The sequence below is a fragment of the Saccostrea echinata genome, unplaced genomic scaffold (genome assembly GCF_033153115.1).
Source record: "Saccostrea echinata isolate AGI-Se365-2 ecotype Australia unplaced genomic scaffold, CSIRO_AGI_Sech_v1 ptg000081l, whole genome shotgun sequence".
Classification (NCBI taxonomy): Eukaryota; Metazoa; Mollusca; class Bivalvia; order Ostreida; family Ostreidae; genus Saccostrea; species Saccostrea echinata.
In genome coordinates this window covers 669,257-741,345 of record NW_026889830.1, presented here as the reverse complement: position 1 = coordinate 741,345, position 72,089 = coordinate 669,257, and the positions used below count along the sequence as shown (strand labels likewise).

Sequence of the window (72,089 nt, the reverse complement as noted above, 5' to 3'; positions counted from 1 at the left end):
ATTCTGAACACATTATTTATCAAGAAAAATATTTTTTCCATTTCAATACATTGAATACATTTGAACTTTAAATGATGCTACGACTAACTCTCAGTAAAAGTATTTGCAGTTGTCAGTAAAAGTATTTGCAGTTGTATAAGACGTATGATCAGTAATGAAAATTAAGAGTCCTTGCTGGCTCAGCTGATTGGCTGATTAATACTCTCGCTGACGTAGATATTTTAAAAATACCTCGAGGTCACAGAGAACTGCTAACGAACAGCTCACACTGCACTGGCACTGGAAGCTTTCGTTCGACAAACTTGCATAGGGACAATTAAAACGGGATTAATAATGAGATATATATTTAAATACATGATGGTATACAGAGAAGTGTATCAAATTGATACAGACAATATTGATGTAAATGCAACTTCTAACTGTTGTATGCGCGTGACTGATTATCACAGCGGGCGTTTATCTCTAATATGTGTAAAGTTCTAAAGCTCCCCACTTCAGAAGAAGTGACCTACTGCATGGACAAATAACTTCCAATTAAGCCTTTTACTTTTCTGTCCAGAATGATAATTAATGATAGTATGCTCACTAATACACAGGATTGAATTCTGTAGATGTGTTATTCATGAAGCTTGCTGATTGTATTTATTTTTTTCTTAGGAATGTTGTACATGTTATTGTCTCGATAATTAGTTGACTGTTGAATAGCAGGATTCGGAGTGGATCCAGATTTTTTGCAAATTGGGGGCACATTGAGTATTTTTGCGTGTAATGTACTGTAACACATTTTGGGAACAAAGACCAAATATGTTGCTTTGGGGTTTCAATATACTTGTACAGGTAATGACATTTTATCTCGCTGCAATCTTAATTAGATTTTAGCAAAATCAGTCCCAAAAATATGAAATGATACCTTTAAAATGAATTGTGCCAGGCAATAAGGGTAAGGCTTTATTAATTTTTCATAAACAAACACAGTCTATTTTTAAATATACTGTTACATAGTATACATGTAGTGTGTCTGAATACATGTAAATACCTGGCGGTAACATTTTATTCCTCAGGCTCTTTCTCTTTTGCTCAGGAGCACTTTATCAAAAAGCATTAAAATCATTTTTTTAAAACAGGGAAAAAGTAAATTAACTGAATCCAGACATTAAAAAAAAACCATTATTCACATTTTTCATAACACTATTAAAACCCATTTTATTGTATGCATCTTAAGGTTTGGGATTTTAACCCAATTACTTAATAAATAGCATTCCTAGTTAAACTATTGACAGTATATACTCTAACTTAATCTGTGACACACTTCATCTGAAATGTTGTAAATCAGTACTTGGTGTGCATAAATTTGCAACTTAATTAACGGTATTTTGATGTCCTATCTGAATTGGGTTGATTTCTCTTACACTTTGAGGTTATTCTATCAATGATAAATTATTGATATGGGCTTAAGAATCCATGTCAGTCTTTTCCACTTTTACAAGACGCATATTGTGAATCCAAGTCACTATTTGAGAAAATCTTCCTTCCTGGTATAGCTCCATTAATTTTCTCGTCACCAATATAGATAGTATTCGTGAATTTAACTTCAATCATTACATCATATGGAGAAATGCTGTCCACTCCATTCATGACATCTCACCATGTTATGTCAATAATGAAGTTTTATACTTGTATTTCCCCAGGCATAAACAATAGCATTTTCCCCACCGAGAGTGGCGTTTAACTTTTCTAAATTCCATCTCCAATGTGATTTTTAATTTCAAAATGAAAATTATTATCTTAGAAACTGAAAGTACAAGGTCCATACCTTCACTAAGATGAGGACAAAATCTTTCAGAAAATGGTAAATCATTCTAAATTAACTTGATAAAGACCTTCCAAGCTCCTTTACCTCATTTTTCTGTATCATTCTAACGAAGCTTTGCTTCAGATTTTCAAACTCAGAAGGAACCATCAACTTTTCGTCATTTTGTAAAAAAACAGTGCATTCCATTCCAGGACACATTTAAATATAGAACCAAATGAGGAAGAAATTATTCCAAATTTTTATTTTTTAATCTATGTTTTTTTTATATTCATATATAATTATAATATATTGAACAGAAATCTGCCATATTGAAAACAATACGGACACTATGCAAAGTATAAATTAGCAAAACGTACACAATTCTCTATATGTAAATTCAAACGTACACTTAAAAATTGTTTAGTTAAATATTGTATAATGAATTCACTTGTATCAAATTCTGAAAAAAAGCTAAGTTGCTACAGTACTTTTAAACGAACTTTTGGTAAGAAAAAATCTTAAATTAGTGAAAAAAAATTGCAGCAGCGGAGAAATCTGACATGTTTTTGCATATCATTCCAAAGTTATGGAAAAATTAGAACAAACCTTACCTCTTTAACTCTGTAGAATCGTGACATCCTATTAGTCATTTGCTTCTCAAATACCAACTTATGAAGCATTAATGTTGTACGTAATTTGAAAAGCTGTGAACAAGGTAACGTAATTTGAATTTTATTGAAACCATTTGTAAAATCAACTCCCATCAATACTTTCAGTACTTTGATTATGTATCTGAAGCTATAGGGATTCTGTGCACCTTGTTCACCCATCTCCTTTGTATATATGGAACCAAACTCAACTGTAGGTGCATGGTATGATGTATATTTGCTTAAAGCAAACTATTGCCATATTATTAGTTCAAAGTACAGGAATATAAAATCTCCTGTACATGTAGTCATCAATTTGTATTTTTTCCCTCATATTGCAATTGTCTGAATATTGCTAAGGCCAACAATGAAAAAATGATTTTTTTTAATGCAATTTGAACAACCTTTCACAATTGCCCCTATCTGATCCTTTTTAAGAGTTCTTTAAACTTTATTTTTTTTTTATTATCATTTGTAGGGAAATACAGATCATATCATTTTTAAAGTCAAAGGGGCCTGTGTGTCTGTGTACATCAAAAAAAAAAAAAAAAAAAAAAAAATAATGATCACCTAGAATTGGAAGTCTAAAATGTTTGTCCTAAAAATATTGCTTTTTAAAAATTTTTATCACAAAAATTCACAGATATTTCCATTGTGTGCCTTAACTACTATAGCAGTACATAATGTCTTTATTGATTAAAGCTACACTGGTAAGTTTTCTGTCACATAATTTTCTACATTGAAATGTTGGTGAACAAACTAACTTTGAACTGTACAATATTTTATTAGCAATACTCATAAGTTTGGAAAAAGTACATATCACTGCTTTGTGGAAAATGACAGAATTGCAAAAAGAAAAAATAAGAGAAATTATACATATATATTTAACTGTGGTCTCAAACTGATAAAAATTCAAAAGATTTTACTCTGCCTGAAGATATGTTTTAAGCACTGACTGTAACAGTATATAATTAACATGCATGTCATGCAGTCCAATGTCTTCTTTCAAATTGGTTTTCTACTTCATTTCAAAAAATTTTATGGTTTCATAATTACTGCATACACAACACATACTTCTTTCATCATTCATTTTCATAAATACTGGATTTTTAATAATATTTTGGAACAACCGAACAAGTTCACCTGTACTTGATATCACATGAATATTGTTACTATGCATGCCAGCAACATACATATTTTCTAACAAATCTATTTCCAAGCCGTATGGACATTTCAGATCAAGACTTGTATAATTCCATACTGTGTCTCCCTGTTCAGTAATTGCAGTAACACTGTCCATCTTCCAGTCACTATATACAATAAGTCCACAGTCTGTGGTAATAACATTCATAGCATTTTGGCCAGATGTTTCCAATTCATTTATAATATTCCCTAAATTATCGAACCTCACTATCTTATTGCCACAAGCTCCATAGAAATAGCCCTTCATGTGCGACAACCCAAAAATTTTCATATTCATTTTTATGCTTCTTAATTTTCTGAAGTCAGATATTGAAAACGCTTCAATAGATTTTGATCCAACACAGGCAACAACTAATTCATCTCCATTTAGCAAAAGGCAGAAAGGATCATCTAATGGTTCAATGTTTTTAATCCATGTCCATTCTTTTTCAGCAAGTTCTCCATAAAGAAGTTTTTTCCCTTTACTATCAGTAAATATAAGTTGTGTATTCGACAGAAAAATTCCATTTCTGCAACGTCCTTCCCTGATTTTAACTTCAGTAACTGAAGATAGCAAAATATTTCTCACATCAAAATTAGCCTTTGAAACATCTTGAACAAATTCATTGACGTTAACTTTTCCAATTTTACATATATTTCCTATTTCCTTCAAAACAGGTTCTCTGTCTGTCAGTATATGAATTTTACTGGTCTGGAATTTAACTTTCTCCAACTGTTGAAATGTGTGCATAGCTGTAGAACATTTAATCATTGAAGAAGGTTTGTCCGCACAATTAATTCCATCACTAACAGTGAGCACAATTCGATTCAGCATTTCTTTGCCTTTTTTAACAGCACTAGTTACCTCTTGCAAATGTTCCGTTTTTAATCTTTCGATGAGACGAACAACATCATTTACTTCTTTTTCAGTTTCTTTTGTGATTTTGTCTAAGGTGTCTTCTAGTTCTGTAATATTCTTCTCTTGTTCTTCCTTTGCACCCATCAATTTCTGTTTTAATTGTTTTACACTCTCTAAGATGCTTTCAAGTTTGCCACTCTCTTTGAAGGTTTGAGAAGCTTTTTCAATAGCTTCAACAGAATCACATTGTCTGTGTTCCATTCCTCCACATATTATGCAACATGGCTGTTCATGTTCGTAACAGTAGAGATTCAACTTTTGGTCTTGATGCTTTTTGCAAAAGTCATCTTTTCCTAAATTTGATTGTATGTGTTGTGATTTGATCTCATTCAAAGGGCAGAGATTATGATCTCTTGACAAATGTTTTCTGTGATGCCTCGTACACATTTTGCACATATATTCCAAACATGTTAAACAAAAGTCGGATGCATATTCCTCCTCATTTTCTCTCAAGCAAGGATCACAACATTTTTGGCCCGAGCTTTTTAGAATTTTCTCGGGTAACCCGAATTACCGAAATGCCCCGATTTACCGAAATGCCCCTGGAAATTACCGAAATGCCCCTTGAAACTACCGAAATGCCCCTTTAATTGTACCCAAATAGGCATTTTATGATAATTTATGATAAATTTTATTAATAAAACTTTGTATTTTGAACACAAATGTAAAAATTTGTGTTTAATTCGCTCAATTATCGTGACATCTAAGAGCGATAACTCTTGCAACATTGTCTCAGCGGGAATGTTATTGTCCAATGTTGTAATTTTATTATTTTATGATTTAATGATCCCTCTTTTTTTTTTTTTTTTTAATTTTGATGACAAAATTTTATACCGTATGTCTTGTTAAATAATTTTTCAAAAAGGAAGAAGAAGAAGAAAACATGACAGAAGTACAAGTAAGTACAAGTACAAGTAAGTAAACTGTTTTTATTTAACACCTCATATAATTTAATAAAATATAAGGTTTTAAAAAAGAGTTTTAAAAGGGACTTCTGGGTAATCAAAAGCTGAATATAAATCAAATGCAATACACTAGGTCAGCCACCATATACAGGAAACGGTAAACTTAATTGCTGAACAAAGTCTCAAGTAAGCGAAGGAAGAAGGCGAATTATAACGGAAATCTGTTTTATATTCTTAACTTTATTTCTGTAATCAAAAGTGTTTGGAACAAAAATATCCTTAGCATTATAATGTATTTAAGAATGTTCGCCGGTATAATTAAATTAACCCCCCACCCCACCACCAAGATACCGTTGCCCAGCTCTTGCCATGTGAAGCCGGGCCTTCTCAGTATGAGCCATAATTTAGAAGAAAAATAAAAACTATTGAAGCCAAAGATGAATGATTAAAGAATCAAACTTGATATTATAATAATAATTTGACCCAATGATCAAACTTGAAATAATAATAATTTAACCCAAAGACGAAACTTGAAATAATAATAAATAAACCCAAAGATGAATAGTGAAAAAAAAAATTATTCTTGAAATGATAAATTAAACCCAAAAATGAATAATAAACCAATTTATCAATTTCGGATCACAGGTACTTGTGGACAGGACAACCCCCCTCCCCCCCGATATTCAACCCCCGGGCTTATTGGACATTTTTTTCACAAATTATATTTATTGCACTTATTCATCATATGTACCATAGGAAAAAATCGTGAAAACCCCAAAATAATCGTTCCACACAAAGAAAAAATGCCTCACTCTCTTATAATGTATAGTGGGGTATTTTAGTGTGGAACGATTATTCTGGGATTTTCACGATTTTTTCCTATGGTATATATGATGAACAAGTGTAATAAATATAATTTGTGAAAAAAATGTCCAACAAACATCGGGGTTGAATTGGGGCGCGGGGAGAGGGGGTCCTGTCCACAAGTACCCGTGTTTCGGATATGTGATCCGCGATATTACCCCAACGTAAGAAATGTCTTGATCGCTACGTACTTTCTTTTTGTCATTACGATTTTTATTTTGCTGTCAGTACATTGTACAAGTCCCCAGGTCTTTTACTACTCAAGAGACATTTCTTGCATTTCCTGCATTACATTGGCAGACGTTCGCATGTACTCGTTTTTTTTTTTTGTTTAGAATTTCCGTGTTAGGCAAGTCCCGGAAAATGGCCTAAATATTCCACGAGCGCAATTTGTTCCTCATTGTTACTTGCCAGCCACGAAACATATTTTTTGTATGAAGAATCTTGCTTGAGGGTCGTGTAATGAAGATATAACTCGATCACTGAGTTTGGAGTGCTGCCTGAGGAGGAGTTCCAAACTCCACAGTCATCGGAAAAGGAACTTCTTTGGCCTTTTGTCCGTTTGCCAAGATTGTGCGAATTTTGTACTACAAAATATACATTGTTTTTTAATCCAGTGGGAATTGCGATTCAGTAAAGGAAAACGACTCTAACAAAGTCACTAGGTCATTAAAAAAGCATAACCATGTAGCTCTATTTTGTATAAATTAATTTCTTTTTTTATTCGGATTCATTCTTCTGTAAAACCGTCAAAGAATGGAATAGCCTGCCAGAGGACACCGCAGCAGCGGAATCACTCGAGATCTTCAAATCTCGAGTGACTAAGAAAGACTAACTTGAAAAATCTTTCTTTTATCCAGTTTTTAAAAAACAAACAAACAAACAAACAAACAAAGAAGTTTCTTTTAATCATGCAAACATGCGCACACCCAACTGGCAAAATCTTCAACTTGATGAAGGCGGCCAGATAGAGGAATAGAGGAAGAAGAAGATTATTTAAATCTTTTAACGTAATTTAAAATTTTTTAGCCTAATTTGCATTAGGTTTATATAAAATGCGACACACACCTGGATGGATACAGAACCACACAAATGGCCAATTAACGAGGATGACACGTACATGTCAATAGACATGAAGCCAAATTTTTGAATGTATAATGGTACAGATAATAATAGTTAACAGTAGTGCACGCAGCAGGGGAGACTAAACCCCTGTAGTTTTCAGAGTTATAAAATTTAATACAGCTAATAAACAAAGTTACGATATGCTTATAGCATATTAAACTTTAAAGTTTAAAATAATTAGGCCTGTAAATCGACATCATTCAGAAAATAATTTTGTTAACATGAAAACAAAATTACGTTGCTTTCATTTGTGAAAATAAATATAAGTGTACGATTTTCCTCGGATCGGATTAAAATATCGGTAGCTTATTGTGCACGTACGTGTTTCACTTTGATAAAATAGTTTTACAGTTTATGTATATATATATATATAAATATATTTTTGATTCTATGAAGTTGCTTAGCATCAGTATATAGCCTACCGATCTTCTTTCTCAGGAAATAATTGAAAACATTGACAACGAATTAAAAGTGATATAAAAGATTGGTAATTTAAAAAAAAAAAAAAAAATTATATTCCCGTAAAAAATAATAAATCTTCGATAGTAATATAACATTTGATACAATAATATATAATTTCAAAGAAATATTACACAAAGGAAGATCAACTTCAGATAACAAGAGTTATCTTTCTTGGATAAACACAACTTATTTGAAAAAAAACGACATTTGTAAATATATTTTTTAATATCAAAGATCAAACTATATATACTAAACTCACTACCTTTCATATTAACCAAAGTATTGAGGTTTTGAAGGGGCATTTCGGTAGTTTCAAAGGGCATTTCGGTAATTTCATGGGGCATTTCGGTAAATCAAGGGCATTTCGGTAATTCGAGGTACCGAATTTTCTCCAGTATTTCATTTTCAGGGAAAGTTCCTGCCCATTCTTCTGGTTTATGAAATGGACCGACAACTGGAATATATTCTTGGCATACTGGACAATTAAAACCCAAACGTGGTTCCGTAGATTTACACTCACTTCCAATATGTGACGATAAACAGTCATGACAAAAGGAATGGGAACATGGTAGATATCGCGGTGTTTTATATTTCTCAAAGCAAATAGAACATACCGTGATGTCCTCAAACGATGAGCTGTCAGTTAAAGCAGCCATTCTCTCCTTTAATTAACTCTGTCACCTCGGCTGTTAGTACCAGTGCAGTCTAATCTGTCTAAATACTGAAGTCCATTTTGGCGGCAATTCTTACTTTCGTTTTTATTCAACATTGTATTTTGATCCCGACGTAAATAACCCAGTGAGCAACTGTTGTAGAGTGTTACGCAATAGAACATTTTTGCCCCGTTCAGAGTACGACTTTCTTGAAAGATGAATAAAATCAATGTAGTAGCCTTTTGTTAATAATCCAAACATTTTTAAAAAAAAATTGCTGTAAAAAGAAGGGGGGGGGGGGTCACACGATTAACAGTATTTTAGTTGATAAAAATGTGTTTTGTATATTATTAAACCATGCAGAACTAAACCTGTAAACATTCCCTTACCGTTCTCGAAAGTTTCGTGTAAGTAAGCTGTATAATGATTATTAGTCAAACTATATCCCTTATTTATTTATTTTATAATAAATATGATATATGTGTGTTTTGTTTCTGGGTTCATTTGTAATTGCCAAAACCCAGAATGCAGATCAAAGGTTGAGAAACTTTGTGATTCTGCCTCTGCTATGGTGTCAAAAACACACTCAAGTCTGGGTAAGGGGAATGACAAAGGTTTTGTAATTTTATTTAATTTAATTGCTTTATACAAGAACAACAGGTGAATGATATTCACTATTTGACTCTCACAAAATCATTTTCCAATAACTCATGAACTTGTCAGTCAATTTCCTTTTGTAAATGAGGGGTTAATTGTCGATAAAAAGGCATGCGAACGGGAAGGGGGGTTACGCTTATATTTTGTAAAGAGAATCCTCCAACAGTTTTTCCCAATATTCCGATAAATCAACCGAAAAAAAACATCCCTGTAATTCTTTTAAAAAGTTTGCAATTCTGACTTTTGAGTATCATTTAATTCGGAGTTGGTGATTAGAGATTTTTGTTTTCTTTTGGGGTTGACTTAGTTTCTATTGCATTAGTACTAGCAGGCGCGGATCCAGGAATTGAAGTTGGGGGGGGGGGGGCAAAAAGTAGGCAGGGGGTCTGGATTCTAGAGATTTTGTAGAGTAAAAATGAGGTCTACCGAGTAGACATTTTTACATTTTCTCGACGAAACTATGATCGATTTACGCTAACTTTGACAGTTTTAGGGTTTGTGCCTGGTGCACCCTCTTAATTCCGCCACTGCTTAGTTTGATCAAATTCTGGGGAATGAAAACGAATTATCTCATGTGGGTCAACACATTCAATAATAGTATAATATTGAGTATGATTTCATACGCGGTCGGATTGCAGATTTTTACAACTTGATTTTGAACACAATTATAACTGTTTTGACTGCCAATAAATTCTTATACCGGTAAATGATATTTTCAGTTGGTTCCAAATAAACATTTTGTTTACATTTTAATCTGGAGATTTTTTTTTCATGTTTTGCTGGGATTGCTATTTTTTGAGCTGTTCTAGCAAAATGACGTTTGGCTGGCAAAAATTGGTAAAGAATTGTTTGACTCTGCAATTTGAATAGTTTTTTAACCTAAAATGAGAGAAACATTTATCATGAAACCCATGCCAATCATTAGAGACTGATTCAAACCCTTGACCACATGAATGGGAGTCCAAAGTACAGTATGTTGCATTTCAATAGGGAGAGACAATTCACCCAAAACTGGGAGAGTATTGTCACTGACCCTTTTTATGACATCATAATCTGGACGTGATAGTTTTGCATTTGCATACTCAGATTTTTGAAAAAAAAAGATTGATTAATGAGAACCATTATCAACATTCAAGTGCTTTTGTTTTTCTGAGACCCATTCGGACATTCATTGCATGTGTTCCGAGATGGTAGGGCCATAGTTAGTCCTAAAACCACTATTTTTTTACCTTTGAACCCATCCTTGGAAAATCCATGGATAGGCGCGAACCTCCTATTGGGGAAAGTAAGCGCGCCTAGCAGAACGACAAACACTTACTAAATGGTCAGGTTTATTACGAAACACATTAATTTTATAACATAATTTGCCAAATGCGCGGCATTGCTGTCGAGTCAAGCAGTTGCCTCTACAATCCTGGCATTGTTGATTTCTCGAATTGTTTGCGGATTTTTGAAAATAATCTTGATTTTGTCCCGGATTTTTAAAATATCGTCTTAGCTAAAATTTGCACATTATTTGATTAATAGGTAGAATTTTGAGGAGAATGAAAGGAATTTTGGCGATTCCAAGGTTGCAAAATGGCAGATTTGCTTCTAATTGGGTACTTAATTTGGAAATTAACCTGTCTTCTATTTCTGGGATGGAAGCCGCAGATGACACATTTGCGGGTTTCGAACATTTAACAGTTTGCTTATCCACCAGAGCAATTTTTCTTAGTTTCTTTATATTGTTAGGGCTTTGCGGCATATAGTTCGAATCGTCGGTTTCAAACCCCCAATAGCCATACGTACTAGCAAATGCATGTGTATGTCGCATTCAGTGGTCAAACGCGTCACACAAGCCAAATAGTCTTCTACTGATTTCTCCAAATATTGTTTTATATTTAAAATGTTTATGTCGAAATTTGTTTTTGATGTTTGAAAGCGTTCTAGAAAGGCAGCTTTCAAACTACTCCGAGGGCATGACATATATGGAGATAACGAACAGTATTCAAGCTCAAAAGTCCATTAAGCAATACAAGTTTTGGAGTTGAGCAAACACGGACCTCTAAAGCATCAGAGGTGGGATCAGGTGCCATGGAGGAGTGAGCATCCCCTGCCGGCCGGTCACACCCGCCGTGTGCTCCTTGTCATGATCAGGAAATAACGGATAAATTTTTCGACAATTCCGTGTGTAAATAATGGCCTAACAATGAGTATGAAAAACGTCAGTCAGCATATTTTGCCTTAATGATAAATTACATTTGCTGACAAGGTCATAGTATCCACCATAGAACTTACGAAATGAAGACTTTAAAAGAGACTGCTGATATTCTTGTTTCATAAACCTGTTTGCCAATAACTTACCTCGTTTAAGAAATTGTACATACGTAGAGCATGCTCTTGCGTATCGTATCAACTGGGAGATATAAACCCCATATGCAGGTGATGAAGGTATATTGCTGCATAAGTAAGGTAAGATGACGATTGAAAAGTTATCATGTTTATCATAAAGCTTGGCTGTTAGATTACCATTAATGTCTTTCTCTAGTAAAATATCCAAATATGAAACAGATATGTCAGACTCTAAATGTCGAGTTGAAGGCCAAAGCAAGTGTTTTCTTCTTTTCGCGTATAAGATTTTGAATTTTTTTTTTCTTCATATGAATACAAAAATATGTCTGCTAATAACGGGGTGCAATTGGTACCTATGTGAATTCCAATAGATTGTTGGAAGACCCGGTTTCCAAAAACCACATAGATATTGTCAATCAGAAACTCAAGCATCTTTTTAATATCAACTTCAGAGTACTTGTGTGTGCAATCAGAATGTTTTTTTAACAAAACAATTTTGCAAATGACCAATGACAAGGTAAGTAAATTTACGAGTTCCATTTTCATTGAAAAAGCAGCTGTCAATGATATCAAAAAAGCCTGGACTTAAATTTATCGTGGGGAATGGTTTTCATACTCTCTGGTAGCTGAAATAAAATAACATTGCTTCGGTACGCCCTCCAGATAGAACGGAAAAGCCGAGAGAGCGGCTGACTCCGACATACCAAAGTAAGCAATTAATGACATGAAAGAGCCCACCCTGGCTCTCTGGTTCGCCTTGTTTGTTCGGCGTTCATTTAATAAAAATCGGCAACACGTGGTGCGCTGGTGGCTGATTTGAATGTAACGAAGGTAAAGTTAAGAGGAAGTTGCTACAGATTTAATAGAATTAGAACTAAACGCATTACTTGAGGTGGCCAGGTTTGTCTGGACCCTAGGCGTTGTTGACGTTCCCGGAGCTGAAGAGAGGGCACTGAGCAGTTGTCGTGCCCGTCCTAGGCGCGGCATTCTGATGGATGAAGATTCTGTTGGTATCGTTAGGGTCGCCGTTGGTACCATACCTTGGAAATTTGTTGTTTTTCCACTTCTCAAGTCCATGACTACCGAAGATCAAAGAGGATTTCTCCCCTAGGTTTTATAATAATTTTTGATAAGTGTGAATTGGTCCTGTAGGCGGAGTAGACTCGTTTGGTTTGTGAGGGTTCCTAGTTTTCGATGCTGCTATTGCCAATGGATAATTTTCTCAAATTCCATGAATGTACTAGTCTGCCTTTCTCAACCAGTGTGTGCACGGGCTAATGCATGGTTCAATAATTTCAACAATTTCATGAAGTATTCTCAAAAGAAATATTAATAACAATTTAGATTTTAAAAACAATTTATTTGAATGGAAATTCTTTGTCCAAACACTTCGGGTATGGACCCTTTTTCCATATTTTTTCTTTTAAATCAGGGATCGACACACTTATTTCTTATATTCGTGGATTCTAATATGCATTACATGTTATCAACAAGTTAAATTGATGCAAAGCATCAAATCGGCCGCAAAAATGTTTTTCATTTTGAAGAATTTCCACAAGAAAGAGTCCAAAGAAAAATCCAAACAGAAAAAAATATATGATACATTTTAACACTTGCTTTACGTTCCTGTGCATTTTTACACTAGTTTTCAGTGATCAATTGTTCAATATTTATGCACATAAAAATAAATTCATTAATATGAAAATCGCACTGCAATAAAGGATAGGAATGTATTACCATCAAATTATTTGATTCAAGGACAAATGCAACAAATATCTAAAGTAATTGATTGTGAATGTCTGAATGCTGGCATAAAGGACACAAGCCTGGATTTTTGTCACTTTATAATGCCGACCAGTGTTGTGATAGATATGTATGTGAAGTGCAGAAGAAAAAAATCAATGTGTCACTTGCAACTGCAGTGTAAATTCAAAACAAAATTCAGCTCTTATTCCAATTTATTAACTTTTTAGGCGCTATAATTCATATCCGGAAACTTTATACGTTTTCTTTTTATAACTTACACACGCCCTTGTTAGGGAGCAGATCATGAAACAACTTTCTGTAAAACCATTTGATTAATAAATATCTGACGAGAAATGAGAAACAAATTGAAACATAATAACTACTATTTAGACTTAGTTTAAAGCAAATTTTTAAGGCTTTTAATCGTAACTTTTATATTTGTTATCACTTAGGAATTATTCCAACGAAGCAATAAGAAAATAACGTCTCATTTCCCCATGTGCACATTCTAACTCAACCACAAATAGTTCAGTCGCTGTTGCGGCCAATAATAATGCATCCCATTTGTCTATATAACTCGTTTTTAAATATCTAGTTTTCGACTGATAATATATGAATAATTTTGTAAAATGACTTATCTATCAGTCGAAAAGAAGATGTTTAAAAACAGTTTATACAGACAAAAGACTCGAAATAAATTAAGACATCACAAAGTCTATCACATCTGTTTCTGTTTTACTGACTATAGATGATAACTAATAACTACGCAGCTAGGTTAAGGACGCCCATGAAATATACGCCTTTATATATTCAAGGAAAATGAATACAATTTTAATATTTTTTTTAACAGTAGTTGTTTTGATAAATGTGAATTGTGGTGATTGCATTTGTATATATCGGGTCTCTGCTGAGTTCGGCCAAAGTGACATCGCTTACATCAGCTGTTTGTCACGTGACAGGTTTAAAATTGTACCACATATGTACTACTACAAAGATTGTAAAAGTTCAACGATATACGGGCATCTTTCCGCTATAAAATTTATTTTGTTTTCTTTGAGACAAATTCCTTAACCCGAAAAGTGCTGGGAGCAACTTCCTCATGCTCGTGAATTGTTTAAAATTTAGCCATCTTTCTATAAACTCCAGACAAAAATGTAAAACGCATTGGAATAATGTTAGATAACGGAATAAATAAACAATGTACAACCAGCTCCCAGCACTGTTCACAATAGTTGGAATAATAGCTACACGTGTTTAAAAATTCAGAATTTATAGTGAAGCGGGTATCGTTGAACTTTTGATATTTTCGAGGGGCTAGACCCCTCATTCTAGCACGTTACTGTACAAATGTGCTCCCTACGGCTCTATATAAAGTCTACACATTATCAATTTAGTTTGACAATAAAATGTGGATTAATATATTTCAGAATATGTCTCTCTTTTTGTCTGACTAGGCATGGTTCGTATTTATTTTTATTTTTACAAGCTATGATAAAAGCTTGATCCACGCCTCAAATACAGAGAAACTGCGTGTCAAACTAAGAAATGACGTCATCTCAGTTAGTACAGCGAGATCAAGCTGGCTTTCATTCTGCATACGCTAAGTACTATTATGCCAAGATAAGTTGCACATCCATTTATCTTTGTAACATTTATGAGAAACGAAAGTATTTAGTGTGTTTTAAAAAGAACATATAGTATTTATTCATCGAGATTCATTTGTATTGTTTTAACCTGACGTCATAATAGCTCTCCCGAACCTCTGCATAGACTGACGTATATATGGGAGTCCTTAACCTAGCTGCGTAAACTGTATAACAAACGAGAGACTTTAATCTTTTCACGGAATGTGAAGACAACGAACAATTATTATCATGTTGAAAAGTCCAATAAACAATACAAATTATGAACAGAGCAAAAACACGGACTTCTGAAAACATCAAAAGTGGAGTCAGATGCCATGGAGAAGTAAGCATCCTCTGTCGCCATCCACCGCCTGCCCTTTGGTAAACAGAGAAATCAGTAGTAAATTCAGTTACTGTAATGACCTTAAAATTTGTATGAAGATGTCAATCAACATTTAACATAACGACAGACTGAATTCATATACAAGATCATTTCATGGGTTGTAGATTTTGCGAAATGGGGACTTAATTGAAGGATTTTTATTACATCTCAATTTTTTGTACATGTTATTCAAATCAAATATATTTAAAATTCTTTGCGGGAAAATTAATACTAGTATTTGTTTATGTTTCAGTATTTCTTAATAAACATATTTTGGTAGCCGATGTTAGGCGCCATTAATTGTTCTGAGGTCATAGGTGTCAATCCTGGTCAAGCTAAGTACTTTTTGTGTATGTGCAATGGCTTATGTGTTGCGTCTATTAAACCTGTTAGAAAATAATAAGTGATAATTGGATAATTGACAGCTAGTGAGATATAATTTGTGGCTTCATGATGCATAAAAAATTAATGTGCACAGGAAAGGTTTTAGGAAGATTTTTTCCCACATTTCCTGGACTTGGTCAATAGGCGAATGAGCCCTTTTTTCTGCAAACGCAAGGACTTTGTCTCCATTTAAAACAATCGTTTATGCTCGGTCATGTTTCTCTCTATTGAAATTCTTTAGTATCCATTTAAAATGTAAATATGTGAATCCCTCAAAACTGCACTGTATTGGGTTGTTTTCTTTTCTCTTTCCCTCTTAGTTTTCATTCTTTTTTCTTTCTTTCTCTTTTTACAGTCCCGGTAGCTCATTCGGTAGAGCGCACGTTCCGTGATCGGAAGGTCGTCGGTTCGAGCCCCGGCCGCGACTGACCTAAGTCGATAAAACATAGGTAGCAACTGTTCCTTTGCCAAGCGCTCGGCACTTCGAAGTGAAAGTTGCGGGTCCTCCGGATGAGACCTTAAAAACCGATGCCCCGTGTCACGGCAGGCGTTGGCACGATAAAGATCCCTCGCTGCTCAATGGCCCTGAGTGGCGAATAAAGGTCTAAATTTGAAGCCCTTCACCGGTATATGGTGACATCTCTGTCTGATTGAAAAATTCTCAAACTGGACATAAAACAACATAAAGTCAATCAATCGACACTTCTCTTTTTCAATAGTGAACTTAAACGATTTTCATATGATTAAAAAAAAGGGGATAAAATGGTTGCCTTTTTTCCTTTTTGTTTATAACTTTGCTTTGTCAATGTAAATTATTTTACACAATATCTTGAAAGGTCAGAGACCACCTCTCTCTTCCTTTTCTTTCTCTCAATAAACTTTCACATTGATTTTAATTCCTATAACTTTTTATATATTTTTTTCATGTACATATCACAAAATATGTTTATATATGTAATATTAATTTATGGTTCAATCAATAAAAAGGACTGAATTAGGATTCAAAAAATAAAAAATGTTGGGTGAATTAGGCATAATACCAGTCCTAAAGCTGTTAGGTAACTCTCAATTTCCAAGCAATGTAGTTATCACTGAGCATGAATCATAATCTGAATATTATTTCCCGTTGTTTGCTTAGTTTTGTAGTTTGTCCCTCCACGGGTATATAACAAAAACTAGTTTTACCTGTGGAGATAATATGCGAAACGCTCATTGTATATATAGTGAACTGCATATAGTACAAAAGTGATCCATACTAAGGGGTTCTTTGGACGGTTTAGAAAAGAAATAATGTATTTTTGCAACAGGTCTTTAGTAAATTCGAGACCTTTCCTTCTTAGAGTGCTACATGTTTGGTGCAAATTGTCCAGTTCGAATCAAATATATTTTAGTGTGCATGTTAACCTAAAGAATAAAAATAAATTCAGTGAACAGCTCCGTAGGAAGAAATTAGGTGTTCTTTCTCTTTGGGGGGGGGGGCAAAACAGCTCCATAGGAAAAATCAACATTTTTTTTGGAGGAGGGAGGGCAACAAAACAGAAATTCATTGACGAGCAAAAAGTCAAAAACCAAAGAAATGTCACAGAACGTTCTTTATAAGGGGACACAGCCGTAAATTAGCATTGTTTTTCTATTTTATAGGATATATATAAAGCATATAAGGGGAATCAGGTGCCGCACCCCTTACTTCATCTGCATGCTTCTTACGGACTTGGAGAAATGTCAATCAAAATGTATATACGAGCACTGTACATGTGTAATTTTTTTTTTGAAAATTCAAAATATAAATAATAATTTTGAACGTCAATTCATTTTTATATTTGTTTTTAATAAAAAAAAAATATAAAAATGAATTGACGTTCAAAATTATTACATAAAAATTTTATGCTGTTGAGATTTGACTCGATTTAAAAATCAAAATTCTACGATGCGGCTCAATTTTCAACGGCTTAAGGTCTGAATATTTAACCGTTGTTGAAATATGACCCTGGGTTACTTTTCAACCGGATCAAAATTCATCGTTACAGCAGCATTGCATTATATTGCCGGGATTAGAGACATGTGATGTTTTATACACAGGGAAATTGGAATAACAAATTAGTAATTTGATAATTATACTGAATCCTAGACCAGAACCAAAATCACAGAAAAAACAGGAACCAGTTAAATGTTTTTTTTTTAAATGTCTGAATAATTTCTTTTTCTAGATGTAAAAAAAATAATTTTTTCAAAAAGGGCACACATGACGATCGGAACACGAAAAATGACATCAAACAAGTAAAGAAACCCGGTAAGATGTCGTTGAACGTTTGGATGGACAAAGCAGATGTATTTATTACGAAACAAAAATGAAAAAAAAGCAACCAATAACGATTTTCAACTTTCCAGATTTAAATATGACTTCTGAAATTTGATATACATGGCCGTAGGACCCCCCCCCCCCGTGCCCCCCCCCCAATAATTTTGCCAATATATAGAATACTATAGAAAACTTAGCTATTTTATGCTTGTGCCCCCTCAATAAAAACGGCTGATGACCTTTTTTTTTCCTTTTCAAGGAATTTTGGTAGTTGAAAGTGTCCCCCCTCCCAACTGAAAATGTTTTGCTGTACACCCCCCAAAACTGAAATTGCTTCCTACGGGCCTGATATAAATTAAATAGTCTACATGCAGTAGCTAATCCAGTTAACGCCATTTTTTAGGAAGGACGACAACTCTTACATGTGACCTGACGACCATATTGGATTAGAGTATAAGCGGTGCAGACAGGATTGTGAAAATATATCTGTAAGTACTATTTACAACCTTGTCATGTCGATCTTGAGTAATGTTTCGGTTAATTACGACGTAAGATGCATAGGTAGTTGTTTAACTGCTTACAATTAAGTTCATAAAGGTATTTTTAAGGCTTAATTTTTAATTTGAAAGAAGCGTGAATGGGGTGTATTTTGCTATTTTCCTCATTGTGCTATGTAGTTGCATGAATTTTTTTTGTATAATGATAAATTATACCTTTATTTCAAAAGTAGCATATTGTAAAAGTTGCAAACGTTTAGCACTTTTTTGTACATAATAAAAAATGTGAACTGCAATACTCGCACAGTAAATTATTACCTCCCTTCCATTATAGTCTGTTTTTATTTCTGGTGTATGGTAATAGTAAGTAATATTTTCAAAATAACTATTTTGATTTACTTTATTAAGGTACATACATAACATCACAAGGAAGTGGTATCTACATTGAAAGAATTTTCCATACAAGGTAAATATTAACACAATTGTATATGTTTGTATGTGTCATTATGTTTTTTTGTGTTTGTGTCGTCATGCATTTTGTGTTGTTGCAAATGTATGTGTAACGCTTATCAATGTATTGTCTTTATATTCACTTCATACAGCATATATATGGTAAAATTCAAATTAACTCCACTTTCAAATCACAATGATCTTAACAAATGAAAATGTTAGTGAAATTTTTGTTAAAAATGAAGGCAATGTTGCCAAAACTTGCAAAGACATCTGTAACTGCATTCAGATAGATTCTGCTACAATAATTAAGACAGGTCTATACTTGAAAGTTCAAAAAACCTTCAAAGAACTCCAAAGATTAAACAAATACAACAATAAAGAGAAATATGATATATACAGAAAAAAATATTCACATTACCATTGAATAAAAAACCCATTCAGCCTACATCCTGTACCATCCTGTCCACAGCATCTGTGCCTACATTATCTTCATCAACTTCTGAGTGCACATCAACTTCTGCGTCTACATCAACTTCTGTGTCCACATCGACTTCTGTGTCTACATTTACGTCTGCATCCACATTGACTTCTGTGTCCACAACGGCTTCTGCGTCCACAACGACTGCTTCATCCACAACGACCTCTGGGTCCACATTGACTTCTGTGTCCGCAAGTGAATTTTCTAGGCAAAATGAAAAAGACATAAGAATTATACATCTTGAAAGAAAAAACTTAAAATTGAAAGAAAAACTAAGAAATATCAATGTGAAATATTTCAACCAGAAACTTAAGAGAAAGTCAGAGAAAGTTAGACAATTGCAGGGAAAGCTTCATTATTTTGAAATGAAAGAAAATGAAAAAAAAAAAATACAAGAAAGTAGAAAAAGGTATTCAATGTAACATTTTAAAATCTTATATTGAAGAACTTAAAAAAGAAATAGATGTATTGAATGCTGAAAAATATGAAAATGATACTTTAAATGATTCAGAAAACTTTGTACATATTGAAAAAAATGTAGATTTTAGAGATAGTTCAAAGGGCAGACCTTACAATTTTAAGTTAAGAAAGTTATATTATTTTTTTTATCAGTAATAATATTGGTGTGCAGCATATTTCTCCTGTTGTTGAAGCTGTTTTAAATATTTTTGACATTAATGTAAGAAATTTACCAAGTAAAAGTACAACTGCAGTTTTATCAAGTGAAATGGGTGTCGTGTCAAGGAATCATCTGAAAGAAGAGCTTTTAAACAGTGAAAATATAACAATGCATAGAGATGCAACTACAAAGAAAGGGAAACATTTTTATGCCTTACAATTTAATACAGGAAATAAATTTTTAACTGGTGGTATTAGAGAAGTGTCTGATGGCAAGGGAGAAACTTATGTTAATAGTACTAAAGAAATGTTATATGATATTTCAGGTAAAGAAAGTGATCAAAAAAGTATTTTAGAATCTGTATCTTGTTTTATGACAGATAGAAGTTCTACTGAACAAAAAGTTAATTCTATTTTATCAAGTGAAATTTCTCATGATGCTCATTCTTTTAAATGTTCTCTGCACCCTCTTTTACAATTTTCAGATGTTTGTTTACAAGAATTTTATGATATTGAAAAAGAATTAAATATTCATTTTGATGGACATTGTAGTACACCAAAGGATCCTTATGTTATGTTTATTTTAAGATGTGTATCAAAATTGTTTTTTAAAGATGGAGTGGGTGATCCACATTTTACTCGTATATTTGTTAGAAGTCATGGAACAGACAAAGTCCCTCTTATGGACACAAGAGGAAATCGTTTTAATTTGTGTTTTTATAATGCTGCTGGTGCATTTTTTATTCATAAACTTATATTACAATATCTTTTATCCTCAAAAAGTTCTTTTAATTTTGTTATGAATGCTATTGTTTCTTCATTGCAGAGCAAATTATTTTTAACAATTTTAAGAGCTCTTGGTATTATTTGTAAATTTTTAACTGAACCATACTGGAAAAAGACTTTGGAAGTATCGAGTATTGCAAATATGAGCACTGTCTATCAGAGATTTTTATATGTTTTAAATGTTATTAATGAAAACCATTCTGTATTGTTGAAGCGGGAAATTAAACTATTTGAAGGTCCAGATTTTTATGATCCTGTGTCTGATTTTTTATACTCTGTGTCAGTAAATGATGATCTTACCTGTGTTTTTATTAAGCGATGTACTACTGTTTTAATAGCCAAGGCAAAGAAGTTGTTTGCAGATTTTTTAGATGGAGGAAAATATTTTAATGCATGTTCAAAGAATTTTTTTAAAGAATGTTCATCCTGTTCTACAAATAATATCAGTATTGAAAGACTAATGGGTCAGTTAGATTTTAAAGTAAAATATCTGCCACATCATCTGTAAATACTATTGAGAGTGTTTTAATGTTTAACAATAACGATACTATAAATTGGTTGGCAAAGAAAAGTGAGGATGATAAGAGAAAAATTATTATTAATGCAAGAAAAGATAGTAGAACATTTTTATTAGAAAATTTATTACAGAAACATTTACAAATTATAAGAGAAAAGGAGGAAGAGACAAAGAAGAAGAAGGAACGACAGACTGAAGCAATTGACAAGGCATTAGAGGATATTAATATTCATGGATTGTGGCAATCGGAGGAGGAGATAAGTCATAGATTAAGTCAACTAAAAACAAAGAAAGAGAAAATGACAGCCTTGAAGACACAGATTAATATATATATATAAAGGTTTTTAGAGTGGAGAAAGAGTTGAAACATTTATTGTGTTTTAGTAAAAAAGGAAAAGTGTTTGATGAAAAAAAATTTAATAACACTATTAAAAGAAAGGAAAAACCAACAAGAAAGCAATACATGTACCACCAATCCTGAAGACTTTGTCTTAAGAGATATATATCACACATGGACTGATAATGGAGAGGATGTAGAATGGGAGGGGCAGATTTTAAGCTACAGTAATGGAGTGTTTAAAGTAAAGTCAATTAAAAAAGAGTTACATAATTAATATCATTTTATTTAAAATTCACAAAATAATTTTGCAACATTTGAAATAAATGTTGCAATTTTACATAAAATATAGCCTTTAAATTATAAGAGAGGTATGTAACACTTTGAACGTACCAGAATTATAATGATTTATATACAGTTCATTTCATGTGTATTTTTTAAAAATTTTATTTCAATCTATGAAAACTTTTCAGTTTGATGTAATGAATAATTTACAATGTTTTCATATAATGATTGAAGGAAAACTTCAAGTTACATACCCCGGTACCTCTTGCTCTGAATATTTATGGTTTCAGAATAAGACATAAATGAGTTTCACATATTACCATTATAATTGCATCAGTGACTATAATTTCATTCAAGTTAGTACAAATATATATGCTAATATCTATATATTTATTGAATTTAGGTTATGTACTGGAATGATAGTGAGAAGACTGAGAGTAGCATATTTGAGTTAACAGAAAGAGAAATTAAAACAGACATCAAGGAAGGAAATTTATTTTTCAAAGGTAAGTTTCAAATACATTTTAATTTAATTTTAAATAAACATTGAGATGATTGACAAAAATTAATGCTTTTATGTTTACATATTAAAATGCCTATTTATGTTTTAGACAGCAGCAAAATTGGATCACAGTTATACCACATTTTGAAGCAGACTATAAGGTATGTCATACAGAGTTGCTGATTAAATTTATTGGAGTTATTCCCCTTTGGTAACATTAATAGTGTGATTCTATTCATATATAAATTTAATTTGCATATTAATTTGCAAGCAACCAATGAAACTCTCTTTATTTATAAGTATCTTACACACATACAAACAATATTATAATAATTTAGAATTAAAAAAAATCATTTCTTATTTTTAGGTGGAATAGCTACACGCAGCAGATGGATAATTTACAACGGGATCGAAGTACAATATACAATATTAGTAAAATTGAAAGTAAAACCTAATCATTACCAAGAAAATGATACACATCTCGTCCTTAGAGATACACTGTAGACCTTCCCTTCTATATAGGACACCGTTACATCTCCAAAGTTAAAGAGAATGGCCACCGCTTTGACTGACAGCTTGTCATTTGAGGACGTCACAATATGTTCTATTTGCTTCGAGAAATTTAAAACACCGCGATATCTACCGTGTTCTCATTCCTTTTGTCACGACTGTTTATCGTCACATATTATTAGTGTGTGTAAGTCTACGGAACCACGCTTGGGTTTTAACTGTCCATTATGCCGAGAATACATTCCAATTATGGGTTCCTTTGATAAACCAGAAGAATGGGCAGGGACTTTCCCTGTGAACGAAATACTCGAGAAAATTCTTAAAAGCCCAGACCCAAAATGTTGTGATTCTTGTTTGAGAGATAACGAAGAGGAAGACGCATCTGACTTTTGTTTATCTTGTTTAGAGTTTTTATGCAAAATGTGTACCAAGTATCATAAAAAACATTTGTTGTCAAGAAGCCACAATACCTGTCCTTTGAACAAGATCAAATCGCAACACATACAGTTGGCCTTTGGAAAAGATGACGTTTGTAAAAAGCATCAAGATCAAAAGTTGAAACTATTTTGTTACAAACATGAACAAACATGTTGCATAATCTGTGGTGGAACAGAGCATAGAAAATGTGATTCTGTAGAAACTGTCGAAAAAGCAGCTCAAAATTACAAAGAGAGTGGTGAAATTGATAGCATATTAGCAGACGTGAAAAGTTTTAGGCAAAAATTGATAGATGCAAAAGACAAACAAGAGAGGAATATTACAGAGCTAGAAGACACCTTTGACAAAATGTCAGACGAGACTGAAAAAGAAATAAATGATATTGTTCGCCTCATCGAAAGATTAAAAAGAGAACAATTAGATGAGTTTTCTGCTGCTATCAAGGAAGGCAAAGAAAAGCTTATCAGAAATGTGATTACTTTCAATGATGGGATCCAATGTGCTGAGTTTTGTTCCAACAAGCTCGAAAAAAGCATAGAAATTAAAGATGAGTCAATCTTCATGACAAAATTTAATGCAGCAAAAGAGACATTTCAGCACCTAAAAAATATAAGATTTCGAACTACAGGAGTACGAGTAACAGCAATTAAAAAATCTATTGTTAAAGAGATAGCACAGATGAAGAAATTGGCAAGCATTGAGGTAACTGAATTAGTTCAAGATATTCCAAGTGTTATCTTTGATGTAAAAAATGTGCAGCTGGAATTGATCACTGAATTTAGTAGCAGTGAAAGAAAAGTACGCACTGGAACATGGCTATCAAACAAAACATTTATTTTTTCTGACAAAAATAAAAATATTGTTTGTTATGGGGAGCTTTGTCAAAAGGAATGGAAATACAATGGAACCATTGGATTGCCACAATATCCTTTTGGCATATTACAAAAAGAAAGGAATTGTTTGTAACATGTATTAGTTCAAAATCCATTGAAGTGTTCTCTATGTCTGATTTCAAGAAATTGAAAAGTATAAACCTTGATTTTGAAAGTTATGGGATATCCTGTTGGAAGGAAGATTTTTACTTGGCCTCTGGCAGCATTATTGTTAAAACTGACAATATTGGTAATAGAATAAAGTATTTCAATGTGCCAGGCTCTAGTGCTTTTAATATTCATACTACAAAGTCGGGACTTATCGTGTACACAGACTACAAGATTGACAAAGTATGTGCCATAGATGAGCAATTGGACAGTGTGTGGAATTATATGAACCCCGAGCTAAAATGTCCATATGGACTTGATAGTGACTCACTGGAAAATATATATGTTGCTGGCATGCATAGTCATAATATTCATGTTGTATCAAGTGTTGGTGAGCTGATAAGGGTGTTTCAAGATATTCATAGTCCACTTTTCATGAAAATTGACCAGGAAAGAAAAATTTGTTGTGTATGTAGTAATTATAAAACCATTACTTTTTATGAAATGAAATGAAGAACTGTTTATTTGATGTAGCATGCATATACATGAAGTAATGATGACATACACTCAACAGCTATTTGAAAAAATCCACCCTTCTTTCTGTACAAAGGAATATTATAATAAATTTTCTGTATCGTCCTGTTGATTGCTCATAATTAATGCAACAGTACATTAAGAAAAGTTGTATATTTTTTTGTTTATTGCTAATAAAAGTATTTTATCCATTGTCTTGTACAGTATGATGATATATCATATCTTTTTATGTCGCTAAATCAAAGCCCGGTCGTCATGATAGCTCCTTCAAAAATGCACCACCTCTTCATTTTACACAGAGACTGGGGCTCCTTACCCATTTATCAAAAAAGTTTCTATACCACATTACGCTTAATTATTTTGCTAACCATCCTTGGAGTATCAAGATAATTTGTCAATTTCCTCATTTTTTCCTCTACTGCTCAGAGACTAGAAGAGCTTATGCATTGGTAAGGTGTCCGTCGTCCGTCTGGCTGTTTAGTCTGCTCTCTGTCCATCTTTGAACAATTTTTCAAAACGCTACTCCTCCTACAGTTTTGGTCAAATTTCAATAAGACTTTGTATGAAAGAAGACTACATTAAGAAACATAATTCAGTGTATCGTTTTTGATTTAAAAAACGATGTTGCCATGGTTTCTAAAAATAGAAATTTCTTTCAAATTCTTTTAAAACGCTACTCTTCCTACTTTTTTTGGTCCAATTTCAGTTTTGGTCTAGTTTCAATAAACTTGTAAAAAGTAGACTACATAAAGATACATAATTCTTTATATCGGTTTTTGATCATTATAATTTTCGTCTACGAAATTACGTAAACCATACTAAATCGGAAAGTTATTTTTTACTGTTTTAACGCCATTTTAAATAGTTATGTTCATATATATTTTATAGTGTATTATAATTGAATTACTAAATTTTTGCTCCGTGACTGTATGTTTGTAGTCTCACATTTCAAATAATTGTGACAGGGTTTTTAATTCTTATGAATGAACAACTCCTGTGTCTCAGGTTCGCATCATTTATATATATATATATATATATATATATATATATATATATATATATATATATATATATATATATATATATATATATATATATATCTCGAACTATATCAAATTAGATATCGAAGAAAACAAGAATATATATCGAACTGTATCAAAAAGAACTGTTATTATAAAATGAATAGTGCACTAATCAATTTACACTTATATATCTCTCTCTCTCTCTCTCTCTCTCTCAAGCACAAAAAATTCACTTTTATAATGATATATACCCACTTCCGCCCCAAACCGGGGTTGAACTCTCGACCTACGGAATTTGTCTCCTAGCAGGACAGGAACCGTGCGCTAGACCGCTCAGCCATCTAGGCAAGTAAAACTTGCTTTATGCCGATGGAATTTTTGTGGCGCTGGCCCCTGGGTCAGAGGTTCTTTTAGCAATTTTTTGTGAATTCGTACAAATTTTTTATACCCCTGTGTATATAACAGATAAATTAAGTGCATAATTCATGGCATCTAGGTCAGGCATTAGTGTGTTAGGGCAGCCCAGGCTCTTTTTATGATATATTGAAAATGTATAAATTCTTTTTTAAAAATTCTCTGAATTTGGGTATTTATCAGACAAACTAATTGCATGGTTATAATGAGCAAGGACGTCTCTTCTAACATTGTAAAAATTATGGCTCCTAGATCAGGGACTCTGGTGTTAGGATGGGGCTCTATTGTTTATATAGTGAAAATATTTCTTCGCAATTGTACTTCTCTGCTCCTGGGCATCTAGGAGGAAACATAGAACATAGTTGAAATGAGCAATTTGTGAATTTTTTATATTTTGGACTAATGATCAATTCTGAACATTAAACCAATTTTTTTCATGTACAACAACATTATAAAAGTTTGTACGAGGTGTGTCACTGAAGGCACACCTTGTCTAGAAGCCAGGATATCTGCTCATTAGCGAGGCCAAATTGCAATACAGAACACAAAGTGCCATAGATGAAAAATGGGACCTAAGTCCTAAACTTAAAGACCGTATATACCGAGGTCCCGTATCGCAGTAGGTGCTGGCACGAAAAAGACCCCTCACTGCCCAATGGCCCTAAGTGCCGAGTATAGGTCAACATTTTGCAGCTCCCACCGGCAAGTCGTGGCGTCTCCATATGAGTGAAAAATTCTCGAGAGGGACGTTAAACAATAAACAAAACAAACAAACAAAATCCAGTCCAGTATGTTTGAAAATTGCCAAGAAAAGAAATGTTTATTGCGTAAGTAGCAATTTCAAAACCCTTACTTTTCAGGAAATGAAATAAGAAGTTATTTACTTGACGTTGCATATAAAGTCATGTTGACACGCTTCTTTCATCCATTTGTTCAATCAATGATTTGGATGAACAGAGGGATATAATGGAAATATTTTGTACAAGTGTTTAATTTTACTTTTGAAGTGTTACAAAAGTTGCATATAATTTGATTTTTGATAAATGAACGTATTTATTTATTTTAACATAATATTATGGACTAAAATCAAAACTAATGTGGAATTTTCCTGTCTTTTGTTAACTTATCATTATATTGATCATATGGGAAGGAGTTGATATCAATGATTTGTAAAAGGTTAAGGTCAGTAGCAAATGTGTAGGTTGCTAAAATATCATCTTACCTTTGGTTGCATTGTAGTACGAAAATTTAATGTTATTATATAATTATTAAAGAGGTATAAATAAATTGTACTGATTTGAATCTAAACACCACAAATATAGGTGTTTCACTATGCATCCTACTTCAAAAGAGGTGAACTTTAAATCCGAGCAATGTTTTGCATCAGACATCATGGGTTATAAAACAAACAAGCATTCTGAGAGTATTGCATTAGCAATAATAGTCCCTTACCGGCAAGTGTAATATGGTTCCCGTTAAAAATTGAAAATGCCATAATTCCGTCAAAAATCAATGAAGTGGAACGAAATGCAAACTTGATCTATAACTCATCAAGGTAAAGTCACATACCAAAAATCAGCTCAATATCTGCAAGCTTTTAGAAAAAAATTGCGGAAAACTCTGAAGAATTGAAAAGGTCGTAATTCCGTCAAAAATCATTGAAGCGAAACGAAATGCAAACTTGATCTGTAACTCTTCAAGATACACTCACATACCTAAAATCAGCTCAATATCTGCAAGCGTTTAGAAAAAAGTGCGAAAAACCAAGTGGGACAGACTGACAGACAGAAAGAGGGACAACTAGATGGACGGATAGACAGACGGACGGACAGACTCAGAGGAAACCTATAGTCCTCTCCGGTTTCAACGGTAAGGGACTAATAAGATGATAGCATCATTCTTATTTTCAATCTGACAAATTATTCTGGTGGATCCAGAAATATGTAATCAGCTTAAAAACCTTTTAAACATTTTCTTGATACCAAAGAGAAATAGTTGTAGTGGAGGGCCGTACGGGAATTTAAATTGGTATCAAGTGGCTTGTGTTTGTGTAAGAATACCTCCAGTAATATATGTCGTTACAATTTTACCTGTGTATGTAAAACAGCGTTGTTTGAATGTTAAGTATGATTATCGCATGGTGGTAGTGCTTGCTGTGGATGCTAATTGTTTAGTGGCAATATAGATATATATTAATTTATTTTTTCCTTTTTCATTTAGTTCTATGGTCCGAAGAAACCTAGCAAAACAGCACATGAAACAAACGAAAACAAACAAACAAAACAACAAAATTATACAAACTAGAAAATTAAATGAATGAATATATGAATAAATTGATAAATAAATGGATAAATAAAAAATAAATTTAAAAGAAGAAGAAAACCTCAAATATTTCTTTAACATACACAAAGGATTAATTTATCTTTCGATTTAGCGAACTATTACAGGAATGGTAAAATGGCCATATTTACTTCTAAAAATATTTTAAGTTTCCTATTGATAATTTCAATCATTAACATAATGTTTCCAATAAATACATCTTTTCAAATGAAATTTTTCATCGCTGAATAATTGTATAGATAATTGATCAGTATGGGTGAAATTGCCAATAGGCAGTCTGTTTTCTAGTAAGCCTATTATGACGTTATTTTCAGATCACGTCACTTTGTGCAGAGCAGATACATTTGACATAACGGCATATAGCGTCTCTACACATTTTATTTATTAACATACTCTACACATTTTATTTATTAACATACTCTACACATTTTATTTATTAACATAATTTTCTTTTGTTTTCCATTCAAAAAAAGCAGAATTTACTATATCTGACCATCAACATGGGGTCTTTGACTTAATTCTGCCTTTACGCATGTTATAAACTTTAATTCGAATTAGCTTCACACCGAGCTAATGCGAAGTAATTTTATGTGCATTAAATTAATTCGAATTAAACTAATTCGCATAAAATTCTCCGTGTAAACGCAGTTCAAATTTAATTCGCAGTAACTTACGTTCAATTAAACTCTCCGTGTGAACAGGGCATTGAATTACTTTTAAAGAAATGGTAGCCGAAGACAAATATTTTCAGAAGCAAAACAAAGGGATTTAATGTTAAATATACATGTATATTCTATTCTGATATACCTATCTGTATAAGATTTTTATTTGACAACTATTTTTAGCAACAAGATAGAAGGGGAAAACCAAATATCCATCTGTTTTTATTTTCGGCATATTTTTGTGCATGCAGAAATCGATCCCTTTAAATTATTGTTAGACATATCTATTGAAAAGTATTGAAAGTGTAATTTGCATTGCTATTGTGAAATCAATGAAAGATTATAGGAAACATTCGCTTTTTATTTACAATCTCTCATAGAAATCAAATCACGATATCATTTTTTTTTCATGAATACCTGTCCTTACGTGAAAATTTCTTTCGTATTTTAACATAAAGTGTGAATTTCTAAATGGATTGATTTCGAAAATAAAACAACTTTAAAATGTTTCAATAGAACCAAGTGGAGAGAAAAAAAATATTATTGTTCATTTTAACTTTTGTAGGATCTTTCTAACAAAAACATGCTGGTTACATAAAGCAGTCATCAAAATATTTCAGAATATCAGACAAAAGTTGTGGTTTGTTTGTTTGAATGTTGTTTAACGTCCCTCTCGAGAATTTTTCACTCATATGGAGATGCCACCACTTGCCGGTGGAGAGCTGCAAATTTGGTCCTTTGCTCGGCACTCAGGGCCATAGAGCAGTGAGGGATATTTTTCATGCCAGCACCTACTGCGACACGGGACCTCGGTTTATACGGTCTCATCCGAAGGACCGGTCTCCCCGTCCAACAGTGGGATTCGAACCCGCGACGTAAGGATCAAGTCCTTACTTCGCGACTCTAGAGCAAACGCTCTAACCACTGCGCCACGCGGGCGACGCAAAAGTTGTGGTAATACATGTACATGTTCCAGAAATACATTTTACAGCTACTTGTAGTCAGGAATATCCATGGTTTGGTGTTCGTTTCGAAATCCTAGTGGTCCCAATATATATATGGACATTCCATGTAGTCTGTGATATCATTGGTATAAATTCATTCTAAACCCTTACGTACATCTTTAAAAGGAAAACTAATTTTTTTTAATCTAATTTGTATTGATTCCTTAATAGTTTGTGTACACCTGTATTTTCCATTTTTTAGGGGAAGGATATTTTTTCCATTTATTATTATAATTGTCTGATAGACTTAATTATAAAATGTAAAAAATATTAGATAAATTATAGTTCTTGAAAAATTTCAATATGGAAATATAATGATTTAGTATTTACTTCTCTTATTTTCTGTTTTTTCCTTAATATACGACCAGGCTTCGGACTAATAATGTACTCATTATTCTGTACAACTGAATGATTACACATAGGCTGTTTTGACAAGATAGTTCTGTACAAAACAAAGAGTTATGATAAAATATTAAAAATTGAATCTCAATTGAAAGTTCTACAAATTAAGAGAAGAATTTGGATATATAGAGATAACGAACAGAAATCGATCTCAAAAGTCCATTGAAACAATACAAACTAGGAACAGAGCAAACACGAACCTCTACAAAACATCAGAGGTGGGATCAAGCAAGTGCCATGGCGGAGTAAGCATCCCTTGTCCCCTAACAAAAAATACTATAGCTAACTATAGTGATAACTTTGACACTATGAAAACTTTAGTTAACTATAGTGATAACTTTGACACTTTGATTTACTATAGTGATAACTTTGAAAACTTTGATTTACTATAGTGATCACTATGACACTATAGTGATAACTATGAAAACTTTGATTTACTATAGTGATCACTATGAAAACTTTGATTTACTGTATTGATCACTATGACACTATAGTGATCACTATGAAAACTTTGATTTACAATGGTAAAAACTTTGATTTACTAAGTGATAACTTTGAAAACTTTGATATACTAAAGTGATAATATGACACTATAGTGATCACTTTGAAAACTTTGATTTACTATAATGATAACTCTGAAAACTTTGATTTACTTTAGTGATAACTTTGAAAACTTTGATTTGCTATAGTGATCACTATGACACTTTAGTGATAACTATGAAAACTTTGATTTATTTTAGTGATAAATTTGAAAACTTTGATTTACTATAGTGATAACTTTGAAAACTTTGATTTACTTTAGTGATAACTTTGAAAACTTTGATTTGCTATAGTGATCACTATGACACTTTAGTGATAACTATGAAAACTTTGATTTACTTTAGTGATAACTTTGAAAACTTTGATTTACTATAGTGACAACTATGACAATATAGTGATCACTTTGAAAACTTTGATTTACTATAGTGATAACTTTGACACTTTGTTTTACTATAGTTAACTATAGTAAACTATAGTTAGCTATAGTATTTTTTTGTTAGGGATCGACCGGTCATACCCGCCGTGTGCTCATTGTCATGATCGGGCAAACGAAAAAATCCATAGAAAATTGAGTGTTTAAAAAATGGCCTTACAATTAGTATAAAAATCATCAGTCAGCATTTGACTAAATGATGGATTGTATTTGCTGACAAGCTCATTGTATCGATCAAAGAACTTGAAAAAGAAATTATGATTTCAAACGAGACTTTTGATATTCTTGTTCCATCAACTTGTTTGTTTTAGAAATTTTTCTTACGTGAAGCATGCTCTTGCGTATCCAATCAACTAGGAGATATAAACCCCATATGCAGGTGACAGGGGTATATTGGATCATAAGTAAGGAAAGATGTCGATGGAAATGTTGAAGTCATCACGTTTATCATAATGTTTTGTTATTAGGTTACCACTAACGTGTTATCAACTTCCGGTTTTAGGAGAATAACTACATTATTTTGATATTTAACTTTATTATAAAAAGTGCTTATCGATAAGGTAATTGAAATAATTTTATGTATGTTGTAGATACTGCAAATGTCTAGGGAGAAGTCAGAGATTTTTAAAAAATTCACTTCCGGTCGCGTGTTTACCTGTCCTCAAATTTAGAATTTGTTTTCACAATATTGCTTGGCAACGGTAAACGACTGAAGTCTAAAATTTTCAGGACTGATAGTCAGTCATGAGTTTATTTGAATCATGAGAAAATCTTGTATCGCCGTTACTTCCGGTCGTGACAGGAAGTGATGCAAAAAAGTGAATTGTTAATGGATAGCACGTTGGATTTTCACGCTGACGACCAGGGTTAAGTCTCCAGAGTGTCTGAATTTCTTTTATCACTTTTTCAGCTTGAATTTTCGTTTTTATTTTCAGAATCGGACGGAAAACCTCTCATTGCTCGCAATGAGTTTCTAGTTATTCACTATATTTACATCACCAGTAATGACGTATCCAGCACGATTATAGTTGTAGGGTGAAGAAGAACATGAACACATATGAGAATTATGTATCAGTTGTTCGATATCTAGGCACTGTAGAGATTTTTGTATTTAAAAAGTTTGGAAGCAATAGTTGTTTTATATTTGTAAGAAATACAAGGTGTGGACTTCAACTTGAAATATGTTGGAATACAAGACTGGGTCTTTTTTGGATTAAGAATATTACTTATATTAACTGTGTCAATTCCTTTGTTTGCAAATCGAATTTTAAGGAACAAACGGGTTGCTTGAGCAGTATTATCACTTTCAACATGCCCCCAGCAAATTCATTAAATTGATAAATGTGAGTTTTCAGAGAAACCTTAAAAGCCGAGGCCATGTGTCACGGAAGGCTTTGGCACCTTTAAAAATGGCATTGTGTTCTGAGTAAAGGTCGAAATTTAAAGTCTTTATCTGTTACATGTACCTATTGATGTATCATAGGAGTGAAATAATCTTGTAAGGGACTTAAAACAAGAATAATCAATAAATCATCTATCAAAGGAAGAATTTTTTTGAAAAAAAAAACATAACCGGTAGAAATATTTTCATTGTACAGGTGTTAAAATTGACAAAATACAATTCAAAACACAATTTGCAAAACAAAATGAATGTATAAATTTCATTAACATCACATGAAAGTAAGCTTTGTGTAATATTTAATCGATTATCTATTACAATATACTATATATATATCACAGTGAACATTATCAACAAAAAAGTCATGAGTTCTGTTTTACACCAGCAGTATATTTAAACTAAGAAACCATCATGCAATGCATGTACGTAACAATTTATTATATTTTAAATACATGCATTCTTATTAAAAAAATTCTAATGAGTCTTCATTTCTTGACCATCCTTACTTTCCCATAGACGCTGTGGAAAAATTAAGTTTTCTTTAAGCATGGGTGTCCTTTAATATTATTTGCAACATTCTTTACTTTTATTTCAAACAAAACAATTCCAAAAAAACATAAGAAAAGAAACCATTCTTAACGTTTTCCCCCTTCATTTCATTTCACCACAACGCATGCGCAACATTATTAAGGAAAGTCAGCTTTATTTTAGGAATAACGGACTTATACGGATATCTTGAAAAAGATTTTTTTATTTTGAAATATTCAATTCCTTCATATTGAGATTAAATATAGAACATATACATTGTTCTTTTTACCGATTTAAAAGAAGAGGGTATTTATCTGAGCCAATACAAGCTCAAACTTTTAGATATTAGAATTGTGTAATGGTAATGTTGTATTGATGAAATCTTCAAATCCAAACTATGTTCAGACAATTGCTAAATTATACTTTATTTTGAGATTTTTGGAACTTCTGCACACATTCCAACCTGCATGTATACAAAATCACGTGATATTAAGAATCGTTTTGTGTGATTAATGTTTTCATTTCTATTTTTACATTCTTAAGAAAAGTTTATTATCACTTGTTTAACTAGTTATATGAACATGTCTAAGTGGTGCAAATTATGCCATATATTGTTGTTTTCAGATATACAGGTATTCGTAAGGACAAGTTTGGGGTATGATTAAATGGCAGATAAAATGTAACATATATTAGGATGCCAATAAAAAGGAGCAGTGATGTAACTTTTAAAACAACATAACTGGAAAACCGATTAAAAAAGTATTCATATGATATGTTTTTAAGAAAGGATCATTCTCTATAAGGCCGTTTTGCGGCCTACAATGACTTCAAATTTTCAGATAGTATTTTTTTCCCTTAAAAACTGCATGAATCAGTAGGCTAATGTTCAAATTTAATGATAAATGTTGATTGGTTAATGATACAATAGCATTTGTTATTATATAGGGTCACAAAGTTATGTACTATCGGTCCGTATTAGCATTAGGGTAATGGGAAAACTCAAGAGGGTGGGTGTGTTGGGTAACTCCTACACATGTCATAACCACCTTTAACCAACACCAAAATTTGCATGTAAACTTCTTATAAACATAAAAAGTGACTACCAAATTATGAACTTGGTTAAAGGTAGTTATGACATGTAAATAAAAACTTTTCGCTTCATTTTTACGATATTTGCATGAAAAGCTAACTACTCACAATGAAGGATATCAGCTTATGTAGACTATTTCTTATTATAATCTTTCACTTAGAGTACATGTTTCTGTTGATTTACTAAGAATTAATATAAGCCATGCATGTTTACTCAAAAAAGGTTAACTTTTTACCTTAAAAAATCTAAAATCAAAGGACTGGAATCACTGGATGTTGTGAAATTACACGAGAAGACAAGTCTCATTGAACTATCTGCTAGAAATAAAGAAAGAAAAATTATAGACTATAAGGCATGAATATAAGTTATTTATTATAAATATTATTATTTATAATGATAGTTTAGTTTATCTATGCTACTTCTTTGTATTTGTATTTCCTTAGGAGTACTGTATAACTGTTAGTTCTAGAATTGATAAAAGCTATTTTTGTTTTAGCGGGAAGATGCATTTGCTATTTGTGTTATAAATTTATTTTTCTATGGGTACACATGTAACTTTTATAGATAGAGAATTGCTGATGGGATGGTTTCATAATGCGAATTCTCGGCTCGACCTTTTAGAAGGACAACCTTCCGTATGAGTGACATAGGATCCATGTATTTTGTTAACTGGGTGTTGAGAGGACTCAATCTATTCATCATATTCATCACACATCTTTGGTAGCATCAATGTAAGTTACGAGAACAGCAGTTCTGTCTTAGAAAATCAAATGCCAAGGAGGAAATGGGTTCCTAAATGTCACATGTGATTGATAATTGAATTTTGCTTTACGTCATTTTAGAATTTTTCACCCAGATAAAGAGATCATCCACTTAAGTTGAAGTGTCACAATTTTGATTTATGCATGGTTTCATTATTGACCAACACCTACCGTGGGACAGGACCTCCTTCTTTGAGGTAGTCCGATCCTCAGGTTCTGAAAATCAGCTTTTAAGTAATTGAAAATGCTCACAAAAATGTCTCTGATTTCAAAGAGTTACGTGAATTTACCCATGGTATTTCTTCAATTGAAAGTTCATCATTATAGTTAATCATATTATATAGGGAAAATTATTAGATCTTAAATATATTTTCAGGAAATGCGAATAAAAACACCAGCTATGCATTTTCTGATTGAAAATTGATCAACAAATATATTTTAGGATAAAAAAAAATATAGGTATCCAGGAATTTAAAGAAAATTGCATCTTTTTTATGCTTATACAGTATTTTAGTTCTTTTAACTTCAATTTTTATATAGTAAATAGTGTAAACAGCTTGTGCTATCATTGCTAGACATCACAGATCACGTCTAATTTCATATCATACTAATAAGCATTGGTATCTAATGCTAGATTAAAGGAAATTCGATTTCTCTAAAAATGAATTTATCATTTTCTTTTATGGGGTACAAATGTAAACTTTTTACAAGACCGTTTCTAAGACTTCAAAGAACCTTGCATCTTATTAAGATGCATGGAATGAAAATTGTTGTACGAAAAGATCTCAATTTCAAGCTTTATTTTGAGACTTTTTAAATAAAATAATAAAATTAAGAGTTATCCTTCCTGGCGAGGATCGAAAATCCTTAAGATAATATCCAAAAGACCCATGACTTTTACTTTTAATGCTGAGGACTTAGCAAAGAAACTGTCACTACCCGTGTTAAACACCTTAGTTCTTGACGCAGCACTGGGAAAGAGAATTTAACCCTCAGGTTTCAAGAGTGCGAAATGAGTGTCAAACCCTTACGGTTCATTTTGTACCTGGGATGTTGTAGAACTTTGTTAGTCCATGGATATACTAAAACTTCTGATATGCGTAGTGGAAGGAACTGTTGAAAATCTACTCCATTTTATGGAGTGCCGTTAGAGCGGGGAGGGACTCAATTTTTATACATACATTTGTGTATTATAGTTTACATAGCATTTTAAATTAAATATATTGTTTCACATGCGTAATTAAATTAAATCAAAGCAACTCTTACGATGTTATTTCATTTTACGTTGATATATATATTTTTAATACAACCGTTCTGTGTTTTATGTACTGACTATTTATATGAATAGTTAACATGTACTTGCATTAGTATTTTCATAATGTAAATTAATGAATTCTTTATTTTTTGCAAATGTAGAATTATATCTTATTAATAACAACTTAATTTTTATTTAATCACAAAAAAAATTCATTCAACGCTTTAAACATTTGATATACAACTTTTATAGTTCAATATTAACTTAGATATCTCATTTCTTACATGGGCATATTAAGCGTAAAACAGGTACCACATCTATAGAAACAATACAAAATTACAATATAAACATATATGAAATAATACTTTTATTAAATGCTAATTAAACATTTTTCAACATCATACGAGGTGCATTTTGTAAAGATTTACATTCAAATTATGCAAAATGTGAATGCATCAAAATTCTTGTCATAAAAAAATATCTTTAGCCTTAAAATAAACAATCTTCGCACTTATTACTTAAATCTGATATGTTTCCGACATAAATAAGCAATTTTTGATCATTTACATTTAGAAACATGCATAGAAACTTGATGTAAATAGACCTACCCTCAATATTTCTTTAATTGATGGCCGTTTGTGATCTCTAAATCACGTGACTTAGGTGATCGATGTTGAAAAACAAACATCAAAATCATGAAATAGAATGATTAAAGTTACATAAAATCACATTTTTAAGTGATTTCATCGTAGGCCGGAAAATGGCCTTATAGAGAATTATCCTGTTTTATATTATTATTAAACAATAAAGTTATCCGTAAAGAAACACAATATAACCAGCAGTTAAAATGATGTTAAAAACCGAGAAAAAGCGTCGTTTTGAGATATCTACAAACCATGACTTCATTCAGCTCCTCTATAATTTTATTAATCTATAAAAGGAAAAAAATCTATTCAAAAATGATATCAGAAATATCATATGTAAATTCAAAACATAAAATTGTCTGCATTGGTTGTTCAAACAAAATAATTGAATTTTTTTTACAATTGAAAATGATATTAGAGCAAATTGCATTAGACCTAAAGGATTTCACTCTTTGTGACGTGCTGACGCTTTGCTTGTCGAGAAGTTTAAATACTACGTCACATTGTTACCACATCAAAGGAAGTAACCGAGATCGCTTCTCTCCCACGCTAAAGTTGGTCAACTGCAATACACATCGCCGACGTATATAACGGGTTTATAAAAGGGGACAAACGGTCCAACTGTCCTTTTATTGAATATTTCTTGCACAAATCTTAAACAATTGAAAATAGAGCAGTATGCATTTTTTAGAGTCCATAATAAATTGAAGTTGAGGTAATTATTTTATTCCATAACATATTTTACCTTTTTTCATATTTGCGTATAAAAAATAGTGCTTGATTAACTGGATTTATCAGTATCAATCCAGGTCATCCATTCTGAGATTGTAGCAATTTACTACAAATTACTGCTGAAAAATGGAGCCCACTCTGTACGCATATATTCGAAAGAGATAGTAAAGAGGGAAGGCGTGTACATATTTACATTCAAATCTTATCGATTGAAGTTCAATACATACATTTTGTATTCACAGTATAAATAATTGTAAAGCCTATATTTAAATGCACATCTTGATTCTGAGAAAGGGTCCTGGCGGATTTTGGAAAAAGATAAGTTTTCCTCGAAAATATTGAAAATAAATAATCCGTCCTCGACCGACAAGAAAATAAATCTGTCCTTGGCTGGTACTTCTACCCCCCCCCCCTCCGGAAATAGAGTTTCCTTTTTTTTTCTTTTGCTTGTCAACCTTATTTCAGAGCAGAAGAAAAGAAGAAATAATCTGTCCTTGACTGGTATGATGATACGAAAATAAATAATTTGACTCTTGACAGCCCCCCCCCTCTCATTTCAAAAGCAAATGGTCGTCCCCTTATTGGACACGCAGTGTATGCATGTATTTTCTCAAGATGGTTTGGTTTGAACATATTTTATTGTAATTTCTAATTACAAAGGGATTGGGCACAAGTTCTAAAAAATTATTACGCCCTCTCCCTCAAGATGTATACATTATATAGGCTATAACAAGGAACGATTGTCTCTACTTCCTTTTTTCATTTCACTTTTCCCGCTTCCCTCCTCTAATCTACTTTTTTAAAACCACCATTCATTCCAGATACGTAGCTTTTTTCTTTTTTTTTTCAAAGAGTAGTGAAGGCATAGCTGGCAAAAAAAAAGCCTAAAAAGACTTTGACAAGCTCAAAAAGTAGAACAATAGTTATCATCATAGATAAATTTTAAAAAATAGAAAATTTCAAAGAACTCAAAATTAAGAATTGGGCGGAGAAGGGGTTTCTTTTCTCATATTTGTCACTTTTTAGGCACAATAACATGGAAGAGCTTACATTGGACCGTAAAGAAAAGTTGGGGAGGGGGCTTTGGTGAAACAGGCCTCCGAATGAAAATTTCAATACATAAAAAAATTATAACAGTGAAAAAAAACTTTTTTGTGAAAGGGGGGCTAAAGAAAACTGCCATTTAGAGTTCTATAAAAAAAAAGTGGCCGGGAGGGGTTTCTGGGATAAAAACGAATCGGATTGAAATGAGAGCCCCCCCCTCCCCCCCCCCCCCCCCCCACACACACACACACTTTTTGTCGCCAATTACTCGAGTCTATGCTGTATGTAACGCATCAAAGATTTGAGATAGTTTGATTGAGTTAGAACAAGATAAATACTCAATTTCAAGTACGAATTGGTGATAAATATTTAGGAAGCCATATTCTCTAAACGTCGTATTAATTAATTGAAGCATATAAAGTAAGAAAACACGCATAAGATCTAAGAAAACAAATTGCATTGCATTATTATTAAACACTGTATTAATGTGATAAAGTTGTCCCACAGTTGCTGAAATCGCACCTGTTTCCTTTCTACCCCCCCCCCCCCCAACATACACACACACACACACACATAGAGTGGAGGATGTTTGCAAAATCTCTGCGTACGCAGTACTCAGTTCGTATTGTGTTCCTTGTTATGGGTATACACGTACTTTCTGCATTCTCAGTTTTATAAAGGATTGCGAAAATGTGTCTCTTTTACGTAATGCACAGTATTGTTTAAAAAAAAAACCCTTCTCAAAACCTGCGGCAGTCTGTCGTGTATGAGCAATGAGGATGGGCTTAAACTTTGCCTACTGATAAACTGATTTGTAATTTATATAATAAAAGAAATAAGAGTGCCAAATTTTCCCCCCAAAACGATTTTCCCACAGAGATTTCATTTTTGATTCGTGTATATGACATCATTGACATGTAGACCGTAGGCTAAACCATCTGGTTATAATATCAAAATAAATGAAAATACTAGATCATATATTTATTTTTCACACAATAATGATACAATAGAGTGAAATACATGACTGTATGCAGCCACTGAAACGTTTTCTTAGAGAGGGAAAGAGAGAGAGAGAAAAAAAGCTATCATACGTGCGTTTTTCTTTTCTAAGCAAAGATATGTACAAATACTAATTTAGCATTTTGACAAAATTATTGACAATTATGAATACGAATTACCTTCTTTGGCAGAAGTATTCGTAACGTAAACTCGCCCAAACGTGAAAAACCAATTTCGTGTGTGTGGGGCGGGGGGTGGCTGGGGTTAATCGTTGACTTCTTATGTTTGTACCTTTTCATACTTAACACAGATCCCCTTTTTATTTGGTTTAGTATATAAATTTAATAACTCTGCGAATTCCAGAGGGGGGGGGGTCCGGACCACCTCCCACCCCCCCCCCCCCGATCCGCGCATGATAAGGTTGTTTGTTATATACATGTAGATCTATGTACTCAGTTCTAAAGTCCTTCAGTTCATGGTTTAATACACACACGGAATATATTTTTTCAAAGAAAAATTATTATTTTCAACACTGATTTGAAACAAACTACTACAATCCCAGAATGACCAGGACGGATACGGAAACATCCTGCTTGATCAGGCACAACATTTTATGTAACATATATATTCAATGGCATTACTTCAATTATTGTGGACTCTAAAAATGCATACTGCTCTATTTTCAATTGTTTGAGATTTGTGCAGGAAATATTCAATAAAAGGACAGCTGGACTGTCTGTCCCCTTTTATAAACCCGTTATATACGTCGGCGATGTATATTGCAGTTGACCGACGTTAGCGTGGGAGAGAAGCGATCTCGGTTACTTCCTTTGATGTGGTAACAATGTGACGTAGTATTTAAACTTCTCGACAAGCAAAGCGTCAGCACGTCACAAAGAGTGAAATCCTTTAGGTCTAATGCAATTTGCTCTATGTGGTCATGGATGAAACAAGATGCGATAGTGAAAGAAAATGTCAAAGGCCAGTTACAGGAGCCATTTCATGTCTCTAGAGAAAAGGAAGAATTTATCATTCAGTATTGTTCTTTTTTGGTTATTGTAACCGTAGAAAACTTGTAAAAGTATTTGTAATAATGTATATGAATTCATGGGAAGATATCCCTTGCACTTATGATATATCATCTCATTGCTTTTACTGCAGAATTGAGGAATGAAAATATCAGATAGATAAAGGAAAATAAATGATTTTTTTGGTTTTTATTACAGGTATTTACTAATGTTTATAGTTTCAGTGTATTCCCAAGATATCTTAATATTCATTTTCACAGAAAAGTGAGTTTATCGGAAGAATTGGTTTCTTATTGATTGCTTATTAAATTCATATATGTAAAATCATTATCATTCGCATGAAAATTTAAGAAACAGGTACATGTAGACTAGTGTTGTGCTCAGAACAGTTTAAGGACAGTTCTCCTTTAAATAACAAATGTAGGGTTACATCCTTTGAATTTGCAACAAGAAAAAAACTGCCGTACCACCTTGAAATATTTTACATACTGCATATTAACTAACGGCCTTAAATGCATCATAATAAAATTTACTAACAGCATGAAGATATGCAAATTACTGTAAAATCAATAATTTTCATGGTCTCTGTTTCCTTTCTTCTCGAATAATGAAAAGTCCCCAAAATAATTTATGTCCTCTATGAGATCTTTAAAATATTTTAAACTGTGTAACCATGCTTGTATACCAAGATAACTCTTTAATTTTTATACACGAATTTATATCCCAACGAATCAATATTGTTTGTCCAAACCACGAAAATTAGTCCTCAAGAATAAATTATTTACAGTATTACAAATTGCATCACCTTTAACCAGAAGCTTTTGAAATAAGAAATCTTTGTAATATTAAAATAATTCTTAAATTCATCTATAAAATTCATAACATCTGAATTCAAAATTGCATTTATTTCTATATGAAAAAAATATCTGGTTTAAAACAGCTAACTGCAATAATCAGCCATCTCTTTTTTATCTGATATTTTTTGAAGAGGGTTAGCATTTGCAAAACATTTCCTTAATGCGTCAAAAATATTGTGTAACCACGGCGACTTCAGGCAAAATAAATATTGTTGTGTAAACTTTCTTCGGATAAAGATTTATCTAATTAATATGATTAAGCATGATTCATTTTTAAAATGTTTTTTTTAATTCATGCTCAAGAAGCTATGCCTTTATGCACTATAACACAGCATGCTTACCAGACGCTTCCTTTAGCAGACAATTTATTTCTGCTGTTTATATTTAAAATTGTATGGATAAATAATATATGTACTATATATTAATTTAATTTTTGGATCAATTTATGTCTTTCTTTTTTTTGAGTTCCAATGAGACATTTGCATTAAAAAAATTATTAATGGGTGATTTGTATCAAAAATGAGTTCCAATGAGACATTTGCATTTGAAAAATTATTAATGGGTGATTTGTATCAAAAATGAATCATGCCTGCAAGTATAACGTTCCGAAATTACTGATAAGTCATAGCCCCCCTCCCCCCAACACATACACCAAATGGAGAGAGCTACATTACTGCAGCTAAAAGAAAGAATTTACTATAAAAGTTTAACATAAAAGTGTATGTAACATTAGTTTAATAGGATAGAATTATTTAGAGGTAAACTGCCACAATCAATGAAGAATGGCCTTTTTTATGATAAATAAATTTTGAATAATGATAAAGCACAGTTTCCTTCAAGAAAGGATATCCTCAACAATTACTGTAATTTATTCACAAGATATACTATGTACATACACCTATACCTTGCTGTCCATTTGATGAGCATCGTTTTCTTCGGTTACCTTTTGTCTAGACATGATATTTTGCTAAAAGTGTAAAAAAAAAAAAAAGAATGTATTTTTAAAAGCTGAAACTTACAACAAAAAGGTTTTTGTTATTGAAAATAAGCATTGTTCATAGATATAAATAAGTGAAACACATAAATGTAATGATTCCACAGTTTATAAACAATCAAACCTATATTAATAAAAGTGTTGTTTTTTTTTGGTAATATATCGGATATCTATGAATGTCATTCTGTTTCAGAATAAAACTTTGTATTTTTTATACCTCTATCGATTCTTCCTCAAAAACTTTACTTTCTCTTTCTCTGCAATAAATTCTTAGAATTTGTAAACAGTGTTTCAAATTTATTCGACAAGTTTTGAATCTTTTTTGCATTTTTATTTTGTTTTGATTTCTGGTACTTGGATGTGTCTAATTTTCCACGTGTAAAAACACGTGTGTAGAAATAAATTGATACTTCTATAGCAATTTGTAAACAAAATACCCTTACATTTCCAGCATTCCGTTCTTTTCGGCCATTTCTTCAGGTGTTTCTTGCTCGTGATCCACATCAAAATTATCATCAAACACAAGAACTGATGTTTAACCCCCACCCCACCCCCCCAAAATCAACATTAACAATAATATAATAAAATACAAAATAGATTTTAGACATATTTGTACCTTATACATGTATTCTAAGTCAAGAATATTTTAGTTTGCAATGTAAGTCAAATAATGTATACTTCTTACATTTTTGTTAAATAACACACCAAAAAGAATATATATATATATATATATATATATATATATATATATATATATATATATATATATATATATATATATATATATATATATATATATATATATATATATATATATTTAATAAGAAAAATGTTAGGATTTTTTAAATATGTGATTGAAAGTAAACGTAGTTAAACGTAGTTAGCCATGTAATCGTTTTAAAATACTGAATTGTGGATGTTTTTGTGCTGATTGTTATGTGAAACATCTGCAGTAATAATAAACAGAAGGTTATTATCTTTTTTATGTTATACATGTGAAATACATTAAATTTTGATAAATGAAGAAACAACTAAAATAAAGCAATTTCAGTCTCATAAATATATACCTTTTATAAACCGTGTTTGTTCCTCTCGTTGTTTTCCATAAATCTTAGTGATCAGATATATCAGAAAAAGTAAAGCAAGTGCTCCTAAGCAGCAAATTTTGAAATGAACAGGGAATATTGTTCTGATTGTGTACTCTTCAAGGAAATTGGACTGTAGTTGTGACCAGTATATTCGGGGTTTGTCGTGTACAGAATCTGCCGTTTTCCTGGAAGTATAAGTAAATGACTGTATTGTATATTCTGGTGTGTTTATGAGAAGATATCAAACAGAAGTTTTCACAATGACATTTCAACTCGAAGAATAATAAATAGCTGCATACGTGTAAATTGCTATTAGCATGTTCAATAGCATCAAAATAGTATATGGCCCTTAGGGAATGCAAGGTTGGATCAGATGCCTAGGATGAGTAAGCATACCCATTCGACCAGTAACGTTTTGGACCTTCTGTATTGGTCAGATAAACGAAGTAATCGGTAGACTATTATGCATGAAAGTAATGGCCTATCAATGTATGGAAGAAGCCAGTCAACACTCGACCTTAGTCCAATTAAATAGAACGAAGCGAGAGCAGAATAGACAAGAACTTCTGAAAGCATCAAGGATAGGATCGGATTTTAAGGAGTAAGGGTCCCATGTCGACTGATCACGCCTGCCCTGAGGCCTTTGGGAAATCCATAGACTATTCAGTATGAAAATAATGGCCTAGCCATTTGTATGAAAAAGTCCAGTCAACACTTCACCAAACGTAAGGTTGTCATTGCATTAAAGGTCATTGTATTGATCATAGAATTTGAAAACCGTTGACTTTAAGGGAAATTATTTATCTTCCTGTACCATCAACGTGTTTGGCAGTAGCTTACCTAAGTTTAGAAACAATTCGTTCTTGCTTTGGTAATCATCTCAGAGACTTAAAGACCATATGCAGGTGATAAAGATATATTGCAAATAAAAATAAATAAATTTGACAAAGGAAAAATAAAAGTCATCATGTTTATTATGGAAGTAGTTATTAGTTTGTTATCAGCCTCTTTCTTTAGTAAAACATCTTAAGAACATGTAAGAAAAATACGTTTTAACAACTATCCTTTTCATGTTAAAGCATACCAGCATCTTCCTGGAAGTCACCGTAAAGGGTCCAATAACCATTTCGGACAATATTTTCTATTTCCGTCCATGTGAACTCTGTGTTTGGATACAGGAGGGCATAATCCACCACATTGTAGCACATCATTATAACAAGCATTATAGCCATGAAGGCAGATGTTATCTTTATCTGATAGAAAAATGTAGAAAAAAAAAACAAATGAAAGAACATAAAAAATATTGATTTGTGAAGATTTAATTCTGTGATTGGTAGACAGATATTATAAAAAGTTTGAAATTTAATCATTTCGTGTTTTGAAATGAATTTTGGGGTATTTTTGTAACACGAAAACAACAACAAATATCACCCAGAAAAAATAATTGTTTGCCAATAATGAAGCAAATAAAATGAGCAAAAATATCTGAAAACAGGTATTTAATTGAAAAAATTGTGTGTAGAGGACAGTATTCGAAAGATTCTATCACCTTAACTTCTAATTTGCATATGAATAAGGTTGTTTAATCGAATACAGAGCAATGCACAATTATTCACCTTTGTACAATGACTAGTGCATTATTAGTACATATTAGTTATCCCCTTTTGCTTCATATTTATGCATATGCGCGCTGTCTGCATCTTCCTTTCTGAAGCTTCCATAATCATATAAAGTTAGAGTATGTTAAACCCACCTTACCCTACCACTATATCTAATTGCTAGTTCTGCTACGGCTACTAATTTTCACGATTAGAGATTTGTGTCTACCATTCCTTCAAGATAAATTAAGATATATCATTGGAATTCATGTACTAAAGAAATAACATTCTTGTACAGTTGTGTGGCATTGTGACATTTTGAAATTGCTTATGAGCGGAACGGAAAATATTATGATGAAATATAACAATTTTCATGTCCTTAACCTCTGAAGGTCCTAGTGGCAAGGTCATAAGTTGCTTGAACACTGCACCTCCTGGAAGCTAGTTTTCTTTAAAATCATTGAGAACTTTGAGCAGTGAATATGGAACATCTGACATTGTAACTTTACGTATGAGTTAGAAAATAATTTTGACGTTGAAAGAAGAAATGAAAATAAGTTGTGTTGTGAATTTTAATATTTGATGTTGAACGTGAATATACTTTTGATGATGCTTTTGTTGTTTCTTGGGGTTTACCCTATGTCGTGATGGCTGTGCATCATTTTGTGCTGTAAATTAAGGCCATTTCATTAAGTCCATTAAGGCAATATTACAGAATTATGTATTATTTTGTAAATTTTCTGTTTTTTTATTGCACTGTTCTGAGAAGGGATGGCAATTTGTAACCAGTTAACCGGTTACTCGTCGGAACGTTTGTATTCGGTTAGAAAATCTGTAATTGGTCAGTCGGAAAAAATAAAAAAAAATATGTAAATTTCCATAACATTTCATTCACAATTTAAAAATAAACCTCTGAATGTTGTTAGGTTTTAACTTTTTCAAATATTTATCTCAGCTGATTTGGAGGTACATGTAATTTATTAAGGTTCTCCGGATTGAGCTCAATGGGGGCAATTGGAGAGTATTAAGTATTAATTGCTCTTTAAACACCAAGTATTTTACCAGCCTGTCTTTATTTTTTATTTAATTATATTTTTTCTTTTGAAATTGACATAATATATATAATGCCGCAGATTATTTCAAACCCCCTCTTTTCAAGTTTTCTTGTGTATTTTTATAGAGTTTACTTTGAAAAAAAAAGGTTAGGAAATTATGTATTTTGATACGATTAACCAGTTCATCGACTGGAACGTCTTGCGGTAAACCTATTAGCAATTCTGTATTTGATCGTCATCTCTACTTTTGGGATAAATCGTATTTGCAAATCATAAGCTCAAATGTACAATCCAATTAACATACACGTTCATACTTATATCGGCGCAGTGGTTAGAGCGTCTGCTCTAGAGTCGCGAAGTAAGGACTTGATCCTTACGTCGCGGGTTCGAATCCCACTGTGGGACGTGGAGACCGGTCCTTCGGATGAGACCGTATACACCGAGGTCCCATGTCGCAGTAGGTGCTGGCACGAAAAAGATCCCTCACTGCTCAATGGCCGTAAGTGCCGAGTATAGGACAAAATTTGCAGCTCTCCACCGGCAAGTGGTGGCGTCTCCATATGAGTGAAAAATTCTCGAGAGGGACTTTAAACAACATACAAACAAACATACTTATATTGTATTGGATTACATAACATTGCGCTAATCAAATCATCGAAAAATCAAATTTGATTTGTCATTTACTAAGTATACACAAAAGTGCATACGGATTATAAAAGTTATCCTATTAAATATCGAGTTATTTTAACATCCTTTATATTCATTACATTTTATTTAACAATGCACACAGATGAATTTTCTGCTATAAGTGATATAAGTCAATACGTACTTTTTTCTGAATTATAACAAGCTGAGAACCGAGGAACTCTGACGTCCAAAATATGTTATAACCCGGATGTTGAGCATGATATATGAGACCAGAAACATAATCTTTGCAAACCCTTGCAAAAAATCATCCTCAAACAAAAAAATTACAATGAATCCAAGAAACGATGTTAATATTATTAATAAGCCGAGGCGATTCCACATGTCTTGGCCGTATTCCGTGAAGAAACTTTTTTCTCTCTTTCTTTTGCTGTCACGATCTGAAAATACGTATTGTTACGTTTAGTACTTTTGGATGAGCCTGCAAATTAATGATTACGATGAACATGACGAATTTTTAAGAGAATTATCAGCTGATAGTTTGTTTTGATATATATATGTGGTTTTTTTCAATTTACTTTGCAAAGTAAAATATATGGAGATAACGAACAGTATTCAAGCTCAAAAGTACATTAAACAATACAAAATAGGAGCAGAGCAAACACGGACCTCCAAACATCAGAGGTGGGATCAGGTGCCATGGAGGAGTGAGCATCCCCTGCCGACCGGTCACACCCGCCGTGTGCTCCTTGTCATGATCGGGAAATAACGGAAAAATCCGTCGACAATTCAGTGTGTAAATAATGGCCTTACAATTAGTATGGAAAACGCCAGTCAGCATTTGACTCAATGGTAAATTGTATTTGCTGACAAGGTCATTGTATCGATCATAGAACTGATGACTTTAAACGAGACAGCTGATATTCTTGTTTCATCAACTTATTTGTCAATAATTTACCTCGTTTTAGAAATTGTACATACGTAGAGCATACTCCTGCGTATCGAATCAGCTGAGAGATATATACCCCGTATGCAGGTGATGAAGGTATATTGCTGCATAAGTAAGGCAAGTTGACGATTGAAAAGTTAAAGTCATCACGTTTATCATAAAGTTTGGTTGTTAGATTACCATTAACGTCTTTTTGAAGTAAAATATCCAAATATGAAACAGATGTGTCAGACTCTGTAGTATCTTTTATCTCAAGCTCACCAGGATATATCGTATCGACATAAGAATGGAAATAGCCATTGTTAATTGACAATACGTCGTCGATATATCTAAATGTCGAGTTGAAGGCCACAGCATGTGTTTTCTTCTTTTCACGTACAAGATCTTAGACAAATTCTGCTTCATATGAATACAAAAAAAGGTCTGCTAATAACGGGGCGCAATTGGTACCCATGGGAATTCCAATAGATTGTTAGAAGACCTGGTCTCCAAAAACGACATAGATATTGTCAATCAGAAACTCAAGCATCTTTTTAATGTCAACTTCAGAGCCCTTCGGGCTAATGAATTCAAAGGTATTATCACATGTCCACGGTGTTTTGTACAGTGAACCAGAGAGCTTATTCGGTCATTATTTCTCTCAACAAACAATAATTTTCATTGATAAATATTTTCTTTACTTTTTAGTTTGATTTTTATTAAGGTTCAATAATACTCTGAAAAGAGAGATAACACTTAATGAAATATAATTCCTTTCTAATTTTTTCAAGCTTAAATGTCATTTTTGTCCAATTTTGCCACGCAAGCTAATATGCTATGTTATAATTGTTTTTATTTAACTAATAAATTATATTCAGGATAGCTTGTATGCTTTACTTTTTTAATTCTTTTTATAAAATACATTTCTTTTTGAAAGTTATAAGAGTTTAAGCAACATTTTGAATGAGTTAACAGAGGGGTAATGAATTTGAAGTTCAAATAGGTGATACGTTTAATATCTTGCTCTTCTTTAGTTCTTTAGTCTTATATTTAAAATAAAACAAAAACAACGTATCCCCCTCTTTATTTATTTACTTTATCAATGTTTTTTTAATTTCCGGTTTTGAGCCCATTTTTCGAATAAAATGCTATTGTACACAAAAGATAATTATGGTATTTTTCTGTGTATTTGCCTTTCTTATTATCCACTAAATGTTTGGTATAAAATGTTATATAACTCAAAACTTGCCGAGGCTTCCCTATTGATGTTTTACATAAACAATACAGCGTAAATAAAACTATGCATACCTGCTGAAATTCATCCACAAACTTATTAACAATCCAAAACAGCACAGCAAATTCGGATTGAGAAACACCATTTTCCTTGTAGTCAAACAAAAGCATATAAGCAAATGCTGCCAGAAATGACAATAGTCCGACCTAAATAAAAAATATTAAATTAATAAGTTAAAAAAACTTTATTCTAAAGTATATCATAATTTTTCTGATAAAAAAGTTAACCCATATTTTCAAAATCGGCGTATGATTTTTTTGTAAATCCTGAAATTAAATATATACAAACAATAATTGCACATATAATCATCATGTATAACAGTTGTTTTTAATATTAGCAGAAATGTACTCATGTAAACTGTTTATATTTCATTTTACATTGAATTAACTCTTTAACTACCAGAGATTTTGCATTTTTTTTCTGCAAAACTGCCTAAAAATTTCAAATTGAAATTTTAATAGTTTCTAGTCACTTTTACATAAAGCAACCTATACATTTTCTCAAAGGTAAAATCTTAAAGTATTTAATTATGCAGAGTAAAATGACGTCGTGGTTGCCATGGCAACGAATGAGACCCATAATTGCTGAAATATATGTTTTTCCCCCTTTTACATCACAGAAATACAAACAAATTTACAAATAATGTTTCCATAACAGATGATTTAGTGATACTATTAAAACAAAGCATGCAAGCAATTAGTTTTTAGTTATACGGGTCAATTTTATTTGATAGAGGGAGTTTATACAATTACACAATGTCCGTCATCCGCAAGACTTCGGCCTTACAGCTGTCTGATTGTCGTAATTATAAGCAATTTACAAATCGCTTTCCCTCCTACAGTTTTTACCTGACTTCAATAAAATTTGGTACACTTTTAGAGTGTACTAAGATACACAATTCTTTATTTTGGTTTTTTACTTCAATGAACAGTGTTGCCATGGTTACAAAATAGCAATTTTGAGAGCAATTTTGAGAACGGGACTTCCTAACAAAACACGGGTATACTATATTCAGCAATTTTCAAATCGCTTTCCCTCCTACATTTTTTGCCTGACTTCAATAAAATTTGGTACACATGTAAAGAACACTAAGATACAAAATTCAATATTTTTGATTTTAGTATTTTTATTTCAATGAACAGTGTTGCCATGGTTACAAAAATAACAATTTTGAGAACGGAACTTTCTAACAAAACATAGGTATACTATATTCAACGCCATGGTACATTAAACGTTGGTCGAAGGGAGAGGAGGAGGGATATTGCTGAACAACTTTTCATAATGTAATTTTTAGCTCACCTGAGCCGAAGGCTCAAGTGAGCTTTTCTGATCAAAGAGTGTCCGGTGCCCGTCTGTCGTCCTTAAACTTTTCACATTTTCGACTTCTTCTCAAGAACCACTGGGCCAATTTCAACCAAACTTGCATCAAAGCATCCTTGGGTGAATTTAAGTTTGTTCACAGGAAATGCCGCGCCCTTTTTCAAGGGGAAATAATTAAGAATTCGTGAAAATTTGGTGGCTTCTTTTAAATATCTACTTCTCAAGAACAACTGGGCAAGAAAAGATGAAACTTATGTGAAAGCTTCATGGCATACTGTAGATTCAAATTTGTGCATATCATGTCAGACCTTCGGGGTTGGACAGGGCCGCAAGAGGGGGTCGAAGTTTTACAGAGGAATAAATAGGAAATGTCTTTAAAAATCTTCTTCTGTAGAACAGCCAAACTCAGGTAGAGTAGGACAGGGTCACATCAGGGGGTCAAAGTTCACCATAGGAATACATTGGAAATATCTTTAAAAATCTTCTTTTCAAGAACAGCTAAGCCATTATTAGTCATATTAAAATAGAATTATCCTCAAGTAGTGAAGATTCAAGTTTGTTCAAATCAAGACCCCCGCCGATAGGGCTGGGCCACAACAGTGGGTCAAAGTTTTACATAGGAATATATAGGTGTAATGGTTAAGGGGCATTCGAGTAAAATGCATTGAAGACCTGAAATAATGGAATGACTTGGCAACCCTTGGAATGGGTTAGCCAAACCAATGGGTATATAAGCCAAAGCTTTGGGAAAGTCAGGCATTCAGAAGCTAGCAGAAGAAGTTGGATGCTGAATCAGCAATAAAGAAGTTAAGGTATTCCATCCCTAATAGCAACAGATTCGATGAAATTAAATACACGACAGATATGTAGGTGTTTAATGCTCAGTATATTTAGACATAATTCCCTCTTATAACTATTAGCATGTAAGGATGGGATGTGTCCTAATTTATGACCTTGAATTTTGGTAAGGGTTATCTCCATCTGTTTTTCTTTGAAAAATTCAATTATAAAAAACTTATCTGGTAAATTTTTTTTTATAGTTTTCAATTGTCCTTCTATTTCTAATGTTTTATGCATCTTTCCACCACAGTATTTATTAATATTCTTTTTATTTGAATCTTTATTTTGAAAAGAAAAATCGCTTGTCCCCTTAGACTTCAATGCAATTATTGTTAATTAATTACATTTTTGAAAATTTCTCTTGATAAATTCTTTTCTACTATAAAATGCTTTTACATAGGAAATATCTTTAAAATCTTCTTCTCAAGAACCACTAAGCCATTATTAGTCATATTTATATAGAAGCAACCTTAGGTATTGTAGAATCAAGTTTGTTCAAATCATGGGGGCACAACAGAGGGTCAATTAAGTTTTGCATAAGAAAAAATGTAGGAATCATCTTGAAAAAATCTGCTCAAGAACAGCAAAGCCATGATTAGTCATATTATTATAGAAGCATCCTTTGGTAGTGTAGATTCAAATTTGTTCAAATTTAGCGGGGCTAGTGTGGGGCCACAATGAGAGATCAGAGTTTTACATAAAAAACATAGGACTGATTGATTGTGTGTTGCTTTACATTCCGTACAAGAATTTTTCACTCATATAGAGACTTCACCATATACCGGTGAAGGGCTTCAAATTTAGACCTTTACTCGGCACTCAGGGTCATTGAGCAGTGGGGATCTTTATCGTGCCTTCGCCTGCCGTGACATGGGCCTCGGTCATTAAGATCTCATCTGAAGGACCCGCAACTTTCACTTCAAAGTGCCAAGCGCTTGGCGAAGGAACGGTTGCTACCTTTTTTTTTTTATCGAATTAGGTCAGTCGCGGCCGATGCTCGAACCCCTTACCTTCCGATCACGGAGAGAGAGAGAGAGAGAGCTCTACAGAATGACGATGGAAAACATAGGAAAAAAAATCTTTAAAATTCTTCTGTTTAAGAACAGCAAAGCCATGATTAGTGATATTGATATGGAAGCATCCCGTGGTAGTTCAAATTAAAGTTTGCCCCCCTTCAATAGTGAACTGATTACTGCATCTTCCTAGCCAATGAGCTCAGGTGAGTGATGTGGCCCAACCTCTTGTTGTATTTACTACCATCCGGTAAATTCAAAAATTACAATATGACATTATTAATACCAGTGTCAAATTGTTCATTGCTCTTAATCACAACTCTCTTTATAAGGGGTCTAGAAGATGTATATTCATTGAAATCGGGCTTTAAAACATGAAGAGATTTTAAAATAGTACTCAGATTTTAAAATACTAAACATAGATAAATGATCGTTCATTTTTTCCATATGTTTAACTCATATAATTTATCTGTAAACATACCCCCACCCCCATCCTCGGGAACAACAAGAGCTTTGGTATGAATTTGTTAAATAATAATTCAAAATTGCTGTAAAAAGGAAAGGGGATGTTTTAAAAATATTTTCCGTTGATTTCTATAGTGAAAAACACAAGTTTTTCCAAAATTATAGAGCGTAGGCATAGTTTCCGAATACTTCTGATTGTACTTTAACATTTCTCCACAGCTTTTAGAAAATAGTAAAATGGCGGTTCTTATATTCAAAAGCGCATTTTGCTATTTTCGCGGGATGTTCTGGCAAATGTTTTACATGCTTGCTCCGTTTTATTTTTGTTGTAACAGTAGATTCAACTTTTCAGCTTCTTCAATACACATACTTGTAACCCCGGCTAATCTGTAAAGGATTAAGCAATGAGGCAGAAATTGTTAGTTTATCCCAAGTTTTCCATTTTTGTCCAGTTTGATAGACTTGTTCTTAACTCTGTGAAGACTGAAAAATAAATTTAACACGAACAAAGAAACCTGAGTTTCCTGTGTGTTTATTCAGAAATTATTTCTATAAATAAAGCAATCTGATTAAAATCAGCTGTTTGTTTGGCTACGTTTACGACGTACGACGTAGTGCTTTTGATATATTTTTTTCAATGTGAAAGTTTTTTTTCTCATCTTTTGATCATTAAAAAAGATATCTATCCTGTCGCTTTAATAAAAATGCACTTTTCTTTTCGGAGTACACCAAGTACTAAAAAAAAAGATTTATATATATTTCTTTTTTCATTTTTCAATAATAAATCTGAAGATAAGGAAAATGGTAAAGTTAATATACATTATTTGATTAATTATTTCTTCTACATGAAGGACTGACACAAAATTCGACAGTGATTGATTTCTGATACAATGGGTGCACGCAATCGGGGCGTTGGTTTAAAGACTTTTACTACATATATATATATATCCCAAATCTATGGAGAATATTCCTTGTACTACATGTTTATGGCAACGTGTCGTACATATAACTCTTCTTTACAAACAATTCATTTAAAAAAAAATAAATCTGTTCCGTATATCAAAAGATCCAGTTTATTTTACACTGAGCTCATAAACGATTTCATTGTGCATGTAAAACGTCAAATGATGTCATAGTGCAATTTGTGTGTTTTACTCGTAAAAGTTCCAGTATACAACAACAAATATCTCTGTAACGGATGCATGTACCTTATAATGTCCGGAATAAAAAATGTAGGGCATATTCCCAGCTTTCAGGTTATAGCATTCATTTTTTTATTTTATTGTGTTTGTAATTTAGATAAAGCCTACAGAAGATAGCACAAAATCAGTCATTTATGCGTAGTTTTATCAATTTCCTGCAATGATATGCAATATTCAATTCAAATTTATGATAAATTTTCAACATCGCACAGAAAAAAATTTGAGGAGAAAAAATGTTTTGTTTCTTCTCTAGTTTCAGAAAATATTAATTGTTTTGTTGTAACCCGAATATTTAGAAAACGCCAACAGTTAAATATCTGTGACACTGAAAAAGCGTCCAAATGCGTCTCTGGGGGTTAAAGGGTTAAATTAAAACATATATTTAAACAACAATCGGGATACAATTATGTTTATCACGTTATCAAATCCTAGCATTGTTACAACATACACATTGTCAGATCAATTACGAAAAGGAGTTGGAATATCTGTTTTCAAAACAAATCAAGTCATATTAACTATAGTGATGTCAACACAATTACTTTATATTGGGGATTGTTTGTTTTTCTTGATACATGATGTCAATATCATTTTTCAGAATCTTAAATAGAATCACAAGCCAATCTTTGTTATATAGTTGATCAAGTTTGAGCCAACCAGATTGCTAGAATTAAAAGAATAAATAATAGCATATAATAAAAGATTGTCTTTTACAAAAATTGTTATAGCCTAATGTTTGAGAGCCCGATTTATAACTTTTCAAACAAAGGAGTTTAATAACTTTCACTCAAAGGTCTTAAGCTGGGCATCAGTAATCAAAACATCATCATTTAGACACTTAAAAAAGAAACATTTTGGTGAATTACCGGTGTGATACCTGAGAAATGCAGGGTATGGGGTAAACCGCTGTGTCTGAGAGGGACTTGCACACTATGGATTCTCCTTAGATTCAGAACTATTTTAAGGCTATCATTTAAAAAAAATCGCTAAATTCCAAGATTGATTTGATTTAATTTAAAATTATGCTTTTATATAAAAGAATTAACAGAACAAGATACAAAACATCAAAAGATCATATAAGAGGAATAAACACAGAAATAATTTGCGTATAGGTTTCCTGGTTGCCATGGCAATAAGACTTTTACGCTGCGCTTTTGCATAGAAAACTTTTTTTGGCTTGTCAGAGTTTTTCATGTAAGTTGCCAAGTTGCCCCCTCCCCCCCCCCCCCCTCATAAAAACCATACTAAGTACGTGATGGTGCGCGATGATTTCAACAGATCGATACTGCTGCTGAACGGCACAGTAATGAATCATAATAAAGGTTAATTGTGGAAAGTCATTTGCTTTCTGTAGCATTCCTAAAACAGAATTTCACTTCCAACTTTTCTCGAATTGGTCTTTTAGGTAGCATTGCAATTACCCAGAAACTCGTAACGAGTTGTTTAGATAACTAGGATATGCATAAAAAAGTCCAAAACAAGTTAGATTTATGCAGGGACGTATATACTAACGGGATTGGAAACTCTAGCAATATGGCTCATTTAGGTTTATTCATCATTTTATCTTATCATGTCAGTTCATTATGACCCATCATTTTATTCAGTCAATTACCCTTCATTAAATGCTGCTGTTGGGTTACTAAGTTTGTTGGATAAGGGGGCCTTGATGGGTAAAATGTACCTCAATTTAGCGTTTAGGTTGCTTCCTGTTCAGATTTTAAACATTTAGGTTTTAGAATAAATGATATGTTTTTTCTTTGACAAATGCCTGCCTTTTGAGCTTTCAGCGTCTTGTAGTCTTTTTGAGGAATTTTTTATCTTGTTTGGAGTGGATATTGAAGCAACAGTCTGGACAGGAATAAGTGGTGCATTACTTAATTAGATGACTTTTTGTTTGCTGGTAGAGCAGGTAGCAATACATGTGATGAACTTATGTCACTGTTTGTGGGGCATTGTAAGCAGTTAGGTGTCAACTTAACTGTTCAGTGTGGCCTTCAACTTTCCTAACCTTTTTGGGTTTTGAGTAAGATTCGGTTGAAATGATAATAAGAATCCCAGTTGATAAGTAGTTTAAAGGATTTGATCAACAGTTTTATGGAGAAATGGAAGGCGGTTCTGAGGGAATTCCAGGCTCTTGCAGGTATGGTGAATTTCTGTTTGCTTGCCATTCCATCGGATCGGGCATTCACAAGGCGTATTTATGATCTAATGCAAGCTGATGCCAAACTACATCACTTTATCGGGGTTTCAGTTACAGTCAAGGAGGACTTGAATGAATGGTTTAACTTCGTAGATATGTTCAATAGCTGCTGTTATTCGCATTGACTGGGAAGATGATGAGCAACTCCAACTATTTACTGACAACTGCAGGGAATTCAGATTTTGGCTGTGGTGCTTTTTTGGGATCTATTGGTTGATTTTCATTTCTTGAATTTGTTCCAATTGTCTTAGCAATTCATGCTTGAAGATGTCAATTATTCAGCAAAAAAAAAAAAAAAAAAAAAAAAAAAATATTTTCCAAGTCGACAATGAGGCTTGGTAACAATTTGAAACCAAAAAATTTCAAAAGACTGAACGTGTTATGTGTTTGGTACGTTCTTTGGTACTTCACACAACGTTAAGCAATATCCAGTTCAGGGCTAGTCATATTTCAGGTGTTAATAATGAAATTGCTGATGCATAAGTCGTTGTCACTTTCAGGGTTTTCGGTCATTTGCACCTCAGGCGGACTTGGAGCCAACATCAATACCAGATTCATTTGTAACCATCATCTCCAGGTTGAATTGAAGTCAGGCGGAATTGAAGTGTTCAATTGTATTTAATACAAGACTTGCTTATCATTGTAGTTATATATTTGTGGAGGGAAACTTTTCATAATTTAAACTAGAACTAGGGTATATATATATACGAGGGGTTATCAAAAAGTTCGTGGACTAGCGCTATAAAATTGATATTATGAAGTCTGTGCTTACAAAATTTGTAAGGAGCATAAAACAACAAAAGTTTAAGAAATGTTGACATTTTTGGCTTGATACGTTGATAATTTACCAAATTATTATAAAATAAAAAGACATTATATAATCACCCGGCGCTGTCGCCGTTTAGTTTCATGACGTGCGACAACGTCATTCTTTCTCAATGTCCGCCTCGTACACTTATCTTGATGAAAATACCTGGAGTTAGGTAAGGACTTAAGCCCGTCTTGTTTATATGACTTTACAATGTCATGAACAGCTGCTTTCAATGCATATAATATTGTAAATGGATCTGTACATAGGGAAAGATCCTCTCTTGATTATGCCAGAATACTTAGCTTGTTGGAGTTCAGTTTCTACAAAACACGATCAACGTCACTTTTGGACCTGACTGACTTTTGAGACCCTGACTACAAATCGACATTAACTGTGCATCTTTCATCCCTCTGAATCTTTCTGGGCATTTAAAATCAAACACTCTGGACGCATTTTACTTTTCTGTAGCCCGTTTAAACATTCCTTAGGATCTATACCAGTTTTTCCAGATGCGAAACTTTAAAGAATGTTGGAAAAAGAAATTCCTCCCCCTTTTTGACGTCCTTTTCAAGCCTTTAATTGTTTGGAAGTCCATATAATATTTACGATAAAATTTCAAAGAACTTACAGAATGGGATAAAATTGCAAATTTTACGGAACAATTATGTCGTACCACATGCCTGAATTAACGAGATTTTTTAATGACAAATGCTCATACCAAAAGAGTTTTTCTCAGTTTCACTCATGAAGAAAAAACGTCATATTTGAGGTTGCGCCGGCTTGACATACCATTGCTTACAAAATCATAAACAATTTATTAAAACTTATGATATACGGTTTATTCTATAGATAGAAAAAAATTATGCTAACTAAATGTGTTAAAATTCATTGATGTACCTAAAGCGATTTTAATTTTATAGCGCGAGTCTACGAACTTTTTGATAACCCCTCGTATACATAAATATATGGAAACCAAGGTATGAGAAATTGTTTTATAAACATCATTTAAGTTATTTAATTCATGCATTCCTTCTAAAATTTGAAAAAAAGATTGTGCTTTCCGGGATTGAAATACCTTCAAATATTCAACCAAGAAATATTGGAGATATAAATTGATTTACATATGTTCTAGCTATCTGCTTCTTCATTACAAAATATGAAAGAATAAGACATGTGTAGCGCATGTCTTCGACATATTGTTTCTCACATGCATTTTGTTTCTGTAGCACTCTAACAAAAAGTCAACCAAGTCATCTCGTTTATAAAATAATGGCACACTTTTTGAGTGCATACATATGTATCTCATCCAACTATAGTATATTTTTTGCATTAAAAATCAAGGCTTATAAACTAATAAAATGACAGCAGCATTCCTTGTTTTTAAGGTGACAAATCAAACCGTGGGTCCAGACATATCTAAAAAGGGTATACTAACGCAGAAAAAAAATACTCAGTCACAAAAGCCCTAAAACTCACTTTGTCGTAATAACAAAGCAAAATGCTTAGTAGTAATGAAAAGGATGAAGATATCGAACACTGATCAATCTAAAAGAAAATCTACAAACAATACAAATCTATGAACGGATGTAAAACATGGACCCCCGGAAATTCCATACGTGGGATCAGGTGCCTCTGAGTAAGCATCCCATGTCGACCGGTCACACCCGCCGTGAGCCCTATGTAAAAGTGGGAAGCTGTTGGGGTATTCAAGACTGTTATCAAGTACAGTAAAACACGGTTGCAGTAAACATCGATATAATAAATTCACCTTTACAGCGAAGTCATTGTTATCACATACTTTTTATTTGTGCTACAATAGCTCATATGTGTCTGAATGTTAAATATGATGATGATCATCGTATGTTGGTTTTCCTTGCTGAAATGTGAAGAGGTATCTGTGTTTTAATTGGTACCGAATTTGAATTCTTTAGATCTCTTAAAATATTTTTCAAATTGAAAATGCAGGATCTAGTTTGGAGGGAGTAAATTGACGGACATTTATATTTCGACTATTAAATGCGAAAAAAAACTGTTTTCTTTGGCCATAAGACCTTAGTTGACTTCTTTGACCTGAAGAAACGTTGCTATGGTTAAACATACAACACGTACTCTCTTTCATCATCAGACATCAACTTAAACATTGTAGTTGTTTACTTATACAAACAAAATATGATGAGAAATGAAAAGGAAAGATCTGACACACACAAATATACATGCATATCTCTCTTCGTCTCTCTCTCTCTAGTTGCCTGCGTGGCTCAGTGGTTAGAGTACTGTTCTAGAATCGCTGAGTAAGGGAGCTGATTATTACTTCGTGGGTTCGAATCCACTGCGGGTCGTGGAGACCGGTCCTTCGGGTGAGACCGTATTAACCGAGGTCCCGCAGTAGGCGTTGGCACGGAAAAGATCCCTCAGTACTCAATGGCCCTGAGTGCCGAGCATAGTTATAAATTTGCAGCCCTCCACCGTCAAGTGGTGGCGTCTACATATGAGTGAAAAATTCTCAAGAGGGACTTCAAACAACAAACTCTCTCTCTCTCTCTCTCTCTCTCACACACACACACACAAACACAAACACAGATTTAAAAATAAAATAAAATAATTTAATTTTAGTTGTAACAAGTCATTTGATTGGATAAAAGATTTAGTTTATATCTTATAACATAAGTTGCCCACGTCACAATGAGTTGCGTCAAAAACGCTTTTTTATAAACCGCTTCGCGGTTTATAAAGAGTAAACTGCCCCAAGTTATGTTATAACGGATAACATAGGTTAAAATAAGCTTCATTCCTTCATAAATAAATGGGTTATATTGCCAATCGATACGTCTGTTTTCTGAAAGCATCTAAAAGGGGAAAATCCTAAATGTTTAAATAGCCTGTATATAATACGACACAATTCCAAAAGACTACAGATAACGAATTACCTGCGTAGAATACCAGTTTGTGATATCTTGGTCCAAGAACTTTTATCTGAGTTTCCGCTTCTAGAAAATAAATATTATGACGGCCAAAACATTGAAGAAACTTGCGTAAGTAAATGTAACATTTTTTCAATTTGTTAACTGAGAAATTAAATTATAAATTGTATAATTAGTCAATGGCATTGGAATTGTTTTTTGAAATGTGTTTGTTTCTTTGTATGAATAGTAAAGTAGGTAAATATCACAATCAATTAGTGTCTTCTATCAAATGTTAATTAGATCTATAATAATATCAACAGACTCGGCAATAATGGAGATACTGGGGGAATAAATAAACCTGATGACAGACCTTTCCAAGGCCAAGATATCGTGCGCTGTGATAAATGTGTTAAAAATGTGCGTTTTACATGTATACCCTGCGAAACGAAACTTTGCAAAGCATGCGTTGGTGATCACTTGGAAACTAAGGGCTCTCCTCGTTTTCATCAATTTGCTTTTTACGGTGTAGATGATAGAGAGATATCGTCTGAGCCTAACGTAGAGGAAATCGTAGACAATGATGAGAATATAAAAGATACATGGAGCATTGCACTATTACCAGACTTGCCAGAATCACAGCGAATTATTGTTTGCAATGACCAGTCCGTCGTGCTCTATCAAAAGCAGAGAGATCGCGACTGGTCTAATAAGGAGTTAAAGAGAATTAACGGAAATTCTTTTATCAGATGTATTGCTACTTTTAATTCTCGCATTCTTTACTCGGCAACGAATTGCAAAAAGGTATATGAAACAGATGAACAATTTTCAACTGAGGCTACCAGACCATTTTTTACATCTAAAGCTGATGGGTGGACCCCTAGAGGTATAGCATTTTCCCTCCTTAATCCAGGCAATGTTTGGATAGGTTTGTATCACGCACAGACGAAAAAAGGGAAGGTTATCAAAGTTCAATCAGAGGGCAAGATTGTAGGATATCTGGGTGATGAGGGAGACAGAAAACCATATACAAATCCCCGATTCCTGGCTGAAAACAGAAACGGAGATATCTGCATAGCCGATGGAGTATCAAAGAAAGTATTTGCATTATCCCCAAACGGAAATGTTTGTTTTTCATATAAACCTTCCGGAATTATATCTGGATACGGAGCTCGAACTGTTGCAACAGATAAAAAGTGTAACATTCTTGTTGCATATCCAAATGATGGCATACATGTGTTAAATAGCATTGGAAAGTGTCTTCTTATTTTGAAAGAGATGGCATATCCCACAGCTTGTTGTGTCTCTTTGAAAGATTCACTGTTTGTGTGTTCCAAAGATGGAGACATTAAAGAGATAACATACCTGATGCCACCGTCTCCAACCAACCAGTAACTACGACAACCGACATAATATGTTATCATGTCCAAAGATTGACTGACACTTAATCAAGAATGTTAAGATGGATGATGCATGATTCCTTATCTGACAGGAGTAATTTTTCTTAAAAATATTCGTAGCTGAAGACAAGTATTTTCAGAAACAAAAGGAAAGGTTTGTGAATGTTATATATTTTATTGCAAAATGAAATGAGTTTGATTACATAGAGGCTACTATTCTTAACAGCAAAAATGTGGGAAATGTGATTGATTTTCAGCACAAAATGGATATTATTCAGTGTGACATCAAATGTAAAAATTATTCAAAACCTTAGGAAAAAAGGTCTTTTACATTAATATTGGAATCTATTAATAATCAGGTTTTTCTTAAAGAAACCATATTTATGACAGATAATATGAATGAAATAAAGTAGTACCAATTTTATATTCAATTGAAATTCTATAGATTTATTTTGTGTAGCTTAATGTTGATTCGATATCTCAACGAAGTAATTTATTTATCATAAGCAGCTCAAGTCAAAATTTTTCAAGACCAAAAATAGATTTCTTATGTAATATTTATTTTAGTATCCCCTAATAAAAATTTACCATAGTTAACTATAGTTTACTATAGTTAACTATAGTAAATACTTTGATACTTTGATTTACTATGAAACTTTACTTAAGAACTTTTTTGAAGATTTAGAGTCTTAATATTTCTTAAATTACATATCAATGATGTAATATTTGAAATAATATGTAAATATACAAGAAATATTTCTTTTTAATAGCAGAAAATTACTTGTAGGAATCTTAAAAGTTAAAATATAGCGATCGATCTGAAATCCATAGTAAAAATACTTTGATTTACTATAGTGAAAACTTTGATTTACTTTAGTTAACTATAGTAAACTATAGTTAACTATAGTTAACTATGGTACTTTTTTGTTAGGGTCCCTATTGTTAAATGATTTCTCTGTGACAACTATATTTACCTCAAATAATGAGGGAAAATCCAATATCGACTTTTCTTTAATTTTAGCATATTTGTAAAAATCTTTTTAAATTCATTGTTAGCTAGATCTTTTGAACATTGAATATTTGCAGTTTGTATTGTTATTATAAATTCAATAAAAGTTGTGATGTCATGCGTGTTTCGCGACTTAACACATTGATAGTAAGTGTGCTTTTTATGACAGACTAACAGAGATATTATTACGGATTGCTCTCTCTCTCTCTCTCTCTGTGTGTGTGTGTGTGTGTGAATGTGTTAGTATTATAAAAGTATTATTTTTGTACATAAAACCCCCATAAATATGCTCTTTAGATTTGTGACAATTCATTAGCATTCTTTTTCACTTTCGATACTTACTTTGAATAGATTACTTTGTATGTCTTTTTTCTGGGCTTCTGTAGAAAACGCATTATCTATCATTTTTATTAACTCCTAAATAGTTTGTATACACTTGTATTTTCCCATTTGTTAATTCATGGAGACGGACATTTTCCAGTTATTATTATAATTGTCTGATGAAAGGTTGAGAAAATGCAACTTTAGTGTACATTTCAAAAATATAAATATATTATATTTTTTTGAAAATTTCTGAACGGAAATTAATGTATTGATCGAAATTAATTGTAGCCTTCACTTCCTTTATTTCCTCAATATATGACCAAATTCTGATTAATTATGTATTCTGTATTCTATAGAACTGTAAGATGACACAGAGGCAGCTTTGACAATGTAATTCTATACAAAACAAAATGTTATGCTAAAATATTGTAACTTGAAACTCAGCACTACACTATAATTTTTATTTTGAAGAAAATAAATGAAAATTTTTAGGTTGTTTATTATTGCTTTATTTTCCAATATCCTTAATTTTTTCACAAACAGGTATTCAAATACATTACATTTTCCTTTAATATAATTTTGCAAAATGAATCAAAAAGGTGAAAATAACAAACATTGATCAAAATAAAAATTAAAAAAAACAAACAAACAAACAAATAAATCTGTCACAGGGCCCCGGAAATTCAAGAGGTGTCTAGGAGGAGTATGTATCCCCTGTCAACCGTCAAAGCCGCTGTGAGCCCTATGTATTTATCAGGTAGACGGATAATCCTTAGTAAAATTTAGTACGTACATGGCCTAACAATTGGTATGAAATATGGCTGTCAAAATACGACGAAATGATAAGTTATATTTGCTTACAAGGACCATAACAGGGTACTTCTATTAGAAGGGCCATAAGATTTAATTTAACGAGGTTGTTGAAGCAAGTCTCGGTATTCCCCATATGATACTTGAACTTGGTTGATGTATTAACATTTTGACTAGTTTATCTAGCCATTTGTATGTGTAGCATATTATCAAACAAGTACTTTAAATCACTGCCATTTTTAATTTTTGTTTGTACAATGCATCATGCAAAGGTTTCAATATCTTATTATAGATAAGAAAAAATATCTAGAAAATATAACATTACGAGTATCATTAATATTCAAAATACTATATTTGGTTATCCATTTATTAAATAGTAGATAAAATCCCGCGCAAGCGCGGGGAATTCAATTTATACCACTACCGACAGAAAAATTCCAATAATATATATTGTAGTTTCTACCGACAGCCTACAGGTTTATAGTAGGAAGAAATACTTTGTTCAAAATCCCACATTTAGCTATGGAGCTGAAGTAGATGTACCTAACCACCCCCACCCTCCTTTTGTAAAAACTTGAAAATAACAATTTCATTGATTGACGTTTATGTGAAACCTGTTAATATACATGTACTATGTTATGGATATTGTACTTCAGGTGCTTTTATTTCATTTCCGTCAAGGAAAAAAGCAGCAAATATGAACATTTTAATGATAAATTGATTTTTTTGTTGTAAACATTAGCTTTTAACGCCCTATGAATATGCCCAGTATTTGATATACAAAAGACTGTAATCGAAAAAAAAAAAACCCTTGAAATGTATTGATTAAAGCACAAAATATTAACAGCTTTAATTGTATTTGAACAATACCTTATTCAATAATGTTTTCTTTTCATGTAAGCAAATTTATTACGAACTACAAATTGAGGAATCTATAAATATATATATATATTATATATATAAATATATTCACAACTTATAGTGTTATCAATGATTTACCATTATTTCGATGACCTTTCACACAAAAGTTTTTTTTTTCGTTCATGCAGTTTTTCTTTTTAACATCGGACTAAATGATGTTCTAGAAGTTTCCGTCAATACTAAGATCGGTGAATGTCGGAAATAATTTGCACTTTTCCTTTTTTAATCGGTTATCACAACTTATTTCTTTTATATCATTTTTAAATCAAGTTTTGATTGAATAATTCAGTGATGATCTTTTATGAAATACAGTTAAACTTCGTTATCTCGAAGTTGACGGGACCGTTGATGAACTTCGAGATATCCGGGGGTACGACATATCGAGTGTTATTATTCTAATGAACTTCAAATAAAGTTAGTGCAATGAACATGGACTTAATAGTAGAAACATGTCAAATTCCTTCTTGTTTGAAATTCTGTATACGATTTCTTTAATATACATGTACATGTATTTAGCAATAAAAAGATTTTTACATACTCTTTCTAATTCACAAAATAAAAACTTTGTATTTTATGCACAGAAGTATAATCCTTCTACCAACCCGGCAAGTCAACCGCTAGCATCGTTTCCCATGTATACATAACCGGATATCGTCTATGCATTGTAAATTTAAAACCGGTCGCTGTCAGAATAACGCAAAAGAAATATATATCTTTTTTTATTGGAAATACATGTTCATACATTATAATCAGTTAAAAAAAATATTTTACAATGATAAAATCAAATGCAAAAGAAGAAACACGCACTTTTGTCTAACTACAGAACACTGAATCACATGGCACTATAGCACAAGTTTTCACTGCGACACACGCTCACCAGATGATGGTGTGTACTGACGATTGTAAATTCTGCGCGTTCATATAGGAAAAATAAATTTAATTGCATTAAATTACAGAATTTTGTTTCACTTGGTGTTTATAATTTTCATTTTTATATGCATAAAGTATGCAAGCACGTTTATTACACATAGCATTAAATAGCGCTTATCAAGATTTATAAGCGTACCCCAGCCACAAAACAATTAACGTGTAATCCACGCGAATGCATTAGACTAATAAACTAAACCTTTGGCTTGCATAATTAAAATCAAGCTAAGCCATACATACACCTCGTATAATTATTGCGCTATTATCTGTTGATCACAGGAACAAGGGTAACTCGTGCGTGACAGACAGGTGGCTCAATAAAGCGTTCAGTTTACCTAACGGACTTGATAATCAGAGCGGAAAATTATCGTGACTTCGAGATAACGCATGTGATTTTAATTAATGGGTACACAATTTTACTTTGAGATAACGGGGGTATTCGACATTACCGTGTTCGACATAAAGGGGTTTATTTTAATCATTTATAAAGCAAATTTCGTCGGGACCGCGGCCTTACGTCGACATATCCGTGGTTTTCGAGATATCTGTGTTCGAGATTTCGAAGTTTAGCTGTAAATAAACAATTGCTTGTTGTCAGTTTCATTAAAAATTGCCAGTAACTTAGATCCGCCAACCGAAATTGTCACCATACTCACGTTTTTTGCTATTTCATGGCTGTTTATAGAAAATGAAAGTAGACTTCAAATTTAATGTACGATACTTACTATGCGAGTAAAATCTGAATATAGTTTACGGACATCATCTTGTATCTAGTGTATTCATAGAGGAGTTAGTAAGAACTCGCTTGCACCCGTTTCGGAGTTTGTTTGCAAAATTTATTAATTTACAAGTATAGATTTGAAAAGAATGAAATTATGACTAATACAAGCTTTCATACATATAGTTCTTGCAGTGTCCTTATTTTCTAAGCAGGAGATAAACTCTAACAGGCACTGCGTTAAAGATAATGGCCACCGCTTTGACTGACATTTCGTCATTTGAGGACGTCACAGTATGTTCTATTTGCTTTGAGAAATATAAAACACCGCGATATCTACCGTGTTCTCATTCCTTTTGTCAGGACTGTTTATCGTCACACATTGTAAGTGTAAATCTACGGACACAAGATTGGGTTTTAATTGTCCATTGTGTCGAGAATTCATTCCTGTTGTCGGGCCCTTTGATAAACCAGCGGAATGGGCAGAATGTTTCCCTGTGAATGAAATACTGGAGAAAAGTCTTAAGGAGGCTCGGGGGTCAAGAAATTAACCATAAGATATAACTTACTTTTATGCCCCGGGATCGAAAGATCCCGGGGGTATATTGTTTTTGTTCTGTCTGTCTGTTTATCTGTTTGTCTGTTTATCTGTTTGTCTGTTTGTCTGTTTGTCTGTCTGTTGTCAACTTTAAGCTTGCCCATAACTTTTGATTGGTTGGAGCTATGACTTTCATATTTCACATGTGTATTCCTTGTGACAAGACCTTTCTTCGGGTACCATCATATTTGACCTTTTGACCTTGACCTTGGAGTTTGACCCACTATTGCAAAATTTTATGAGACTTTAACCTTAGCCATAACTTCTGAACAGTTGGTGCTTGGGCTTTCAAACTTCACATGTATATTTTTTGTGACAAGGCCTTCCTGTGGATACCAACAACTTTGACCTTTTGACCTTGACCTTGGAGTTTGACCTACTTTTGAAAAACTTTAACCTTGGCCATAACTTTTGAATGGTTGATGCTAGGGCTTTCATACTTCACATATGTAATCCTTGTGTCAAGACCTTCCTTTGAATACTAACCACTTTGACCCTTTGACCTTGACCTAGGAGTTTGACCTACTTTTTAAAAACTTTAACCTTGGCCATAACTTTTGAATGGTTGGTGCTAGGGCTTTCATACTTCACATATGTAATCCTTGTTACAAGACCTTCCTTTGGATACCAACCACTTTGAACCTTTGACCTTGACCTAGGAGTTTGACCTACTTTTTAAAAACTTTAACCATGGCCATAACTTTTGAATGGTTGGTGCGAGGGCTTTCATACTTCACATATGTAATCCTTGTTACAAGACCTTCCTTTGGATACCAACCACTTTGACCCTTTGACCTTGTCCTAGGAGTTTGACCTACTTTTTAAAAACTTTAACCTTGGCCATAACTTTTGAATGATTGGTGCTAGGGTTTTCATACTTCACATATGTAAACCTTGTGACAAGATCTTCCTTTGGATACCAACCACTTTGACCTTGACCTTGACGTTTGACTTTTATTTAAAAAAACTTTAACCTTCGCCATAACTTTTGAACAGTTGTATCTAGGTCTTTCAAATTTCACAGGTGTATTCCTCGAGACAAGACCTTTCCTTTGGGTATTAACATTTTTTATCTTTTGGCCTGGATTTTGACTTGCAATTGAAGAAACTTTAACCTTCGCCATAAGCTGCCATACGGGGGCATCAGTGTTTCACAAACACATCTTGTTTTAGATATGATATCTTAAGCTGTCAACTGTCATTTGGCAAACAAAAATTTCATACATTTTAGTTTTAAAATTTTATCATTTTGTATATCTTTATATGGAGCTCTTCTTCTAAAGGAGATCAATATAGTCTGAAAATGGCCACAACCACCCAGCCCTCTTAAAAGTCCAGACCAGAAACTTTGTGATCCTTGTTTGAGAGATAACGAGGAGGAAGACGCGTCTGACTTTTGTTCATCATGTTTGGAGATTTTGTGCAAGATTGGTTAAAAATGCCATAGAAAACTTCTGTTGTCAAGGGGCCACAACGTCTGCTCCTTGGATCAGATCATATCGCAACATATACAATCAATTTTAGGAAAAGATGACTTTTGCAAAAAGCATCAAGACCAAAAGTTGAATCTCTAATGTTACGAACATGAACAGCCATGTTGCATAATCTGTCGTAGAGCAAAGCATAGACAATGTGATTCTGTTGAAGCGGTTGAAAAGGCTGTAGAAACGTATAAATCAAGTGGCAAAATTGATAACATGGTAGAAGATATAAGAAGTTTTAGAAAGAAATTAAAAGACGCAAAAGACGAACAAGAGAGGAATATTACGGAACTAAAAGACAACTTAGACAAAATCACAGAAGAAACTGAAAAAGAAATAAACAATGTTATTCGTCTCATTGAAAGATTGAGAAGTGAATATTTGAATGAGTTTTCTGCTGTTGTCAAGAACGGCAAAGAAATGCTAACCAGAAATGTAGTCACTTTCAATGATGGGATCCAGTTTGCTGACTTTTGTTCTGACATGCTTGAACAAGCTAAAGAAAAAGATGATTCAACCTTTATGAAAAAATATTGTGCTACAAATAAGTCATTTCAGCAATTGAGAAGCACTAGATTTAGAACGAGGGGAGTGCGAATAATGGTCAAAAAAGAAACTATTTTGAAAGAAGTGTAAAACATTAAAACATTAGCAACCATTGAGGTCAGTGAAATTTTTCACGACATCAAAAGTGACATCTTTGATTTGGAGAATGTACAGTTACACTTAGTTACTAAATTTAACATCAACGGAGGATGTGTGCGCAATGGAACTTTTCTTTTAAACAAATCATTTATATTTTCTGATGGAAAAATGGGAAATGTTGTTATGGGGAAATCTCGAAGAAGGAATGGAAATTGATTGGAGACATAGGATATCTTTATGATCCTTTTGGCATATTGCAAAAAGGAAATGAATTGTTTGTGACATGCAAAATTACAAAATCTATTGAAGTGTTTTCTATATCTGATTTCAAGAGAGTGAGAAGCATCAACCTTGATTTTGAAAGCTTTGGGATATCAGGTTATACTTGGCATGTGGCAGCAAGATTGTTAAAATGGATACGTTTGGTAACGAAATAAAGAAATTTGATACAGCAGGCTCTTCTGCTTTTCATATTCTTGTTGCAAAATCTGGAATCATTGTGTATACTGACTGGAAGATTAACAAAGTAAGAGGCATAAGTGAACAATAGGATACTGCCTGGGATTATACTAGTCCCGAACTAAAATGTCCATATGGATTGGAGAGCGATTCACTGGGAAATATATATGTTGTTGGTATGCATAGTAATAATATCCATGTGTTATCAAATTCTGGTAAACTCATTAGGATTTTCCAAAATCTCAAAAGTCCAGTATTTTCGAAAATTGCCAAGGAAAGAAATGAATGTTGCATATGTAGCGATTACAAAACCCTTACTTTTTACGAAATAAAATGTTAAGCTATTTACTTGAGTTATGCTTTTTAAGTCATGTTGACATGTATTCATCAGCCACTTACTTAATGTTTTGAGTGTAAAGACTGATAAAAAGGGGAATCTTTTGTACCATATAAATCGTTCTGTATTTATGGGGTGTGAAAAAAAGTTGTAGATATTTTGATTTTTGCTAATTAATGAAAATATATTTATAATCATATTCTGGATTGAGATCAAAATAAGCAATATACTTAATATTTTTTCTATTGTTTATTGTAGGCTATTTGTAATTGTATTATTTTTGTAAAGCGGTATGCACCTGAAAGTATTGTAATACCAATTTTTCATATGCCTTCTGTATTACTGTAGATCAGTTAAACCTGATCTTTTTGCACCTAGAAAAAAAGTTTGAGATATTGATTTAAACTAGTGTTGTTTTAAAAATATCATTATCATGACAATGCTCTTATGTAAATAAACGCTCAAGGATAGTCTTAATAAGAACAATCCTACGTCTAGGAGTCTAAAATATGAACCCCGATCTTTTTGCACTTGAAGATAAGAAAAGAACTGCGAACGATAGTATTGTTCCCCCGCCTACCTCCAAGTCAATTTTCAAAAGTTAAGATATTCGAATGATTTTGAATATTTATATTGATATTTATATGGATTTTCATAAAACATTACTTCTTTGGGAAAACAACGAGAGATAACTCTAAAATTTTGGTAAAACTCGTGTTTTTCACTATAGAAATCAACGGAAAACGGAAAATATTTTTAAAACATCTTTCCCCCCCGTGAAACAAAAATTCCTTTTTACGGGTAATATGGACTGTCATTTCACAAATTCATACCAAAGCTTTTTGTGTTTCACGGGGGGGGTGGGGGGGGGAACATATGTTTATATACAAAAAACGACAAAAATGCTTATTTTTTCAGCAATTTCCAAGTGCTTTACAACTGAAACATTATATTTTACTAATATATATGCTTAATTTTATATGCATTAAACATAAGAAAAAGATTTAAGAAACATTTATTCATATTCAAGACTATTTCAGAATATGGTGATGTTTTATAGCCCGATTTCAGTGGAAAATATCGTCTACCCCCCTTATTTCAAGAGCTGGAATTAGGGATATTTTACTATGTGGCACTGGAATTAAAATAATTAATCAATTATCATTGAACTGTTCTTTGTATTAAACAAAGATTTTATGGCCAAATCGTCATCAATATTGAATTAAATGGTTGTAAAATGTAGGCGGGAGTCGGGAGTTACCGTGCGTAGTTCTTTACCATGAACAAATTTTGATTTTACATTCCAGTGAAATAGTAACATGAGTATTCATGGTAGTGCCTTTAATTTTTTCCAGGTATATTATTGTTATATATCTTATTTTGTATATCTAATATCAAAACATGGGTTACATTTCATTGTTTCAGCTTACTGAGGTTATAAATAAATAAAAAAAAAATCAACTTATTTTTCAAGAGATTTTTTTTGAGAGGAGGGGGTGTACGCCATGACTATTTTAATAAAACATGTTTTTTTTTAAATAAATTCCTTAAATCAAATTCAATTTTCTATTCTTTATTTGATACCTGAAAAAATAGTTGTGAATAACAAGCTTTTTAAAAATTATGAAATATTTCACAATGACTATAAAAATAAAATTAGAGATACTGTGAACAGGGAGCTTTAGAAAATGTTAACCCCCCCCCCCCCCTCTGCGCTCCAAAATGAGTATAATTGCAAAGTCTGTGCGATGAGGAAGACCCAAAACATAGCAGGAATTGCATGAAGACACCATGTAGTAAAGATTCTGTGAAAGTCTCTTTAAATTTTATTCAGCTTTATGAGAGGAGTATCGAATAAGGGATTGATATCCCCAATATTATAGAGAGAATGGCAGTCTCCATGTTTTGTAATGGGAAAGCTCAGATATATGTCCGATCAAAACATCTACTTTTATTTAGTGGTATTGGAGGAGTTGTGAGCAAGAGATAGGTACCTCTTACATTAAAGAAAGAATGGCAACGTCCATGATTTGCTATAAGAAAGT

General features: G+C 32.7%; 3 protein-coding genes and 1 long non-coding RNA gene across 4 annotated transcripts; 3 read left to right on the top strand and 1 right to left on the bottom strand.

The window, feature by feature from the left end:
* Nucleotides 1–3,457: 3,457 nt before the first annotated feature.
* Nucleotides 3,458–4,741, bottom strand: LOC133176760 (uncharacterized). The gene has a single exon (XM_061311831.1). It carries the CDS (start codon nucleotides 4,739–4,741, stop codon nucleotides 3,458–3,460), a length of 1,284 nt encoding a protein of 427 aa, XP_061167815.1.
* Nucleotides 4,742–18,384: 13,643 nt separating this feature from the next.
* On the top strand, nucleotides 18,385–22,437 carry LOC133176723 (uncharacterized). The gene is made up of 3 exons (XR_009719546.1): nucleotides 18,385–18,464; nucleotides 18,882–18,939; nucleotides 22,351–22,437. It is a non-coding gene; the product is annotated as an uncharacterized LOC133176723 (long non-coding RNA).
* A 771-nt stretch (nucleotides 22,438–23,208) lies between these two features.
* LOC133176759 (uncharacterized) lies at nucleotides 23,209–61,810 on the top strand. The gene is made up of 3 exons (XM_061311830.1): nucleotides 23,209–24,195; nucleotides 24,468–24,768; nucleotides 60,948–61,810. Exons 1-3 carry the CDS (start codon nucleotides 23,209–23,211, stop codon nucleotides 61,808–61,810), a joined length of 2,151 nt encoding a protein of 716 aa, XP_061167814.1.
* A 4,961-nt stretch (nucleotides 61,811–66,771) lies between these two features.
* On the top strand, nucleotides 66,772–70,047 carry LOC133176758 (tripartite motif-containing protein 59-like). Its single transcript, XM_061311829.1, is given in 4 exon segments — nucleotides 66,772–66,906; nucleotides 66,909–67,062; nucleotides 68,738–69,064; nucleotides 69,822–70,047. Coding segments are annotated over 4 exon segments (840 nt in total). The 5' UTR covers nucleotides 66,772–66,773.
* Nucleotides 70,048–72,089: the final 2,042 nt, after the last annotated feature.

Coding starts and splice junctions, on each gene's coding strand:
- LOC133176760 (XM_061311831.1), bottom strand. CDS start 4,741: ATGGAACACAGACAATGTGATTCTGTTGAAGCTATTGAAAAAGCTTCT.
- LOC133176759 (XM_061311830.1), top strand. CDS start 23,209: ATGGGTTCCTTTGATAAACCAGAAGAATGGGCAGGGACTTTCCCTGTG. Junction 24,196..24,467: donor TTAGTAGCAGTGAAAGAAAA/GTACGCACTGGA, acceptor TCCTGTTGGAAG/GAAGATTTTTACTTGGCCTC. Junction 24,769..60,947: donor TCATGTTGTATCAAGTGTTG/GTGAGCTGATAA, acceptor TTTACGGTGTAG/ATGATAGAGAGATATCGTCT.